This window comes from Scylla paramamosain, chromosome 45, assembly GCF_035594125.1.
Source record: "Scylla paramamosain isolate STU-SP2022 chromosome 45, ASM3559412v1, whole genome shotgun sequence".
Classification (NCBI taxonomy): Eukaryota; Metazoa; Arthropoda; class Malacostraca; order Decapoda; family Portunidae; genus Scylla; species Scylla paramamosain.
Genome location: NC_087195.1, coordinates 9,700,199 through 9,765,251, shown reverse-complemented (window position 1 = coordinate 9,765,251; position 65,053 = coordinate 9,700,199). Strand labels below are relative to the sequence as shown.

Here is a 65,053-nt window from a genome sequence, read left to right as displayed (position 1 = left end):
ACAGGTTAGGTCCAAAAAAGACATAGACCAGACAAAAAGGATAGACCAGTAATTGTGAAACTCTTAAATAAGTCAAAGAAATCAGAAATAATGGAAGCATGTATAACAGTAAAACTTAAATTCCATGTTAATGAAAGCCTCACTCTAAAATGACACATCTTCAATACAATATGGGGAATCAGGAATAAACACAAGGAGGTTTTTCCGTAGTGTTACACTCGAGATGGGAAGATCTTTGTTAAATTAAAAACATCTTACCAAAAACTCATGATAATCACTGAAGAGTCCCTAAGCACTTTCCTAGTTAAATATCCTGCTCTGAACCAATCTTAGTTGTCCTCTCAACATGATACAATGCTTCACCAAATTAGACACATCTCTCTACTATTATTTCTATCTATTCATTTTATTTAATTTTATATTTGTCTGTGATTCTTAGTTTTTAAATGTCTCTGACCCTTTTTAGGAGTTCCCGAAACTACCAATGTGATATACTCCAAATTTATTACCAAAATGTCAAAAATATAATTTAGTACTAGTTACTTTTAGCTTATTCTTGATCCTTCATGTCATATTGATATTTTTTATTTTAATAAGATCATTCTTGAACTGACCAGATCTAGTAAGAAATTTTTCATATTTAGAAGGATTTGCTTACTTTTCAGAAATCTCAAATCTTTCGGAATCTAGTAGACATTTTTAAAAGTTTCTAGAACATTTTAGAACATTCTGTTCAATGTACATTTCGAGAATATTCTAAAACTTTCTAGAATAGAGTAGAAATTTGTAAAAGTATCAAGAATTTTCTAGAATCTACAAGAATTTTCTAGAATGATTCAGAATATTCTAAAGTAGGTTCAAGAACATTCTAGAAAGATTGAGAACATTCTGGAACACATTCTAGAAAGACAAAGAATATTCTAGAGTACCGCTTAACAATATAAAAGTAGGGGTTTGCAGACCACCAATCAGTTCTGCTTTGGCTGCCTGAGAAGACACATCACAAGAGGTGAAATGGCATCAAGAGGCTGCAATTATTCTCCAGATGCATTCTGCTACATGTGTGGTCAAAGAAGTTCTCTGTGACAGCATCTGGAAAAATGGTGAAATTCGACTATTTTAAGGCAAAAAATAATTCTAAAAGCCACAAAAGCAAAGTTTGACAGAAAAAATGGACATTTTCTATTGTTTTGCAATGAAAAGATTTGAAAAATAACTCTTGCTTGTCAAAGACAAAAATCGTGTTACATAGTGATAATCCTTTAACCAAACCAACAGTCTCTCAAACAGTCTCTTTAACATACATTTCATTCAATATAATTACCTTATTCGCTTTATGAAACGCCCTTTTTCAATCCACAAATAAAATACATGTAGCAATAATATTATTGAAACTTCATAATACAATCAGTAGTACTTCTCCCTTTCAAGTACCCACTTATAATAGATGATAACAAATCCTCATCTACATACAACAATCTATTTAAATATAACCCTCCTCATCAACTTACACAGACAAGAGGTTAACGATATTGGCTTAAAATCCCCATTACCCTTAGCTATTGGCACAATGTCATATGTTACTCTATCCTCTCCTGGTGCTGTGAATTTCATCTCCTTAACAGCATACAACAACTCTTCCCTTGGTATTGGCACACATGTATCATCTTCTTATTCACACTGACACTGCACTAGTTCCTCTCGCATTTGGAGTCTGCCTTGCAAGGATTGCTGCACGTCCCTCGGCAGCTGAGCAACATTAGCTGCCGCAGCCCACTGTTGCATGAGCTGCTCCGCTTAGCCACGTGGATTAGCATGGCTGGTACCCTTGAGTTTCATCCCTCGTATTCGATTCACATCCCTCCAAATATCACTTAAATTCTCTTGCTTGTCAGTTTTCCATAGAAAGTCCATCTAATATTTGTTTCTTACTTTTCGTCTCACTTCTGTACACATTTTAACGTTTCTTTAAGTTATTCTTTAATCCTGTTGTCAAACGGATTTGTGCTTCAATCTGTGTCCTTCTAAGTAATCTGTTCCATTCCTGCACAAATTTATCATTCGCATACACTTTAGTTTAACATACATTTTTTACAATCTTGTTTTGTGTTGTTTGTTCTCATAAGTACTGCAAAAATAACACTTGATAAGTCATTCAAAAAAATTGTTCACATCTGTTGGCTGATAGCCGTTATACCATTCCTGCACAGCCATAGTAAACGCCTCCTTTTTATCATTCACTAAACAATACCTTTGACCCTAAAAGTTAGTCTTAACTGTACTAACTTCTAAAACAATTCTCAATGCAAATTGATCAATCAGCAAATCTCTGACTATCTCTGCACTACCCCTTATCCCGCCTGCATTAAATAGTGCTGCATAATCTAATCTACCACCATGTATATTTTTAGGCTTATCATTACCCAATACACCAACATCAAGATCCTCTAACATATGGAACCATGTCCTACCATCAGCACTGTTTGGCCCCACAGTGCCAAGAGCTTCGTGCCGGGCATGAAGGTCAATTACTAAGATACATACATCAGTAAATAAACACTCAGGCATGTCATCAATATCCAGTCTTTGAGGATGAACATACATATTAGCAATACATATATGTTAATTAACCCATATATATATATATATATATATATATATATATATATATATATATATATATATATATATATATATATATATATATATATATATATATATATATATATATATATATATATATATATATATATATATATATATATATATATATATATATATATATATATATATATATATATATATATATATATATATATATATTCATTTTCATTATTCACTTGAGCTAGAACCAGTTCCGCCAAGATATCGTTCCAAATATAAATCAACAAACCTCTTCTGTTGTTCAGTTTATTAACTGGCAGACAAAAACACTGATAATTATTAAGTTTTAACAAACATCCATCCTCCGTGCCCGTTTACTGCAAGGTGATAATCTCCACATGATGTGATACAGCACTGAAGTGCACATCACCACTCCTGCAGAGTAAGCTTTTAACATTCCATGAAAGGATGCTACCCGATTACTCTCAGTGTCGCTCCATTAAGCTTTATTCTCTTTTTTCCTGCTCATAAATTCATCCATTATTTATTTGTTTATTTTATTTATTTATTTATTTTTTTATTGTCATCATCACAATATCATGTCACTCCTCAGGAATATCGCTAAGCTTATGGGTTATTTCCTTCCCTACATCCTTTCTACCCATCTCCAACTTTTTCTCATTACCAAATTCATGGTCACTGTCAGCAATATCAGCCCAGTTAACAGTCACTCTCCTTCCATTACCCACATCTGTGTCTCTACCCTTTCTTTCTTTCTTTTGAGGGCATAGAAAGTTTGGGTGAAACTAGGGGGGGGGGTAGAGTTGAGAGTTGGAGGGAATAATAGGTTGGATGAAAGTGAAGTACAGTATAAAGAATGAAAGGTGGCGGGCGATACGCCTTGCTGTTCTTATTAATTGTACTCTTTGACGCAGTGCAAGGTGTGTCTATTGATTAGGGACAAGTGTCAGTGTGTAGATATATATATGTTTTAGTTTTACTGGTTGTTTGGTGAGTGCGTGTGTGTTTTGTGTGCGTGTGCATGTGTGTGCGTGGGTGTATTTATGTGTGTGTGCGTGAGTTTTTGTTTTTGCTTCCCTCTTTCTTCTTCCCTTTTCCCTGTTTATGTGTAAAGTGGTTGTGGAACCTCTCGTTCAAGAGCTTTTGCCGTTTTCTTGAACCATGTGTGTTCCGAGTTGTTGTTTTGGTTTTGTTATTGTTTGTATGTATGTGTTGTCTTGTAGTATATGTTGAAGTGTGTATTTTGTCTTCTGTGCTCGTTCGTGTAATATAATGTTTATTGGTTTCAGATTGCTTAATTGATGCAGGTCTAAAGTAGTTTTTCTGTATGGGTATTTCTCATTGTATGCGAATCTTAAGGCTTGGTTCTGGTTTTTCTGTAGTTTGCTAATTGCATGTTTTGAAAGTGTAGCCAGAGGATAATCTGGGTATATTAGCATTGGAATTACGCAGGCTTTAATCAAATGTAGTTTAATGTTAGTGGTTAGTTTATGAAATCTTTTTAGAGTGTGTAGTGCATGTTTGGCCTTTGCTATATTGTTAGTGATTTGTCGAGTGTATCCTTTGTTGTGAATTGTTAAACCAAGAATGTTTGCTTTGCTGGAGTATGGTATTATATGATTGTTAACATTTATAGGTTCTGTTTTTATTATAGATACTGGAAAAATGTTGAATTTATTTATATTAGTTTTAATTTTCCATTTGTTCTCGTATTGGTTTATTTTTGAGATTTCTGCTTGTACTTTGCGTGCTAAGAATTTCCTGCTTTTTCCTGGTTGTGATATGATTTGTGTGATGTCGTCTGCATAGGCTATGTATGTGCATTGTGGGCCTGGCAATGGTATATCGGAGGTGTAAATGGAGAAAAGGGTTGGCGATAAATTACTTCCCTGTGGTACTCCGCTAAGCAATGGTATGGGTGGGCCTGTGTGTGTTTTTATTGTTATCCTTGCAGTTCTGCTGTCCAGGAAGCTGCTTAGTAATTTTATGTAATTGTCCCGGTAAGTTTATTGTTGTGAGTTTGTATTTGAGACCTTGGTGCCAGACTTTATCAAATGCTATAGATATGTCACGAGTAACAATTGTGGTTATTTTATTTGTTGTAAGTGCATTGGCCAGTAGTTCGGTGAGGGTTGCTATGGCAGTGTTTGTAGATTTGTTTTGTCTAAAACCATGCTGCGATGCTGGAATGAGTGTGTGTGTTTCTAGGTGGGTGCGTAGTCTTTGGTTGATTATTTTTTCGAATATTTTTCCTTGGACTTCCAGTAAGGAGATAGGCCTGTAATTGTTGGGGTCTGTGGGTTGTTTATTGGCTTTTGGGATAAGTTTCAGCTCTGCATGTTTGAAGTTTTCTGGGAAGTAGCCCATGGATAATGCTATATTGAAAAGTTTGGTTAAGATTACGGTTGATTCTGGAGATAGGTTTTGTAGTATTGTTTTATTTATCTTGGATTCACCTGGAGTATTATTTTTAAGAGTTTTTATTATATGTTTTGTTGTGTCTGTTGTTATTTTGTATAAGAGTGGGTGGTTGTCATTGAGTTTGTCTGGGTCACCGTGTGGGTGTGGTGTGAATAACTCGATGTTCGTGTCAAGAAATTGAGTCACGATATTGTCTGTGTGTTGATCGAATTCTGCCTTTTCTTGTTGCGATATCTGAAAATTTTTGCTCCATATGTTTCTAAAAATTTGTTCTTGTCGTTCAATGTTATATATTTTTTCATTGTCGTGAATTATGTAATTCTCTAAGTTGTTAGAATTGCCTTTCAGTCTTTTAATCTGCGACCAGAACTTCTTGGCATCTTTATGTCTGTCTACCAGTGTTTTTATTTTGTCTTCCCAATGCTTGTTTTGTATATGTTTACATTCTTTTATAATGGCATGTTTTATTCTTTTTAGTGTTGCGTACTCGTATTTTAAAGGACTCCATCCTGAAATATTGCTTTCAGTTGTAATGTTCTCTGCATAGTATGTGAGACTTTTGATGGTGTGATTTGTTAATGCTTTTTGTTGTGTTATTGTTCTTTTCAGCGGTATGTGTGTCTTCATTGCGTCTGTTATAGTGTTGGTCCATTGTTGTAAGGATGTATTTAACTGTTGTGTTGTCATGTAGGGGTTTGTGTTTATGTTTTTGTGTGCGTCTTCAGTATCTCGGGTGAACATTTCCCAGTTCGCTGCGTTGTAGTTTGGTATTGGGGCAGTGGTTGTTTTTATTGCGTGTGTGGTTATTTTTATTAGTATTGGTATATGGTCTGAGGATGTGGTTGGACCCGGTTTTATTTCCATATTGTGGTATGTTTTGTTGTTGGTAAGAATGATATCTGGTGTTGATGTGTTGTTACTACTAAAGAATGTGTGAAAGTGTGGGCCTTGGTAGTTAAGTTTTTTGTTGTCAATTAATTTTTTTTTATTGCTTTTCCTACATTGTTGCAATCATTGTAATTTAGCACTGTATGTCTGGCGTTTAGGTCGCCAATGATGTAGGTTGGTGCATTTTGTGTGGCTAATCTATGAAAGTCTGTAAATGGGAGGTAGGGTCTGCGTGGTGGTAAGTATGTTGTGGCGATGTTGATCGGGCCAGTAATGGTGGATATAGTTACTTGAAGTACATCTGTATCGAAGTCATCTGTAATTCTATGTTGTATATTTGTTTTAACTAATATTGCAGAGCCATCGTGTAGGGTGTTCTGACTGTTGATTTTGTATGTGTTGTATCCAAATACTTTGATAGTTTCTGTGTCTTTAACTCCGGTGCTATTTAATAGTATGATGTCAGGATTTTGTTGTAAATATGTGTTAGAGAGTAGGAATTTGTTTGTGTTCCAAGTGTGTACATTATGTTGTATTATTGTTATTGTGTCCATGTTAAGTGTTGTGTTTTGTCTGTGGTGAGTTGTGTTGTGTTAGTTTTGTTTTAGCATTGTTCTGTGGTAACGGTTCTAGTTGCTGTATTAGCTTTAATTAGATGAGTGTCTGTGTCTGTTCTTATAGGTCTTTGTGGCTTTGTTTGGAGGTGGGGTGAGTTCTTGGAGAAGGCCGTTACGTATCTTATTAAATTGTGTGTCGTCTGTGGTGCACCAGCAGTTAGTGAGGTCTATGTCATTGTTAAGTATGTATAGCAATATTTCCTCTTCTGTGTATGTGGGGTTGCGGTATCGGAATTTGTAGAGGCCATTGTCTATTCCTACTTTTAGTCTGTGTAGTGAGAATGTTTGTTCTTTTGGCCAACCTTCGCTTTTCTTCGTTATTATTTGCAGGCCAATTGCTTCTCCGGATATTTTCTCCAGTGGTGGCATTTCTTTTTGTGAGATGTCTTCCTGTTCTGTGTGTTCTGTGTGTTGTGGTGGGTTAGTGTTGTCTTGTGTTGTGTTGTTGCTGGTATTCTGTGTGTTTTCATTTGGTGTAGGTGTTTGATTATCTTTCGTAAGATCCAAGATTTTCTGTGAAGGAGGGTTGTCTGGCAGGTTTACTGGGGGGAGATTATTGAGCTTGAGTGCTCTGTTAAATTCACTATTATAATATGATCCAGGGTTTATTGCATTAATTAGGTGAGCATGCATCATGCATGCTATCATTTTTGTAGCTGTTTGTTTTTCTAATACAGGGAAAGAGCTTGATATGTTGGTTGGAGCTATGTTTGTGTTACTTGTAGTTACGTTGCTGTATGTTTTGGTGTTAGTGTTCTTTTTGAGCTGTCGTTTTTCTTCAATGGCTTTCTTTCTCATAGGACATTTGTTGGCCAGTGTCCTATGTTCACCCTTGCAATTTACACATTTTTTGTTTGCACCTGCATTACAGTCTCTCCATGTGTAGTCAGGTGAGCTGCATTCCGAACAAATTTTGAAAGTTTGGGATTTGGGGCATTTTGGTGTGGTGTGGTCCTCGATGGCGTAACATTTGAGGCATGTGAGAAGTGGGACGTATTCTTCAATTTTGATTGCGTGTGGTGGTATACTCATATGGAATCCTAAGATGCCATTATCTGTGGCCTTCTTTGCTGCTACGGCTTCCTTGAAAGTGATCTTCATTATTTTGGTTCGAGGGATCTTGAAAATCGAGTCAATTCCTTCTTTCATCCATTGGTTTTTTGCTAGTAGCTCTTCTTCAATTTCTTTCTCGGTATGGTGGAAGATAAAGTCATCAGTGTTGAATGTAAGTACAGTCCTTTTTGCTTTTAGCTCTGGAGGAAGGACTGCTTGGAAGTTGTTTTTCTTAAGTTCTTGGAAAACTTTTTCCTGAAAGATTTTGTCGATTTCTTCGTCGCTGCGAGTGAGTACGATGAAGCCATCTTGAGCATTGATGATCCTGGTGGCATATATTATGTTCTCAGACAGAGTTCTTAGTAGTAGTAGTCTTCGTTCTTGGCTGGTGTCTGGGTGTTTTATCTTCACTCTAGGCATTTTTTCAAGTTGGCGTCATAAAAGAAATCCTACAAGGGGCCAAGGCCCGACATACAACACAACTATGGATAGTGAATTAGAAGATGCCTGCCTATGCAAAGCAGTTTGATGGCCCAGTTCCTAAAAACTGTCGGGACCACCCTGCTGTGCTCCTAACCCTACCAGAGTTTTGTCCAACCCTTCTGCTGTGCTTAAGGCAGCCTTCTAAGGGCCCCCCTCGTGCAAGCCTCGGGGTTCACCTTCACACAACAGGGGACTCTAAGGACGAAAAAAGAAAAGATATAGTGGGAGAGAGAGGTGCCTGGGCGGGACTCAACAATGGAGTCCCCGGTACACAGGACTTATGAGGTTCCCAAGGAGGGAGCCTCACAGTTGCGCTAAGCGTGCACTTCCTCCAATCGTGAGTCCACAAATTCTGCAGTCTCAGAAGAACGTATCCAGTCCCAGGATCACAGCCGCGAAGGTGCCGGTGCTCAGGAACTAGTAGAGGCTTCTGTGGTATCTTCTCGGCCTGGCCTTGCCAGTCAGCACAGTCGCTAAGGTACCGGTGCTTCCTAGTTCGGCGAGGAGAGGCAGGTGTGGTGGCATAAATGGAGAGTACAGCACTTTCGCTCAGCGGCCAGAACGGGCGAGCTACGGTGTCAAGTCTCGTGTGTTGAGTGCCTGTGCCTCGTCTCTACCCAACTTTGGTTTGTGCTGTTTAGATGGCACACGCTGTTCTCACGGTGGCAAGCTATTACATTCTGACTCACCAATTGTTTTTTAAGTGTTTGAACTTGTTTATGACTTTGTCGTACTTGTTTTTTTTTTTTTTTAATGTCACAAATTTGTAAGTTGTGGGAGCATTACATAAATTTCTGAATCATCATTCACCTTATTAACTGATCCAACGTTCTCAATAGCACAGTTACCGTCACACCGAGTCCGCTGTAGTACGTCACTCCACATCGTTTTCTTCCACGCATTTTCTGTGGGCGTTGCCTCCACCTCAGCCCTCCACTCCTCATACGCTGCGTACCATGCCCTCACATTATTTTGCTGCTGGTGCTGTTGCTGCCTTCCATTTATCTGCGTTCTTTTATTACAAGTGATCGAGCCAGCATTATGCTGTCCTCCAGAGTTGCAACATTTTGGAGTTATTGTTTGTCCAGATCTGATTTTATTTCCACACTCAACCGAATGATGGTTCTTACCACAGTATCTGCAGCGAAGCACACCGTGGCACTGTCAGGCCATGTGACCCCATCTGCAACATTTGAAGTACATCACCGGGGGATTCATGTATTTGAAAAACCTCTTATATCCTATTCCATATATGAAGATTGTCTATGACACTACATCATTCCTTATCAAGGCAACTACCTTTTTTTTTTCTTTTTTTTTTCTTTTTTTTTGACACCTTGAACTTCACGCCGCTTTGCCCACACAACACTTTCATTGTCCAGAGTAAAGTCAATGCTAAGCTCAACCGGATACAGATGTAAACCTTGGTAAACTTCTCTGAGTCATCAAGCTCAACCATCTTCACATTTTTAATTCCACTGATTGTTAAATACGTAACCGCCTCTTCACCCGTTACCGTTAGAAATGGTCGGTTGCGTCCCTCCTTAAGCAGTGGTTCACACTTAATAATAATGCAGCCCATGTCTACTGTTCATAAAAAGTCATAACTGGGTCTTTAGGGAATATAGCCTCTTCCTGGCTGTCATTCACTCTAGTGGAGTTCATTTCAGGACTGCTTCGAACTGTTTCACCATCCTCATTAGTCTGCGTACAGTTGCTGTAATATTGCTACAGTCCCTCCCAACGTTATTTCTCTTCCTTCAGTCATTTGTTATCTCTTCGCTGTCACTTGTCTCACTCCGGCGTGTCTTTCCTTGCCTTCTCCTCTTACTGATCACTTCCTGATAGCCAATGTCGTCGTCATTCGCTGATGTGTTTTCCCTAGGGTCATTGTTTGTTAACTCCAAGTCTTCTTGCAAGTTGGTTAGCAAAGCCTGTGCTCCTCCTTCAGCAAGATAGCCATCAGATGTACTGCTGTACTGCTTCTCCTTCAGGAAATACTCGCTTACGTTGAAGGCAATTTCTTTGGCTTAACTTTGTAGGTGCAATCGAGGTGGTGGAGCTGCCATTGTGTCAATATTAACACGGCAAGTGAGCGGCAGAAACATGCGACCCATCCTAGATCACGCAGGTGATAACTTGACTCGTGAAGCTTGGGTTTGTGTAGTCTAAGTGTTTTAACAGATTTATTTTTATTATGAAAATAGCACATATTCTACTAATACAATATTTTTTCAGACTGTATTATAAACATAATTGTTTAATTACTTACCAATCTTAGAACTACGAAGAAAATCCGCAAACGCAATGCTATTTTTTTAAACATTGTAAAATAAGTATATCACGTTTCTTTGGTGTTGTACAAGTGTTTTATGCATATTAAGTTTACTTTTTTTTTTTGATATGGTAGGATATTTACCTTCAATTGTAATGGTAGTATATATTTACCTATCCGTTATTTCCATTACATATATCACATCAATTACGTATCGTTGATTTAGGAAGTATGGCAATGCTGCAGGTAGAGGAATCTCAGCGCTGATCACACGCAAACCTTGATTTTAGAGTAGTTTTATTATAATCACGAAAGAACGCCATACAACTTATAGAAAACATGATTATGGAAATTTCTATCTTAAAATAGACGCATATTAGACGCTTATTAGTCCTCTAGATACCTGGAGGTAAAATAACATTCATATGTTGTCGCTACACTGCTAATCTTAGAGATTGAGAACCAAGATTCCTTTTGTTTTTGTTTTTCCTTCCTATTTATATACACTTATAAAGAAAACAGTCCAATATGGAGCTTTGGATCCAAACTAATGGAGTGTTGTCACCTAAGGGCAACGGTTGTCCTTATTCATCATGCGATTAATTCTTCTTCTTCCGCAACATTATTATCCCGTTTCTATACGAGGTCGCTATTTTTTATGTGTCTCTTCCATCTAACCCTGCCCTCCGCTACTTCAAGGTCCAAGTTCTTCTCCATGCCATCTGCCACAATACAGTCCTTCCATCTTGTCCTGGGTCTTTCTGTCTTCCTCCTGCCGACCACTTCCATGTCCAGTATCTGCCTTTCACAACTCCCTTCCACTCTCCTCATAACATGAGCAAACAATTTCAACCGCGCCTCATGCGCGGTTGAAATTCATAGAATTAAGAATGTTACCTTAACATTCTTAATTCTATCCTGTACTAGGGAGATATACTTCTTCTAGTACTTTATGTATAGGTGGTGCCCAGGATGAAAATAAGCAGCTGTAGATATATTAATGAAGTAATACTGTACAATATAAATAAAGTGAAGCTCCCCGGTGGGTCGCATGTCCACCGCCGGACACGGACACGGACTACGGTGGATGCTGGGCCGGCTCAGGTCAACCCCGGGGCTGGCGTCTGGAAGACAAAGGGGTGAGGGTTGACCAGGCAGCCAGGTGTCAGGCTCCAAGGAAAGGGCACGCCATTGTATGTTGGCGACAAGGATATGGGCATATGTCCCCACACCAGCACAATGCTCGGCCACCCTTCTATGGTCTGACCATTTTGAATTGAACGTTTGGGCATTGTCATTTCCGGGAGTTCCCCAGCCTGCGGCGCTGCCACTTTTACACCAAGACACACCTGATTTCAGATGCTTCCTACCTCAAAATTAACTGGTGTTGTAGTATATATACATTTTGATGTCTAAAAAAGGCAAGTTAGTGTAATACATTTTTTTTTTTTTTTTTTTTTTTTAATGATACTTGAATTTTTTTTCTTTTTCTTTTTTTTTTTTTTTTTTTTTTGCAAACACCACAATACTTGGCAATGTTTCCTCCAAGCGTTGTCACTTTTCCATGGGTGACCGAGTGAGGTCACGCGGTCAGACTGACCATGTTAATCCATAGGTTACTTCCTCTCACGCCACAAGCCATGATGGAAGCTACCTCTCCCGCTCGTTCTCGTCACTTCCACTTCACTTCCAGAGCTTATATACTCTGTAAATAAGTATTTTTTTGGAAGAAAATGTTATAATTTAAGGGAAATATCATATCTAAAAGGAAACCTATCACATTTAAACGAAATTTACAATTGAGAGAGAGAGAGAGAGAGAGAGAGAGAGAGAGAGAGAGAGAGAGAGAGAGAGAGAGAGAGAGAGAGACCAGCTTGACTGACAGGAAGGAGATTTTTCTCAAATTTTAATGATTCATAGGCAAGCATAGATCTCTGATATAAATAAATTTGCATGAAATATAGATTGTACATGCAGAGAGAGAGAGAGAGAGAGAGAGAGAGAGAGAGAGAGAGGTAGTTTGACTGACTGACAGGCAGGAGATTTTTTCTCAAATTGTAATGATTGATAAGCAAGGATAGATCTCTGATGATAATAAATTTGCATGAAATGTAGATTGTACATGCGGAGAGAGAGAGAGAGAGAGAGAGAGAGAGAGAGAGAGAGAGGGGGGGGGGGGTGATGTGTGGGGAGTGAGGTTATCAGTGACACATAGCCTCTAATCCGATAATTGACCCAGTACAAGGTTTGGCAGCGCCGCAGGTCGGGAAATTCCCGGAAAGGACAACGCCCAAGCGCTCAATTCAAAATGGTCAGACCATAGGCATGCCCTCATGCCTATAAAATATATAGGGTAATGCAAGGACGTTGAAGCACAATTCACATCATAAATATGCTCCTATCTGTGTAAGACACATGATGTATGCACTATAGCCAATTGCAAGGTTCACAGAACAATGACGTCAGAAAAGTGAGTACGCATTGGCGAATCACAAAACTCACATACCAGATGATGTCAGAAACACACATGAAGGTGATAATCTCCGTTGTGTGTGGTGGGTGAGTGACCCGCGTTGGGTGCAGAGATGGCCACAAGAAGACACCACAATTTTCACCAGAAGACTGACAGCATGAATTCGAAAGTCTTAGAACGACAGGATCAGCGCAAATCAGTCGAGTTGTGTCGGTGACGGCTTAAAAGTCCAAACTTGAAACAAGGACAGCATCAGTGATGGCTTGAAGTCATACGGGAACAGGCTGGCAGGGCAGGTTTGGCATAAAAAGCTTGAAAGAGGCCTGGAAAGCAACTGAAGAAATCACCATAGATATGTATTTGCGTAGCAGCTTGCGTCGGTGACGGCTTAGTAGGTAGCCCAGAGGCAATGAAGGTAGCTGGAGTAGCTGGCGATGAGCAAGGCACATGGGCAGGAGTTGAGTAGCCAAGAAAACTCCGTTCTACTGTGGACATCTTTTTTATGTACTAGATAATTTCTGCTACTTCTATTGTGTAGAGGTGGTCAGGATACAGATAAACTCGTGAACACTGGAGCTATATTGATAAAATAATACTGTACAATATAAATAAAGTGAAGCTGCCCGGCAGGTCTCATGTCCGCCGCCAAGGCCAGGTGGACATGGACTACTGTGGTTGCTGGGCCAGCTCAGGTCAAGGCCGGGGTCGGCGTCTGGAAAACAAAGGGGTGAAGGTTGACCTCACTCCCATGTGACCTCACTCCCACTCCTCACTCCCAAAACTCTGGAACTCCCTGCCTGCTTCTGTATTTCCACCTTCCTATGACTTGAATTCCTTCAAGAGGGAGGTTTCAAGACACTTATCCATCAATTTTTGACCACTGCTTTGACCCCTTTATGGGACTGGCATTTCAGTGGGCATTTTTTTTATTAGATTTTTGTTGCCCTTGGCCAGTGCCCTTTTTACATAAAAAAAAAAAAAATGTGGTGATAGCCGAGGCGGCCAGAGGATAGCGTCAGGTCACAGGGGAAGGGCGCGCCATGCAATGTGGACGGCAAGGGTGTGGGCATGTGTCTCCACACCAGCACAATCCTTTCCTTCCTTGTCACTCCACTCAACCACCTCAGCATTCTTATTTCTGTCACTTTCATTTTCTTTTCATTACTCTTCTTCATTGGCACTCTTCTTCATTGGCATAGTCTCTAGACCATACATCATAGCTAGGCTCACCACTGTTCTATAAACAGTACCTTTTAGCTTCATTGACTTTCTTTTGTCACAGAGGACTCCTGACATATCACACCAGTTTTTCAGTCATGCCTGTATCCCTCAGTTAATACAAAGACAAGGTAGAGATTTTACCAAAGGTTTGATCGAAGAGTTCAGCTTTAGATATAGATGTGATAGCAGAGGTGCCATCTGGTTGAAATTATGGAGGGAAAGAAGAAGAGTTATTGGAGATGTTTTAGGCTAGGTGCCAGAAGTCATGAGGGGAGTTAGATCTTGAAAGATTTTGACACTTTCTATTAATGAAGGAGTTTTTGGCTAGTTGGAGAACAGACTTGGCATGGTTTCAGGCAGAAATAATAAAGTGCATGAGATTTCGGTGATGGAAGGCTGAAGTACCTTTTGAAGGCCACCTCTCTGTCTTGTATAGCATGAGAACAGGCTGTATTTAACAAAGATTTGGAAGGTTTAATTCGAAAGAGTGAGGAATATACGCCTCTTTGCCAGACACTATCACCTTTGTTATGCACAGAGATGGGGGTCTGACACAGAAGCAATAGTCATTCCAAGGAAAATCAGCAAAATACCTCCTCAGGTCCCCCCAACTAGCAGAGACAAAACGCCAGAGGCATCTCCACCTAGGGGGATCCTGAGGAGGGATTGGAGCGATAGGACAAGATGTTACCTGCAGGACTTGACTGCATCACTGGGAAGCCGCCCCTTGGCATCATAGTGGGCCCTGCAGTATGAGGTCCTCTCATGTGGTACTGAGAACCTGGAGCCGTTTCACACCCCCACAACAAAATGGCATTTTAGAAGCATGACCGATTAAAGAAAGGCATGCTGGAGAAATTAAAATTTCCACCAAACTAACACATCGGTTTTGTTGTTCCTTTTTGGTCAATGTGAAGTTAAAACATCTAAAAAAGACAAAATTACCACAGCAATTTTGCAAAGAAAAGAATGTTATGGAAATGTAACAAATGAGTTTGTATTTTTTCTTTTTTCTTTTTTTTTTCTTACTCTACTTGTTACTGGAAACTTCACATTTTTTTTTCCTTCAAGCCATATAAAACACAATTTTGCACTCAGCCAGGAAGCAATGAAGTGTTGCAAGGCATCAGGCGGACCAAGGCTCAAGACAAGTGGATGGAATAGAATATTAATCTTCAAGAGACAGTAACTCAGCCAGTATTATGCTTGACAGCAGTGCCACGCATGTCAGAAGGCACTGTGCCCTCAACACTCAGCACCACTATTTTGCCAACACCAGCAGAACATTACTGTTAATATTAACTTGGCTAATATCCTACAAGGTCTGTGTAGCATATGCAGTCTCCTCGGTGGCCTGGAAAAATGTGCCAACACGCTACTTAAGCCACACCGGCAGAACGTTCAGTATTAACTTGTCTAGTCCCCAGAGCTCTTTAAATAAAGTCTATCTATCGTTTAAGGACAGGAAATAAAGCCTCCAGCATTTGATAACAATCACAAGTGACTAACTAAAAATGAGAAGAGAAGTCTTCGGACGTGACAGCGTTCCCCTTATTTACATTGCCTTTTATTTGAATTTGGACAACATTATCTCAGTCAACATGTCACGAGCCTTTCACACGTACTTTCTGACGTCATTGGGCAATACATTGAATCTCACCGTCTGCAGAGTACTCTTCTTTTTTCCCACAAATGCAGCAGCAACTCTTGATTGTACAGGGAGCCATTTTTGAACCTGTATAATGTTCACACCTTCCGCCGGGAGGACCTGTACGCAGTAAAGTCCCCACACACTTTGCGCATGTGCGAGCAGTCTCGCCTCGTGATTGGTGATTGGTCTCGCCTAGTGAATGGCCGTCAGCTTCTCATCAGCTAACCTAACGTAACCTGACCCAACCTAACTAGCCTAACCTTACCTAATCTAACTAACCAAACCAAACTTAACCTGACTAACCTTACCTAACCTAGCCAATATAGTGAGTTATAATAAATAAGAGACCATATCCAGTAATTTGGTACAAAGTAGTTATGTTACAGGGTAGTTAGGTTAAAGTAGAGGTTAGGTTTAGATTAGTTTAGGTTAGGGTTAGGTTAGCTGATGAGAAGATAGCGGCCAATCAGGTGGCGAGACTGTTCGCACATACGCAGAGTGTGCGGGGGACTTTCCTGCGTGAAGGCCCTCCCCTCCCACCGAGGTCCCATTCAGCTGTTGGTGACCTGCACCCCATCTATTGCTATCTTAACATTACTAGTCGATTCCTCCAGCCCTCCCACTGAGGCAGTATATACTCTTGTATAGAATCATTGGTTGGAGCCAAGGAGCTTTAATATAAGAACATAAGAACATAAGAAATAAGGGAAGCTGCAAGAAGCGACCAGGCTTACACGTGGCAGTCCCTGTATGAAACACTCCTACCTATTTCCATCTGTTATCCCCATCCATAAACTTGTCTAATCTTCTCTTAAAGCTCTCTAGTGTCCTAGCACTAACTACATGATTACTGAGTCCGTTCCACTCATCTACCACTCTATTCGAGAACCAATTTTTTCCTATCTCCTTCCTAAACCTAAATTTTTCAAGCTTGAACCCGTTATTTCTTGTTCTACCCTGGTTGCTGATCCTAAGAATTTTGCTTACATCTCCCTTGTTATAACCCTTATACCACTTAAAGACTTCTATCAGGTCCCCCCTTAACCTACGTCTCTCTAGAGAATGTAAATTTAACCGCTTCAACCTCGCTTCGTAAGGAATACTCCTCATCCCCTGTATCCTTTTAGTCATTCTCCTCTGTACTGATTCTAATAGACCTATATCTTTCCTGTAATGTGGGGACCAGAACTGCACAGCGTAGTCTAGATGAGGTCTGACCAGCGCCAAGTATAACTTTAATATTACTTCCGGCCTTCTACTTTTAACACTCCTAAAAATGAATCCTAGTACCCTATTTGCCTTGTTTCTGGCTTCTATGCATTGTTTCCCTAGACGGAGTTCAGAGCTAACTATAACTCCTAAATCTTTCTCGTACCCTGTACCTACCAGAGTTTGGGTGTTTAATGTGTACCTATTGTGTGGGTTTCCTCTACCTACGCTAAGCACTTTGCATTTATTGATATTAAATTGCATTTGCCATCTATCCGTCCATTCATTCATTCTATCTAAGTCTGTCTGCAAGGCGATGGCATCCGCTTCTGACCTAATTAATCTACCTATCTTTGTGTCATCCGCAAATTTACTAACATCGCTACTAATTCCACTATCCAAGTCATTGATATATATTAGAAATAATAATGGCCCTAATACTGATCCCTGTGGCACCCCACTAATGACATGACCCCATTCGGATTTCGAGCCGTTTATTAGCACTCTCTGTCGCCTGTTACCAAGCCATGACCCTATCCAACCTAACACCTTCCCATCTATCCCGTGCGCCCTAACCTTTCTCAGGAGCCTTTGATGGGGCACCTTGTCGAATGCTTTACTAAAGTCCAGATATAAGATATCATAACTATCACCATTATCTACTGCCTCGTACACCTTACTGTAAAAACTTAACAAGTTTGTCAGGCAAGACTTCCCCTTCGTGAAGCCATGCTGTGACTGATTTATCAAGTTATGTTTGTCTAAATGTTCCCTAATGTTCCTGGCTATTATTGACTCTAACATTTTACCTACAACTGAAGTTAAGCTGACAGGTCTATAATTAGACGCTAAAGTTTTATCCCCTTTCTTAAAGATGGGTACTACATTAGCCTGCCTCCACATTTCTGGTACCTCACCCGACTCCAGTGATTTCCTAAAGACAGAAACTAACGGCTCACTAATAATCTTTTTACATTCCTTCAGTACTCTGGGATATATTTCATCAGACTCTGGGATATATTTCATCAAAACTCTGGGATATATTTCATCAAAAATGTTTACCATTCACTTTGGCCCGTAAGGGGATCGAACCCTCGACATCCGCGTTATTAGCACGGCGCTCTAACCAACTGAGCTAACAGGCCGATAAACTGAGCTACAGGAGACGGTCTGCTGCCCCGCTGTTAAGACAAGTGAAGCCAATGGGCGGATCTTACAATCAGCAAATATACCCAAAACATTGCGATCTCCCGTGTTGAGCTATGGGAATTTACCACTTTCTTTTTGCATGCTAGAAAAAAATAACAGAGAATTGATGGTTTGAGCTACAAAAAGTACATTGCATATTCCTAAATATGTTATGTAGACCTATTATCAATGGCATTTATGCCAAATAACCACAATATCGAAAGAAATACACCAGGCGTTTCCAGGAGAAATGATAGTAAAAGATTGTTTTTCATTGTTTATTGTATGACAAAGCACAAAGAGTAAAAACAAAATTCAGTCATTAGATGCCTTTTAAGTGTACAGTGACATGATATCACACATAATTCTAATTAAGTGCTCTAAAGCCTAATATCACATTGCACAGAGAGAGAGAGAGAGAGAGAGAGAGAGAGAGAGAGAGAGAGAGAGAGAGAGAGATTGATGGCTATATCTCATATCATGTACACAGACCTATTGGCTCTTCAGGTGGGGGAGTGGTAATTTATGTAAAAAATGTCCTGCAAAGCGAAGCTTGTACTGACTTTTGTATGTGTGACGAGAATGCTGAACTATGTAGTGTGAGAATTATTCTTCCAGATACCCATTATTCTGTTACTTGTTTATGCAGACCTTATAGTAAACATGACAAAGTAAATGAATTCAATGCATTTATTGATAATCTTCTTTCAAATAGCTTTTTCTCAAACAATAGGAATATACTTACAGGTGACTTCAACATAAACCTTCTTGAACATGTGTCACACCCCCCCCCCCTACTAACTCTTTTATCACAACTCTGCAATCCAACTACTACTTCCCACATATATCTCGCCCAACAAGACTTCCAGACATTAATGCAGCCGCGCCCCTCCGTCGTTACTGGATCACATCTGGATAAACTTCAATGAGCCAGTCTTATCTGGAATTCCCCACTTTCCTCTCAGTGACCACCTTCCTGTGTTTATAAATATTCCAGTCCCCAGTAAAATGTGCAATATAATACATAAATTTTGTTTTAGACAACTAAATGGAGCAAACCGGTTGCAATTTACACGGATTCTCTCCAATATAGATTGGAACCTCACCAACAGAAACACAAACACAAACTGTGACATATTCCTTGATAAGTTACTCAGCATATACTACTCCTGCTTCCCCAAAATAACTAAAACTATCACATCCAAACGTTTAAATAAACCTTGGTTAACACAAGGGCTAATAAATTCAGCAAAACATAAGTATCAGCAGTACAAACTGTATAAACTAGGCTCCATTACACTAGAGCACTACAAAGACTATATAAATTATCTTAATAATAATAATAATAATAATAATAAAACAAAGAAAAACTGAATACTACCAACAAAAGTTTTCAAATTTTAGACTCAACACTAAAAAAAGTTTGGGAACTAATTAAATAAATAGAAAACTCTAAAAATAATCAAAATACAGTTTCCCACACCTAAATTACAATAACACAGTCTTAAACACTCCAGATGAAATTTCAAATGCCTTCACCTCATATTTTTCCCAGATTGCACCTGAACTTAGCTCCCAACTTCCAAGAGCTCAAAACATACACTCGTCTTATCTCCAAGGAAATTTTCTCAATTCTATGAATATTCCTTTTGTGACAATAAATGACACAGTAAAAGCTATCTTTGCCCTAAAAGATTAAAATAAATAAAAATGCCATACTGATGAAGTATCAGTGAAAATAATAAAAAAAAAAAAAAATCTTTTAGCAGAACCACTCTCAATATTGTTTGATAATTCAATCAAAGATGGAGTTTTCCCCTCTAGATTCATGCTAGCAAAATCATCCCTATTCAGAAATCCGGAAGCATAACAAACATTTCAAATTACCGACCTATTTCTATTTTATCAGTTTTCTTTAAAATATTTGAAATTGTAATTGGTTTTCGTCGAGGACTGAATACTTTTGATGCCATAAATTTATTTACATCAGACCTATGTAATGCTCTAAATACCCATAAATCTATTATCTCCATTTTCAGCGATTTTAGCAAAGCCTTTGACACAGTTGACCCAAACATTCTCATAGACCACTATGGTATTCGCGGTTGTGTTCAACAATGGTTTAAATCTTGCTTAACTGGCAGAACTCAATTTGCCCCATACAATAACTCCAAGTCTACCATCAATGGTAAACCCATACATTTTGGTGTGCCACAAGGTAGCATTTTAGGACCTATTCTTTTTCTAATATACATTGATGATATCTGCAATGCCTCTACTACTCTTAAACACAATAGTTTGCTGATGACTCCACCGTACTCATGATTGGTGATAATCCCACTGACCTCATCTATAGAGCCAACCACGAATTATTTGCTTTCGCTGAATGGTGTCTTGCAAATCGCCCAACAATTAACACCGCTAAATCTTTTATATGATATTTACAAACACTACTACCAAATACCAACCCTTACCCAGACTTGCCATTCTAGATAAAGATATTACGCAAGCTTCTAAAACAAAATTTCTCGGAATCACTATTGACGATAATCTTACCTTTAAATACCACATATCAAACCTTTGCCTTAAATTATCTCGATCAATTGCTCTATTACTGAAAATTTAAAACCTTATAACAGTGGAAATTATGAAAATTATGTATTATGCCCACATATTCCCACATTTAACTTACTGTAATCCTATCTGGTGCACTGCTTACCCAATCCATCTACATACCCTAAACACTCCACAAAAAATTTTATTAGAATCATGACAAATAGCGACTTCCTCCAACACACATCTCCACTCTTTAAACCTATGAATATTCTTCATCTTATCTAACTTCTTCAGACTTATCTAACTTCTCCATTGCCTCATATATGTTCAAACAGATAGTCCAACGGTACCAGTATTCTGACGTAAACCCTCCACCACGCCACATGTAACAAATATGCCCTACAGGTTCCTCACCACAGTTTAACTCTTTACCAACACTCTCTCATGTTCAAAGGTCCCAAAATATGGAACAGCATTCCAACATATGTCAAAGAATCAATAAACTTCAATAGTTTTAAGAGAAAATTAAAAGAACATTTGTTATCACTCTACTGACATATATTTTCTAGTTTGTATATGTGTAAGCGTATGGATATGTATTGTTCCCTTATATAGGTGTTTTCACTTGCAACTGTCTATGTACCCTTACTGTTTTTCGCTAAATTACTCAAGCACATACATGTCTTGCCAGCTGTTTATATATTATATTACAATATAATTCTGCTTCAACCATGTATCTATGTCCAGTTTCCCTCTCTTGAGTTAAAATTAGTAGTTTCCTTTTCTTTTCTTTCCTGCCTCTCTAGTTACCTACAACCCTTTTTTTTTTATCTGTATTCGTTTTATTTTTTAGTTGCTATATTTTTTTTTTGTGTGTGTGTGTGTGTGTGTGTGTGTGTGTGTGTGTGTGTGTGTGTGTGTGTGTGTGTGTGTGTGTGCCCAAAAAGCCTAGGCTTAAAAATAGGCTGTTTGTCATTCTAAGATATATTACAAGTATATCTATGTACTAGAGACAAACGTAATAAAGTGTTTAAAGTGTTTATAGTGTTGAGAGAGAGAGAGAGAGAGAGAGAGAGAGAGAGAGAGAGAGAGAGAGAGAGAGAGAGAGGGGGAGAGAAAGTAAATTTCATATAATTCCATATAAGGTCTAAGCGACAAACGACAGAGAGTTGTAATAGACGGCTCTAAATCCGAGTGGGGTCATGTAATTAGTGGGGTGCCACAGGGATCAGTATTAGGACCATTGTTGTTTTTAATATATATATCAATGACTTGGATAGTGTAATTAGTAGTTATGTTAGTAAATTTGCGGATGACACAAAGATAGGTAGATTATTTAGGTCTGAATCGGATGCCATCGCCTTGCAGGCAGATTTAGATAGGATGAACGAATGGACGGACAGATGGCAAATGAAGTTTAATATTAACAAATGCAAAGTACTTAGCGTAGTTAGAGGAAAACCACACAGTAGGTACACAATAAACAACGAAACTCTGGCAAGTTTAAGATACGAAAAAGATTTAGGAGCTATAGTTAGCTCTGAACTCCGTCTAAGAAAGCAATGCATATAGGCCAGAAACAGGGCAAATATGGTATTAGGATTAATTTTAGGAGTGTTAAAAGGAGAAGGTCCGAAGTAATACTAAAGTTATATTTGGCGCTGGTCAGACTTCATCTAGACAACGCTGTGCAGCTCTGTTCCCCACATTAGAGGAAGGATATAGGTCTATTAGAATCAATACAAAGGAGAATGACTAAAAGGATACAGGGGATGAGGAGTATTCCTTACGAGTTGAGATTGAAACTATTAAATTTATATTCTTTAGAGAGACATAGGTTAAGAGGGGACCTGATAGATAAGGGTCATAACAAGGGGGACGTAAGCAAAATTCTTAGGATCAGCAACCAGGACAGAACAAGAAATAACGGGTTCAAGCTTGAAAAATTAGGTTTAAGAAAGAGATGGGAGGAAATTGTTCTCAAATAGAGTGGTAGATGAATGGAACGGACTCAGTAATCAAGTTGTTAGTGCTAAGACCTTAGGGAGCTTTAAGAGAAGATTAGACGGATTTATGGATGGGGATGATAGGTGGAAATAGGTAGGCATATTTCATACAGGGACTGCCATGTGTAAGCCTGGTGGCTTCTTGCAGCTTCCTTTATTTCTTATGGTCTTATGTTCTTATTAGCAATATGCAAATATAAATTATATTTGACATCAATCTGGAATCAATCTGGGATAAATCAATATCTAGGCCATCTTTCACTTGATACACAGTTTATTTTTTCTTCATCTATATGCACATGTACACGTATGTGTACGTACAGTCATCAGCATTAAGCTCCTTGCCACTCCTGGGCTATATAATTACTCCTGTCAACACCTGTCAACTCCCCACTAGATGAAGGCTTTTGCTTTCCTGTGATTGGTTCAAACCCCTCAAAAACTAATCCTTGAGGTTTCACCCACTTGAGCTTCCCCTCCTTGTCCATGCCCTGTCCCTTCCTGTGATCAGAGCTCTCCCCGGTCATCCCCTCTCCACCACCCTCCCTTACAGCCATACACCTCTCTCTCTCTCTCTCTCTCTCTCTCTCTCTCTCTCTCTCTCTCTCTCTCTCTCTCTGGTGGCGGTGTAAACAGCTCACCGAGGAGCTCCCATTTTCAACACAATATATGGGAAAAGTAAAGGGTCCATGAAGCAATTACTAAGACCAGAGGTGCGTGATTATAAGAACTGTCGGTGCTGAGATAGAGTTGGGGGTCTTTGGACTTAGTTACAATTTAAGGCCAATATTTTGTAGCTAAGTACCACTACCACCCCTTGTTTGTTTGTTTTTGGGGGATAGACAGTGGAGGAGAAAGGAAGAATATTTGAGAAGAGGAAAATTTTGTGAAATGGAAGTACAGTCAAAAAGTGTGAAAGGTGGCGGGCAGACCACCTTCCTTGGTGCCCCCCTTGACCAACAGGCCATTTTCTGCGCATGCGCAGTAGACCTGACAACGCCTGAGCGTCCTTGGCAACCACCCACATTAATACCATCCCTGTAAACCACCTCACATATCTAAAAATGGCTGAGAATTCACAAAACAACCCTCAAGACGTTGCAACCCAGGCACTTGATGGGCTTGACATGTTAGAGGATAACTCTATAGCACCAACAGTACAACCCCACAGCAATAACAGAAGTGCCACTGGGTAGAGCCATCCCTTGAGTTACCAAGTAGGGATTTCTTGAACAAAAATTTGCGCAAACCAGACCTGCAAAAAAGATGCCGTGAATTGGGACTTTCAAATGTTTGGACAAGTAGTAAAAACCAACTCATTGAGATGATAATTGAAAAGTCACGGCCACCTTCCAACGATACTGTACCACCCTCACCCCGCCACTCACCGCTCACACCCCATGACGTTACGTAGACTCCTCCCACTGACACCACTCAGCAGGTTAACCTAGATCATGACAGGGCGGACATGCTCGAGATCGTCATAAAAATCGAGATAGTCATGTCCAAGCTAGAAACTAAAGATTCTGAAATTGATCTGCTAAACATTGATATAAAGACGGCCTACGAGACGGAGATCGACCAACTTCAGAACCGTATTACTGAGTTGGAACATCATCGTTGTGTGAGTGAAGCACATCATCATGCATCATCACCTAACAACTGCCTCCTCCTTGGAGATACGAATCTACGAACTATTCTACGTTCCGATCTCCAAAATAATTGCCAGATAAGGACCATCTTTGAAGCAAATATGGCTTTAATCAGATGTTGGATAAAAGAAAAACTAAGTTATATTCCATCTGAGTGTATATTACACAACGGTATCACATACATACTTGAAGAGAGGTCACCAACAACAATACTGAACAATTTAGGTCTGTTGATCGCTGACCTGAAGGAGACAAACAGTGATATGAAGGTACATGTCTGTCAGATTGTGCCGTCTCCCAGTCCACAGGAAATACAGGCAAAAACACAAGATTATAACGAACAGCTAAGTAAATGGGGTAAATCCAACGGTATAGATATAATTAAAACGGTTCCTTCATTCACACTGAGCACAGGTGAGATAGATGATCTTTGTTTCGAATAGACTGGACGCAGTTATGTTACTCACTACTATTAAAAGGCAGTGTCCAGACTTCCATCTCTGCAGTAATTGGGAGGAAATCAAGAAAAGTATAAGCACACAAACTCCGCAACGAAGTGAAAATAGATACCTGGGTCACAACAACCTCAGATCAGTCAACCGAGAACCTGCCCAGAGCGCTGGCTCCCGCTGCCCACCAACCTACGCGGGTATGGTTTCCCTACGCGCTCATAGCAGAACAACCCAGCAAAGCAAGTCTTACACCCAAAAGTCTCCCACCCATAAAGTTTCCTATCAGCCCCCACTGCTTCTAAACCACGAGGTCCTTCTCCTCTCACACCTGCCAGGACAATGACAAGAGAACATGAGGCAGGTTGGAGCAACGAGGAGGATGCATTCAGCCCCAGTCTGCAGGATGCAGCCCCGAGGAGAACGCTGGAGGACAGACACTATACAGTCTATGATCAAGTCCACGCCTACACCTTAGGAGTGGGCAGGTGAAACAGAAGCCACTTGGTGCAGTAATACACAAGTACCCTGGTGTTTGAAACGCAAGAAATGTACAGTAACAACTCACATGGTTACAGAAGGGAAAGAAATAGATATGCTAGTGAGAGAAATAAAACAGAGTGTTACAATTGTGGCAAATTCAATCATGTTCCAAGAAATTGTAGATTTAACCACAAACTCTTATGTAGCAACTGTCAACGTTTAGGTCATAGGAGCCGCTTACGTCATCAATATAGGGCATAGGATGATGGCGAAGAAGTATCTGCTGTTGTTGAAATAAAGGAGTCAAAAAAGGATTCGTTAATTGTTGAACACATTAATGCACAGTCACTGATACCGAGTTTGGACGAGGTGAAGTTATTGATAATAGATAAAAATTTCGATGTTTTATGTGTAAGTGAAACATGGCTTCAAGCATACACCCCAGATGGTTATGCAGAAATTCCTAATTATAAGATTTTTAGATGTGACAATGGTCGACGAGCCGGGGTATGCACATATATCCATAGTACCCTCAATCCCTCTATCATTAACCTAGATATGCCAAAACTGCCAGGCGTGGAGGATGTATGGATACAGTGGAGGAAGTTGCCGGCCATCATCAATGGTTGTGTATGTCGACACCCTAAGGCTTTAGCCACATCATCTGACTACATTCAAGATGTTTTTAGGATAGTACGTCTGCACGACAAAAATGTCTTTATCCTAAGTGATTTTAATGATAACATTTTTTTTTTTTTTTTTATGTAGGAGGAACCCTGGCCAAGGGCAACAAGAATCCAATTAAAAAAAAAAAAGCCCACTGAGATTCCAGTCCCATAAACGGGTCCAAAGCGGTAGTCACAAATTGAAGGATAAATGCCTTGAAACCTCTCTCTTAAAGGAATTCAAGTCATAGGAAGATGGAAATACAGAAGCTGACAGAGAGTTCCAGAGTTTACCAAAGAAAGGGATGAATGATTGAGAATACTGGTTAACTCTTGCAGTAGAGAAGTGGACATAATAGGGGTGAGAGATAGAACAAAGTCTTGTGCAGTGAGGCCGCGGGAGGAGGGGAGGCATGCAGTTAGCAAGATCAGAAGAGCAGTTAGCATGAAAATAGTGGTAGAAGACAGCTAGAGATGCAACATTGCGGCGATGAAAGAGAGGCTGAAGACAGTCAGCTAGAGGAAAGGAGTTAATAAGACGAAAAGCTTTTGATTCCACCTTGTCTAGAACAGCGGGATGAATGGAACCCCTCCCCCCCAGACATGTGAAGCATACTCCATACATGGACGGATAAGGCCCTTGTACAGAGTTAGTACCTTGGGGGATGAGAAAATCTAGCGGAGACGTCTCAGAACGTCTCATAGAAGCTGTTTTAGCTAGAGATGAGATGTGAAGTTTCCAGTTCTGATTATAAGTAAAGGACGAACCGAGGATGTTCAGTGTAGAAGAGGGGGACAGTTGAGTGTCACTGAAGAAGAGGGGATAGTTGTCTGGAAGGTTGTGTCGAGTTGATAGATGGAGGAATTGAGTTTTTGAGGAATTGAACAATACCAAGTTTGCTCTGCCCCAGTCAGAAATTTTAGAAAGATCAGAAGTCAGGCGTTCTGTGGCTAACCTGCATGAAATGTTTACTTCCTGAAGTGTTGGACGTCTATGAAAAAAACGTGGAAAAGTGCAGGGTGGTATAATCTGCGTAGGAGTGGATAGGACAAGAAGTTTGGTTTAGAAGATCATTGATGAATAATAAGAAGAGAGTGGGTGACAGGACAGAACCCTGAGGAACACCACTGTTAATAGATTTAGGAGAAGAACAGTGACCGTCTACCACAGCAGCAAAAGAACGGTCAGAAAGGAAACTTGAGATGAAGTTACAGAGAGAAGGATAGAAGCCGTAGGAAGGTAGTTTTGAAATCAAAGCTTTGTGCCAGACTCTATCAAAAGCTTTTCATATGTCCAATGCAACAGCAAAAGTTTCACCAAAATCTCTAAAAGAGGACGAAAAAACTCAGTACGAAAAGCCAGAAGATCACCAGTAAAGCGACCTTGAGGGAACCCATAATGGCGATCAGATAGAAGGTTGTGAAGTGATAGATGTTTAAGAATCTTCCTGTTGATGATAGATTCAAAAACTTTAGATAGGCAGGAACCTAAAGTAATAGGACGGTAGTTTGAGGGATTAGAACGGCCTTCTTTTTTAGGAACAAGCTGAATGCAGGCAAACTTCCAGCAAGAGGGAAAGGTAGATGTTGACAGACAGAGCTGAAAGAGTTTGACTAGGCAAGGTGCGAGCACGGAGGCAATTTCGAAGAACAATAGGGGGGACCCCATCAGGTCCATAAGCCTTCCGAGGGTTTAGGCCAGCGAGGGCATGGAAAACATCACTGCGAAGAATTTTAATAGGTAGCATGAAGTAGTCAGAGGATGGAGGAGAGGGAGGAACAAGTCCTGAATCGTTCAAGGTAGAGTTTTTAGCAAAGGTTTGAGCAAAGAGTTCAGCTTTAGAAATAGATGTGATAGCAGTGATGCCATCTGATTGAAATAAAGGAGGGAAAGAAGAGGAAGCAAAGTTATTGGAGATATTTTTTGGCTAGATGCCAGAAGTCACGAGGGGAGCTAGATCTTGAAAGATTTTGACACTTTCTATTAATGAAGGAGTTTTTGGCTAGTTGGAGAACAGACTTGCATGTTTCTAGGCAGAAATGTAAAACGCATGAGATTCTGGTGATGGAAGGGTCAAGCACCTTTTATGGGCCACCTCTTTATCATGTATAGCACGAGAATAGGCTGTGTTAAACCAAGGTTTGGAAGGTTTAGGTCGAGAAAAAGAGTGAGGAAAGAGTACGCCTCCATGCCAGACACTATCACCTCTGTTATGCGCTTGGCACACAGAGACGGGTCTCTGACACGAAAGCAGTAGTCATTCCAAGGAAAATCAGCAAAATACCTCCTCAGGTCCCCCCAACTAGCGGAGACAAAACACCAGAGGCACCTCTGCTTAAGGCGATGCTGAGGAGGCATTGAAGCGATAGGACAAGATACAGATATGAGACTGATCGGAGGAGCCCAACAGAGAAGAGAGGGCAACAGCATAAGCAGATGGATTAGAGGTTAGGAAAAGGTCAAGAATGTTGGGTGTATCTCTAAGACAGTCAGGAATATGAAATGGGATGTTGTATCAATTGCTCTAGACCATGGAGTATAGCAAAATTGAAGGCTAGTTCACCAGGATGGTCAGTGAAGGGAGAGGAAAGCCAAAGCTGGTGGTGAACATTGAAGCCTCCAAGAATGGAGATCTCTGCAAAAGGGAAGAGAGTCAGAATGTGCTCCACTTTGGAAGTTAAGAAGTCCAAGAATTTTTTTATAGTCAGAGGAGTTAGATAAGAGGTATACAGCACAGATCAATTTAGTATGAGAATGACTGTAGTCGTAGCCAGATGATGGAAAACTCAGAAGATTCAGGAGTGTGGGCATGAGAACAGGTTAAGTCGTTTTTTTTTTTTTGTGTGTGTGTAGGAAGGACACTGGCCAAGGGCAACAAAAATCTAATAAAAAAAAAATGCCCACTAAAATGCCAGTCCCATAAAAGGGTCAAAGCAGTGGTCAAAAATTGATGGATAAGTGTCTTGAAACCTCCCTCTTGAAGGAATTCAAGTCATAGGAAGGTGGAAATACAGAAGCAGGCAGGGAACTCCAGAGTTTACCAGAGAAAGGGATGAATGACTGAGAATACTGGTTAACTCTTGCGTTAGAGAGGTGGACAGAATAGGGGTGAGAGAAAGAAGTAAGTCTTGTGCAGCGAGGCCGCGGAAGGAGGGGAGGCATGCAGTTAGCAAGATCAGAAGAGCAGTTAGCATGAAAATAGCGGTAGAAAACAGCTAGATATGCAACATTCCGGCGGTGAGACAGAGGCTGAAGACAGTCAGTTAGAGGAGAGGAGTTGATGAGATGAAAAGCTTTTGATTCCACCCTGTCTAGAAGAGCAGTATGAGTGGAACGACCCCAGACATGTGAAGCATACTCCATACATGGACGGATAAGGCCCTTGTACAGAGTTAGCAGCTGGGGGGTTGAGAAACTGGCGGAGACATCTCAGAACACCTAACTTCATAGAAGCTGTTTTAGCTAGAGATGAGATGTGAAGTTTCCAGTTCAGATTATAAGTAAAGGACAGACCGAGGATGTTCAGTGTAGAAGAGGGGGACAGTTGAGTGTCATTAAAGAAGAGGGGATAGTTGTCTGGAAGGTTGTGTCGAGTTGATAGATGGAGGAATTGAGTTTTTGAGGCATTGAACAATACCAAGTTTGCTCAGCCCCAATCAGAAATTTTAGAAAGATCAGAAGTCAGGCGTTCTGTGGCTTCCCTGCGTGATATTTTTACCTCCTGAAGGGTTGGTCGTCTATGAAAAGACGTGGAAAAGTGCAGGGTGGTATCATCAGCGCAGGAGTGGATAGGACAAGAAGTTTGGTTTAGAAGATCATTAATGAATAATAAGAAGAGAGTGGGTGACAGGACAGAACCCTGAGGAACACCACTGTTAATAGATTTAGGAGAAGAACAGTGACCGTCTACCACAGCAGCAATAGAACGGTTAGAAAGGAAACTTGAGATGAAGTTACAGAGAGAAGGATAGAAACCGTAGGAGGGTAGTTTGGAAATCAAAGCTTTGTGCCAGACTCTATCAAAAGCTTTTGATATGTCCAAGGCAACAGCAAAAGTTTCACCAAAATCTCTAAAAGAGGATGACCAAGACTCAGTAAGGAAAGCCAGAAGATCACCAGTAGAGTGGCCTTGACGGAACCCATACTGGCGATCAGATAGAAGCTTGTGAAGTGATAGATGTTTAAGAATCTTCCTGTTGAGGATAGATTCAAAAACTTTAGATAGGCAGGAAATTAAAGCAATAGGACGGTAGTTTGAGGGATTAGAACGGTCACCCTTTTTAGGAACAGGTTGAATGTAGGCAAACTTTCAGCAAGAAGGAAAGGTAGATGTTGACAGACAGAGATGAAAGAGTTTGACTAGGCAAGGTGCAAGCACGGAGGCACAGTTTCGGAGAACAATAGGAGGGACTCCATCAGGTCCTTAAGCCTTCCGAGGGTTTAGGCCAGCGAGGGCATGGAAAACATCATTGCGAAGAATTTTAATAGGTGGCATGAAGTAGTCAGAGGATGGAGGAGAGGAAGGAACAAGCCCAGAATCGTTCAAGGTAGAATTTTTAGCAAAGGTTTGAGCAAACAGTTCAGCTTTAGAAATAAATGTGATAGCAGTGGTACCATCTGGTTGAAGTAGAGGAGGGAAAGAAGAAGAAGCAAAGTTATTGGAGATATTTTTGGCTAGATGCCAGAAATCACGAGGGGAGTTAGATCTTGAAAGGTTTTGACATTTTCTGTTAATGAAGGAGTTTTTGGCTAGTTGGAGAACAGACTTGGCATGGTTCCGGGCAGAAATATAAAGTGCATGAGATTCTGGTGGTGGAAGGCTTAAGTACCTTTTGTGGGCCACCTCTCTATCATGTATAGCACGAGAACAAGCTGTGTTAAACCAAGGTTTAGAAGGTTTAGGACGAGAAAAATAGTGAGGAATGTATGCCTCCATGCCAGACACTATCACCTCTGTTATGCGCTCAGCACACAAAGACGGGTCTCTGACACAGAAGCAGTAGTCATTCCAAGGAAAATCAGCAAAATACCTCCTCAGGTCCCCCCAACTAGCAGAGGCAAAACGCCAGAGGCACCTTCGCTTAGGGGGATCCTGAGGAGGGATTGGAGTGATAGGACAAGATAAATATATGAGATTGTGATCGGAGGAGCCCAACGGAGAAGAAAGGGTTACAGCATAAGCAGAAGGATTAGAGGTCAGGAAAAGGTCAAGAATGTTGGGCGTATCTCTAAGACGGTCAGGAATACGAGTAGGGTGTTGCACCAATTGCTCTAGGTCATGGAGGATAGCAAAGTTGTAGGCTAGTTCACCAGGATGGTCAGTGAAGGGAGAGGAAAGCCAAAGCTGGTGGTGAACATTGAAATCTCCAAGAATGGAGATCTCTGCAAAAGGGAAGAGGGTCAGAATGTGCTCCACTTTGGAAGTTAAGTAGTCAAAGAATTTCTTATAGTCAGAGGAGTTAGGAGAGAGGTATACAGCACAAATAAATTTAGTATGAGAGTGACTCTGTAGTCGTAGCCAGATGGTGGAAAACTCGGAAGATTCAAGAGCGTGGGCACGAGAGCAGGTTAAGTCATTGCGCACATAAACGCAGCATCCAGCTTTGGATCGAAAATGAGGATAGAGAAAGTAGGAGGGAACAGAAAAGGGGCTACTGTCAGTTGCCTCAGACACCTGAGTTTCAGTGAGGAAAAGAAGATGAGGTTTAGAAGAGGAGAGGTGGTGTTCTACAGATTGAAAATTAGATCTTAGGCCGCGAATGTTGCAGAAGTTAATGAAGAAAAAGTTGAGGGGGGTGTCAAGACACTTAGGGTCGTCGACAGAAAGGCAGTCCGACCTGGGGACATTTATGGTCCCCTCCCCAGATGGGGACTCCGAGGCTGGTGTAGGAGTCGCCATGATGATTTTAAACTTTTTGAGTGAAGGGTGTGTGTGTTATTAGGTGCTTGTAGTTTTGTGTGGAGGAAGAGAGTTGTCTTTAGAGGGCAGGCTGTGACTGCCCCCTTGTGTTGTGAGACACAAAGGGAAACGTTCAGTGAGGTCACAGCTGGGTTTAATGATAAGTTCACAGCACCCCCTGAACAGTGCTTTAGACCTCACTGGAAGTAATTATCGTTTCGGCAGGTGTCTACTGCCTCCTCCTCCTCCACATAAATGCAACATCCAGCTTTGGATTGAAAATGAGGATAGAGAAAATAAGAGGGAACCGAAAAGGGGCTACTGTCAGTTCCCTCAGACACCTGTGTTTCAGCGAGGAAAAGAAGATGAGGTTTAGTAAAGGAGAGGTGGTGTTCTACAGATTGAAAATTAGATCTAAGTCCACGAATGTTGCAGAAGTTAATGAAGTAAAAGTTGAGGGGGGGTTCCAAGACAATTAGGGTCGATACCAGAAGAGCAGTCCGATCTGGGGAAATTTGTGGTCCCCTCCCCAGTTGGGGATTCTGAGGCTGGTGTAGGAGTCAGAGTCACCATGATAATTTTGAATTTTGAATGAAAGATGTGTGTGTGTGTGTGTGTGTGTGTAATTAGGTGCCTGTAGTTTTTTTTTTTTTTTTTTTTTTTGAAAAAATAGTTTTCTTTAGCGGGCAGGCTGTGACTACCACCTTGTGTTGTGAAACACAGATGGAAACGTTCAGTGAGGTCACAGCTGGGTTCACAGCACCCCCGATCCAGTGCTTTAGACCTCACTGTGAGTAATTATCGTTTCGTCAAGTGCCTACTGCCTCCTCCTGCTGCTACCACTACTACTACTACTACTAAAAGCTAGGGGATTGATAGAAAATCTGAAACTTCATTGGAGACTGGGTTGTTGTTGAGTTAAAAAGTTTGACACCTGCCCGTACAGTCATGAACCCAATTACCATTTACCAATAAAGGACCTACGGTCAGCTTGTCCACTTTCTTTTTTTCCTCAAACAACCATGGAATCTTCTGGAATCACCATTCGATAATAAAGATTCTTTATAATGAGCTACAGTTTGATGAACATTCATCTTGTAAGGAACATTGACTTCACTGAACTCTAACCAAGCTTGGACTACAGTGGCAGCATTACGTCTAAACAGTTTCTTAAGGCGCTTATATCTACTCCAAGCCCTATTCTTTTGAGTTAGAAGGTTATTAAAATATATTTCTGGCCCACGTGGGTTTCGGTGGATTCTGGGATTTAAATGTGGTTTAGATTCAAAATTCCAGTCAATACGTGAAAGAAAATTCCTGAGTAAAACAAAATTACAGCGATACCAGTGAAAATGCATCTTAGGAATATCAGAAACAAGAAGAAAAGACAGTACAGGGCAGCTAGAATAAAACAACATAATCACAGCCAGGGAAAGGAACAGTGCTAGACAAATAAGCATCCTTCCTATCAGTAACAACTTCCTCTCTATTTTTATACATCTGGCCCTGCTGAAAACTTGATTGATGGGCATTGTTTCTGGAATATGAATGAAATTGCTAAAAAATTTGATGTTTTCTTTGGTTTCTGCTTGCTTCCCTGACGCCTTCTGCCCTTGGTGTAGGACTGTTCCTGAAACCATCGAGCACTTCCTACGCCACTGCCCGCTTTTCCACTCCCACTGCACTGCACTGGGCTCCCAACTCTTTGCCCTGAGCACAGGGCTCATACATTAACACATGAGCCCTGTGCTCTGGGCCGAGATTTGGGATTCCTTGTGTCTCTTCCACAGAAAAGCTTACAAGCTTTGGAAGTGGTGCAGAATGAGGCAATGAGAACTATATTAGGATGTGCAAGAACTACTAGAAACGAAAATATAAGAATGGAACTGTAGCTTCCTAATATTCATTAAAGAATTAAAGAGTTGATTGTAGCTGCTGTCATCAGGATGACTGGAAGAGGTGATGATGCATTATTCTTGTTAAACACCAGTCAGACTGCCCGTAGCTCTCCTAAAGTAAACAGTTACGGTACAAAGTTGTATGCAACCTTGCTTGAGTATAGTGCAGTCCAGTACTGTACATCTTTGAGGAAAACTGATAGTGTTCCATCATGGTTGCAGGATAAAATTAAAATGGATATTCTGCAACTGAATGCCAAGAAAGATGAACTTTGTGCTTTAGAGCTGAAGCAAATTTTCTTAACTAAGATTAATGTTTTACCCAGACATAGCGTGATTCACGTGTACTGTGATGGTTTAGTGAGTGGTGCCAAGGCTGGATGTGGGGCAGTAATTAAGGAATATGTTGAAGAGGGTGAACCATGTATTGATGAACATATATCTAAGAGACTTGGCGAGTTTTCGTCCACCACAACAGCAGAACTTGAAGTTATATACGAAGGATTATTAGTTGCATCTTTGAAAGACAAAGATATTTATGCATTTGTTGATAGTCAGAGTGCTTTGTTTTCTCTTAATAGCGTTGATACTGTAAATGATGCATTGGTGTCCCACTGTAAAGCTATTGTCTTTCAGCTGAAAGATGCTGGGCATATTGTGCAATTTATGTGGATACCATCACATGTTGGTATTTGCCTCAATGAAACTGCTCACAAGCTTGCAAAGGAGGCATTAAATAAAAGTTCCGTTGATTCTGAGGCCACCATGAGTTTCAGAAGAGTCAAGGGTGTCTTGACGAGTAAGAGGAGACAATAGGACCATGAAAATATTGTCAAAATCATGGATAGTGGAAGGGAAAGTATGAGACACTATGTGACCGTTCATAACAACAGTAATGTATGCTATGGTAAAACATCCACTAGAGTTGACACTGTTATTATGCGGCTAAGGTTAGGGTATAAATATTGTTGACAGTATATAAATGGTGAGGATGGAATACCCTGCAAGCTTTGTAATGAACAAAATTCTCATACCTTGCAACACTATCTATGTTTTTGTCCAAAAAACTGGAGACTTCAAGAACCCTATCATCAGTGACCTCACAATGCAAGCTTGTCACATGATAAATAACAATGTCGTGCCCAGCACGATAGATAGATAGATAGATAGATAGATAGATAGATAGATAGATAGATAGATACATACATAGCTTTATTTTTCAGTGATAGGTACAAATGTCTTCCTATGTCCAAATATTTTTCTCACACTAGTTAAGTAATTTGTAAGGCCTTACAGGATCAGCTCGGTGGTCATCTCAGCATGATGACTGCCCCTTTCATTTTTTTTTTGTCAATAAACCATTTGATTTTTTTTCTTCTCTCTTTTTTGAGCACAGGGCTCATAAGGGTCACTAGATCTTCGCAGCCTTAACAAAAGCAACAAGAAAAAGTTTCTTCTTGCCTCTTCCAAGAAAGGCGACACGAGAACGTATATGGAGATCATTCTTACCTCGCAAAAATGTTGTTCTTTTTATTCAAGAACAATCAAGCTTTGCAAAGAAAATAAATAAATAAATAATAATAATAATAATAATAATAATAATAACAATCATTATTATTATTATTATTATTATCATTATTATTATTATTATTATTATTACTATTATTATTATTATTATTATTATTATTATTATTATTATTATTATTATTATTCTTATTATTACGATTCACAAAATCTGGCAAATGACGCAACATTCAGGGAAAATCTCTTCCAACTGTTAGGGAATTTCTGCTCCGTGCCTGACAAAAATAACCCTAGATTATGAAAGGTCCTCTGCGCTTTTCCTTTCCTTTTTTTTTCATAATTGGGGTTTTCATGTAAGATTTTAACACTGAAAATAAATTTATTAAATACACTTGTGTTATAGTGATATTCCGAGACTCATGCGAGATATAGAGAATGTTTCATAAGTGTATCTAGGGATATTCGTGCAGTGATGGGATTAGACCGTTAGAGACCCGAGCTACCTACCCGCTGGGTGTCTTCGGAGTCTTGTGTAAGTGATGGCAAGTGTGGCTGCAGCGACTGTCAGGGCCGCTAAGGGCAGGCGCCTCATCCCTACCAGAGCTGCCCTTGTCCTAGTGAGTGGTGGTAATGTGTGAGCATGTCAGTGTACAGTACAGTGCAACACACAAGGCACAGTCCACCTCAGCATCGGCCTGTCCCGTCTGTTGATCTAGGCCTGGGTATGGCCACCCTCCCCCTCAGCCACCCCCACGCCACTAACAGCACACAGGTGTACAGGTATAAACAAGAATGGGTAAAATTTTACTGCTCCAGTCTCCCTCTGTTCCAGACGAAACTTTTTTTCTTTTTTCGGTAAATTTATATAATTTTATGAATAACATTTTCGAACGAAACTACATTTTTTTTCTCAGTATTAGGTTTTGATGTGGTTTAAATGAATCCTAGTAACTGTGTCCGCCGCAAATCTTTTTTTTTTTATAATACTCCCTACTCCCCCACACACACACATGTAACAAACCAATGATTTGCGACGAAAACAAGCAGATTTGTCTCCCCCCAAAAAAAAAACAAAAAAAAAATCCACCAGAAAAATGTAGTTTCGTCTTCCCGCACGACACTGAAAAATAATAATAATAATAATGATAATAATAATAATAAGCTTAACAAAACCTAACCTAACAACCTAACAAAATCTAACTAAACAACCTAACTAAATCTAACCTAACCTGCCTTATTGATCATCTGGTATTTCCTCAACTCTGGAGTCCTCAATGGAAAGAACTGGAGGTGGCTAAACTTCATTATTAATGTGAAATTTTCTTATCACCTGAAAGTAATCACACTCACAGCCACTGCACTCAGCCATCATCCAGGATCATTCAAAATCAAGCTCTTCCCTCTCACCTTGCAGAATACAGCCCTGCTATTGGCTGATTTTATTTTATTTTTTTTATTTATTTATTTTTTTTTTTTAATACTTCACCCTTTTTCCTCCCTTCCTTCATTCCCATTCCTCGCGATACTGCCTGCAGAGCATCATGGCACATGGTAACCTGAGGTATGCAGGGGAAACAATAAATTTGATAAAAATTATCTCAAGAATTTTTTTTTTTTTTTTTTTTTTTTTTTTTTTTTTTTTTTTTGCCGTGAGACGAGTGCACTTATATGATAATACCTTTTCTTCTAGTCATTTTTGGCCTGTTTTGAGTTAATCTGCTTGTTGCTTTTCCTGCAAATCAATAGGTTTTATTTTTTCTCCCCTGCCCAACCCCCAATGCCCTCAGACACTAATGATTTGTAATAAAAATAAAAAAAAACAGATTGATATGAAACAGACCAAAATCTGTCAGAAAAAAACTGCTTCATCTTCACAAATAAGTTACACAGCAAGCAGTAACATTCAATCACAGTGCTCCACCTGTGGTCACCCGCCAGCTGTCAAGCACCACCACCTAACCTAACCTAACAAAACTAACAACGTAACCAAACTAATGTAACCTAACCAAAGTAATCTAACCTAAACAAACTAACCAAACCGAACTAAACCCTTAAAATTGCTTTCAGCATTATGAATAATTTTCATTGGGCATATATGTAGTTCAAATTACTCAGAATGAGAAGCTGTGTGTGATGGCAAGATGGCAAGCGTATGAAAAGCTATGTTCAGACTGGTGGAAAAAAAAATACCCAAGAATAGAAGAAATGGATAAAGCATAGTTTAGTTAGTGTGGTGAGTCACGTTAGATTAGGTTAGGTTAGGTTAGGAAGCAATATAGTTTTGCCCCATGACAGGCACACCATAGGGTAATATTATTTTAGTAAACAGCATCCTTCTCTTTTTCTTCTTTGCCTTAATTCTTCCACTGCTAGATATTGCTAAATTTTTCTTACAACATTTTAGACTTTTGTAGTAGAGTCCCTTAAATAGTTATGTAGCAGGCAAAAGAGACAATTAACTTGCCATTCTCTCTTTCTTTATCCATGCAAGCAGTTCTTTACAGTTTTCTGAATGTTAAGAAAAAATATTGCAGTGAAAGCCTTAATCTCTTGTGGAGTTGGCTGTTCTTATATGTTCCTTAGCTCCTATGCATCCCTTCATCCACACCCAGCATTATTCAGCATTGTGTCTCATAAACTGCATTCAAAAAGTATTAAATCCCTCCATTATTGTATAGATCTTACCATTCAGTGTTTTGTAATTAGAACAAGGTGGGGAAATTTAGAAATAACCTTAATTTTATATGTAAGGGGGGCGGGCTCAGGGAGTGAAATCCCCAGTTATGTTTGTTAGGTCATCTCATTTAATATGAAAATAACTGATGGTTTGGTTCTAAGGAGATTATTAATTAGCAGTTGAGGAAAATTATGAAAGAGTTCAGGTGAGATGCACTGTAGCAGACCTGATTGTTGCAGGCCAGGCTTCTATAAAAGATTTGCTTATCACTGTAATGCTGCATCTCTTACTCTCTTCTGTCTTGGCTGCTGCTCTTCTGAACTTGTTAGGTACATGTCTACATGTCTTTCTCTAACCTTCCACAAGCCTGCCACTGAATTTTTCTGCTTACTGTAACTTTTATCTTACTTTGATTTTTTTATCAACCCTCCTGATGCCAGCTAATCATTATCTTTATTCCTTCATTTCTTTTATTGGTAAACTCTGAGCTCTCTTCCCAGTTCAGTATTTCCTCCTGTGTATGAACTTTTTCAAAAAGGGAAGTATTGTGAGACTTTGATAAGTAGATTGGCTAACTCTTTTTTCCCTCTTTTTCTTTTTCTTATTTTCTAGCAGCAGCAGAATTTTTTTTTTTTTTTTTTTTTTTTTTTTTTTTTTTTTTTTTGTGCTCTTGGCCAGGCTCCCAGACTTGTAAAAGAAAATATTGTTTTAGTAAAATTATGTGATATTTCTGATAAATTGTATCATACAAGTTCAAAACATTTAAGAAATGTACCAGAATAATACTGGTAGGTTCATATTGAAATTAAATTTTCTCTCTCTCTCTCTCTCTCTCTCTCTCTCTCTCTCTCTCTCTCTCTCTCTCTCTCTCTCTCTCTCTCTCTCTCTCTCTCTCTCTCTCTCTCTCTCTCTCTCTCTCTCTCTCTCTCTCTCTCTCTCTCTCTTCAAAAGTTTACTGTAATATTTCTTGAAAATTCTATGATTTTGCGAGAAATTTTTCTCACATGAATTCAAATTAAAATCTTTTCATATAATTTCAGTATACATCAAAATTTATCACACTAAGTAATTTCATCTTGATATTAAAAGAATGCAATTAAAAAAATCCCATCAGCTGGTGGTAAGTGAGCCAAAGGAGCCAGGTAGGCACAGCATGGGGTGGCCCAAGTGGCAGCTGGTAATGTGTCAGGATTATTGTTTTGGTAAATCTCATCCATAAGATGCTAAACCCTTACTCATTTCATCATGGTCTCATCATTCTTGGTAGTTCAACTATTTCAACAGATTTGAAACAACCATGGTATCAAGTTTTGAATAGCCTGAGCGAGTCCATGAAGCAAAACTCCTGATCAGGAGATTGGTCAGGTTGGTTTGACTTTATTTTAAGAGAAGTACCTTTGGTGGAATTGCATTTTGATATAATATACCCTATCTTTTCCTCTTCCTCCTTCCCCAACAAGCTTGGTACCTGGTAGGAGAACGTGGTTTTAGGGTGAGGGAAAGCAAAAATGGGCCAATTTCGGACATTCAAGGAAAGTTTAAGGATAGAAAATGCCATATTTTGAAAATGGGAAATTTCTAGCCTATTCTAACCTAACCAGTGGGGCTATGTCCCCATTGATCTCGCATAACGGTATTAACCTAACCTACCCAGGGGAGTAAAAGTCCCCTGGAACCCCTGTTAAAGGCACTAACCTAACTTAAATGGAGGATTATAGTCCCTTGGAACCCCACTTAAGGACACTAACCTAACTTCTTTTTTTTGTGCAGGAAGGCCACTGGCCAAGGGTAACAAAAATTATATTGGAAAAAAAAAAAAAAAACACTTAATGCCATGTCCTACAGAGAATTCCAAATAGGAAAATCAAATAATGGGAAATAAGTGTCTTGAAACATCCCTCTTGTAAGCGTTCAAGTCATAGGAAGGTGGAAATACAGAAGCAGGCAGGGAGTTCTAGAGCTTACCAGAGAAAAAGATGAATGACTAAAAATACTGGTTAATTCTTGCATTAGAGAAATGAATGGAATAGAGATGAGAGAAAGAAGAAAGTCTTGTGCAGCTAGGCCATGGGAGGAGGGGAGGCATGCAGTTAGCAAGATCAGAAGAGCAGTTAGCATGAAAGTAGTGGTAGAAGATAGCAAGAGATGCAACATTGTAGTGATGAGAAAGAGGCTGAAGACAGTCAGTTAGAGGATGAGATGAAAAGCTTCTGATTCCACCTTGTCTAGAAGAGTGGTATAAGTGGAACCCCTCCCACCAACTGAGACATACTCCATACATAGGCAGATGAGGCCCCTGTACAGTTAGTAGCTGGGGGGGAGGAGGTTGAGAAAAACTGGTGTAGATGACTTAGAATGCCTAACTTCATAGAAGCTGTTTTTAGCTAGAGATGAGATGTGAAGTTTCCAGTTTAGATTATAAGTAAAGGACAGACTGAGGATCTTCATTGTAGAAGAGAGGGACAGTTGAGTGTCATTAAAGAAGATGGGATAGTTGTCTAGAAGGTTGTGTTGAGTTGTTAGGTGGAGGAATTGAGTTTTAAGGCATTAAACAATACTAAGTTTGCTCTTCCCCGATAAGAAATCTTAGATTTAGGAGAAGAAAAGTGACCATCTACCACAGCAGCAATAGAACGTTCAGAAAGGAAACTTGAGATGAGGTTACAGAGAGAAGGATAGAAGCTGTAGGGGGTGGTTTGGAAATCAAAGCTTTGTGCCAGACTATATCAAAAGCTTTTGATATGTCTATGGCATTAGCAAAAGTTTCACAAAATCTCCAAAAGAGGATGACCACTCAGTAAGGAAAGCCAGAAGATCACCAGTAGAGCAGCCTTGATGGAACCCACAGTGGCGATCAGATAGAAGGTTGTGAAGTGTTTAAGAATCTTCCTGTTGAGGATAGGTTAAAAAACTTTAGATGAGCAGGAAACTAAAACAATAGGATAGTAATTTGAGGATTAGAATGGTAACATGATTCCAGGCAGACATAAAAAGTGCATGAAATTCAAGTGATGGAAGGCTCAAGTACCTTTTGTCGGCCACCTCTCTATCATGTATAACATAAGAACAGGCTATGTTAAACCAAGGTTTGGAAGTTTTAGGTTGAGAGAAAGAGTGAGGAATGTATGCCTCCATGCCAGACACTGTCACCTCAGTTATGCACTCAGGATACAGAGACAGAAGCAGTAGTCATTCCAAGGAAAATCAGCATAATACCTCCTCAAGTCCCCCCAACTAATAGAGGCAAAACGCCAGAGGCACCTCCACTTTCGGGGATCCTGAACTAACTTAACTAAAGGCTACGCCCTCCCCTTGAGCCCCATTAAGAACAACAACCTAACAGGGGGGTTACATTCCCCTCTGGACCCCCTTTAAGAAAACTAAACATAAACTTACCTAACCTAAACAGGGAGCTCTACACACCTCTTGGATCCTCCCTTAAAGCCACAAACCTAACTTAAACTGACCTAACCTAATCAGGGAGGCTTCACCCCATCTGGATGCCCCCATGAATCCAAGCCTTAATTCCCACATTCTAAACACTTTTCCAAGCTCACGAGATTTATTGTTGTAAAATGCAGAGCAACGTAATGTAACGTATACCTTAATAGGAAATGAAAGGTCCAGGATGTTAAGTTCCAGAGCAACTTAATGTAGCGTATACCTTAATAGGAAATGAAAGGTCCAGGGTGTGGCTGGTCAACCCCTTCCTCACCCTCAAGTAGTACTGGCAACAGTGATTGCTCAGCATGTTATCACCTTGACTGAGGAGGGTACAGCCAAACAGCATCCCAAAAAAACATTAGTCCCTCTAGAAACCAGTGGAAAAATGTTTCAAACTAAATTTGTTGGAGACTAAAAATAAATGTGAAAACACTGAGAGCCTAGTTGCAAGTATTTAGCTTGTAGTAAGTGTTCTGTAGAGTGTGTATCATCAAATCCTGTGTATACATGAACACTTAGGCTGCAGTCACATGAGATGACTTTATTCTCCACTAGTTGTAGCACCAACCTGTCTGCCCAGCTAGCAGTCTAGTACTTGCAGTTCCGTGCCTCTTATGCAGATCACGGACATGTAAAGGGTCAGATGCCAGATTTTAAACTGATTAAGCTGGTGAGCATGTACCAAAATGGAACAAGAACTGTTGGACAAACTTGGAACTCAAAAAAAAAAAAAAAAAAAGTGGGTGAGGGAATGGATAGCCAGAAGGGAAAAATTGGCAGCAGCTACCAGTCTGCTGAGAGAATTGGCTGCTGAAGAAGACCCATCAATGAAGTAGACCACCTGTACCATCAAAATCAAAAGCGGAAAGGTTCCTGCCACTGCCAGTAGCATAATAAACAGAGCAAGATGCAGCTCAGAGCTCATGTTTAAGCTTGTGGCTCAACTCCAGGAAGGTTTATGGTATTGGAAATACTTGTAAAACAAGGCACTGAGTTTACATCATATAAAAGGTTGAATTAAATAGTTATTTAAGCTGACATCATAGTGTAATAACTCAACATTCAAATCCACGTCTCTATCAGTCAAGCCAATTGGGTGACCATCCAAGCTCACTTGAGCCTGGGCGTTGCCTTACATTACAACATTCGTCTTAAAAGACGCACAAGTATTTTTCAGGGTATTTTTTAGGAAAAAAGTGTGTCTTGTAAGCCATAAAATATATTACTTGTACCAGTGAGGTGAACAGGGACACACCAGAAAGTCTTCTTCATTTATTGAAGTTGCAATGTTTCACCTTATGCAGAAAGCATCATCAGGCAATTCACGGCTTGGAGAAGGTGTGGAGTCCTCACTGTGTAAAGGGCCAGCCATGCATTACATCCTTTGAAGACCAGTTGCAGAGTTTGCAGAGTGATCCATCCCAGTAGCTTAAACTCCTCCACAGAACATTGTTCAAGCTATTGGGATGGATCTTTCTGTAAACAAGTGGACACATGGCTGTCCCTTTAAACAGCGAGGACTCCACCTTCTGTGTAAGGTGAAAAGTTGTAACTTCAATAAATGAAGAAGAATTTTTGTTGTGTCCCTGTTCACCTCATCTATATTTTGGAATATGTCTACTATACTTATCTAATATATATATATATATATATATATATATATATATATATATATATATATATATATATATATATATATATATATATATATATATATATATATATATATATATATATATATATATATATATATATATATATTGTCACATCCCACACTACTACTACACCTCATTCCACCCCCACCTTGTTCTGCCCCTCCTTGATCCTGTTCTCATGCCATGTAGCTTCTCTCATCTGCCCAACCACCACTACCAAAGCCTCGGCACTCCTCAACACACCACATCGCCTCACCCATGTCCCTCACTTCCCTGTCCTCTCCTGTTGTTTATGAGGCAGCCCCATTTCACATCCTAACGAGTTCATTCCTGGACTCAGTGGCTCATGTTCCATCCTAGATTTAGCTGCCGACTTTCACAAGGACATCACACCACTACCCTGCCCATCTTTGTCTGAGTACTATGTTCACCATGTATTCCTCCCATGTCTCATAGTGTTAGGATTAGCTTTTAGTCTTAAGTTTGGTTAGGGTGCATTTTCTCATTTTTTGTGTGTTATTATTTCTGTGTGTATTTATGTTTAGGTTGGTGGTGGGTTTATTTTTCTTGTGCATTTATGTGTTATTGTTTCCATGTGTCTTTTTTGTTTGTGTTATTAATTCAAGTAAGGGTTACCACAGTTTTGACTACCCCACACCAAGCTTGTTCAACCTGTTAACCTTATCCCCTTACAACTTCCCTCCCTTTATTGTTGCCTGTGTTGAGTTTCATCAGGGTAGTCTTCTGCTTAAACTCCATGGTCCAACCTTCACTCATAACAATATATCCCATTCAGTATGATGGTATAAGAAATTTATGAGCATAATAGTAAATAGAATATCTGTATGAAATAATTTTTTACTCTGATTACAATAAATTAAGATCAGATGAAATGCCTCACTTGATTTAACATAACCATGTATAGCATGTGGTCCTCAGGCACTGCCATCACTTCATTTAACCACTCTTGACATCTTATCACCACAGTACAAACCACAGCTGTTGCTATGGTAGGTGCAAATTGCAAGACACTGATGAGTGTTTACTGGTGGGTTTTTTTTTTTTTTTTTTTTTTTTTTTTTTTTTTTTTTTTTTTTTTTTTTTCTTCCCAGTGTTATCAACCTTAAGATCATAATTTCCTAGGTGGGGTCTGATAAGCATGAGTCAGCTCTGGTCTGTGAGAAGGACAGCTGATGGGCTGATAAGAAATGGTGCAGCTGGAAGCTGGGTTATGTCAAGGTTATGGTGCAGTATGTATCAAGACTTGTAAGTTCCTGAATTTCATCATCTGATGCCTGAGTGTTATCTGAAAAGTTGTTAGGTTTTAGAGTATTATTATTTTTATCTTTTTTTTTTTTTTTTTATCAATTCCAAGATGATTCTCTCTCTCTCTCTCTCTCTCTCTCTCTCTCTCTCTCTCTCTCTCTCTCTCTCTCTCTCTCTCTCTCTCTCTCTCTCTCTCTCTCTCTCTCTCTCTCTCTCTCTCTCTCTCTCTCTCTTGTATTAATACATTAGTGTTGATACTACATTTGGTGTACAAGTGAATGGCATTTGTTAACATTTTAAAGCTGTTAGATAAAAGAATTGTTACTAGGTTGTTTCAGTGCTTACCCTGTCATAGATAAGACTGAGACATGATGTAGCCATTATATAAGGAATTTTATCTGTCTGCTCACCTTGTGTTCTATACCTGTCAGAATAATAAGCCATATGAATTAGAAAAAAAAAAACAGGATGTAGGCTAGTATCAAAAGTATATAGATAATACATATGTATTATGGGCCTTATATACACATGAATTACACATGGCTCCCTTTCTGTGGAACTTAACTTAACTGGTAACTTAACAGGCAGGATAAATAGATATGTCATCATTTAATAAGGTGATCAAGTTGATTTATTGACAAACCTGATTTTCTCTCTCTCTCTCTCTCTCTCTCTCTCTCTCTCTCTCTCTCTCTCTCTCTCTCTCTCTCTCTCTCTCTCTCTCTCTCTCTCTCTCTCTCTCTCTCTCTCTCTCTCTCTCTCTCTCTCTCTCTCTCTCTCTCTCTCTCTCTCTGCAGATAAAACTTAGGAATTTCTATTTACAATTTTTCATAAAGTAATGTCACTATTGTGAATAAAAATTATGGCAAGTCAGTGAGAGATTAGCATTCATCATCTTATAGTGGCCTTGCTTCCTACAGACCCAGAATGCTGTTGTGAAAGTAAAGGAACTTCTTGCCAGGAATCCTGAAGCTGTGAGTATTTGTTTTGTCTTGAGTCATTATGCTTGTACTTATTTCTCTTGACTTTATGTAATAATTCAGTTTTGTTACATTATATGCAAAGCTTTAGAATTATCTTTTAAATTTTTTTTTTTTTACTTAATGAAGTGAAATAAAAACTAAGATAAGGAAGTAAAAAAGGTAAATACTGTCCAAGTTCTTATTTAAAATATATGGATCATATATTTTATCATAAATCTAACTTATCAGGGAGCTTCACAGTCTGTCCTGTGTAATTCCTCCCAAGGTAACAGATGGGGGAACATGGCAAAGCCAAGCTGATGAAGCAGCATTGGGGGGGGGTAATGGTACAAACAGAGTGGCTGACAGTGGACAACAACTTTATTTGGGCAAGGCAGCCCATACAAAGCTTTTGTCAGTTGACATGACGACAGCTGACGTGGCAAGGTAACAAATAAATCTCCAGTAACCTGGAGCAACATTCACAATGAAAATACAACAGAAGTTTCTAAAGATACAATATAACCAAAGTGGGTAGCAAAAACATCATAATGTATAAAATCACTATATCATAAATCCCATTTTCCCTGGTTCTCACCTGTGAGCAAAAATCCTGTTTTCACCCGCTCACAAGGGAGGCTCTTACATATGAATACTTCTTGGTGCCAACATTCTCCACACCATAGGAGTACATTAAGAACTCCTATACTTACATTACAAAATCTTAACCCAAATATCAAAAAGTATTGCAAGAGAGAAGGCATACAGAACAATCCAAAGCAATCCCGTTATACAAAATAAATCATTTATTTTAAATTTACAAGCCTAAACTGTACATACAAAACATCATAAATCTAACTTATCAGGGGGCTTCACAGTCTGTCCTGTGTGCAACTTTTTTTTATTATTTTTATTTATTGATTGATTGATTGATTGATTTACTTATTTACTTATTTATTATTTATTTACCTATTTCTTTATTTTTTTTTTTTTTTTTTTATATGTAGGAGTTGTTATACTTGTACTTATTAGGTTAGGTTAGGATAAGGTGAAGACTGAATAGTGGTGAGGTGACCACTAGTAGAACCCTCAACATATGCAGGGGAGACATCTTTCAGTTGCAGAGTATCACAAGGACCATCTTTAGGAAAATCCCCTACAGATGAAAGCTCCAAGTTATGAAACCTTTGCACTGGCCTACAAATTACTCCCTTCAAGGTATTAACATTAACACTTCGGATGACCCCATCCTTACCAGGGAATAATTCTAAAACAACCCCAAGAGACTAATGTAAGCAAGGAGACTTATCATCCATAAATAGCACAACAGATCCCTTCCCTAAGTTGCATCTAGGCACAAAACTTCTGATGGTAAGGGGGTTATTTTAATATGTAATCTGACAAACTCAACTTCCAAAATTTGTTGTTGCCTCAAGCCTTCATGCTCACAGAGATCTTTAGAAGATAACTTGGAAGCTCGTCATCTGTAAGTTGTATTTGGAATCCAGCTGTATGTCCAATCAAAAGATAAGGGGTTTAAGGCTTTAAACAATCAGGATCCTTCCCAGCAAAAGTTAAGGATCTAGAATTTACACAGGCTTCTGTCTCATGTAAAGTAGTCTCCAGTTCACATGTAGTCAAACACTTGATCCCAAGGGTTTTCCTGAGAGCTAATTTGACAGATCTAACCAATCTCTCCCACCAACCTCCCCACCATGGAGCATGGGGCACAATAAACTTCCACTTAAAAGCAAGGGAACTAAAGAACTGTTGCATCTGACTAGACATACTTATGAAAGTTTTTAGCATTGAGTAAATGACAGATGGAAGACCTCTTGCAGAAAACCTATGAATAGCAAGTAGACAATCATCATGTGACATAGAGTCAGTTAGCTCTAAGTGTAGGGCATGGACAACACCACAAGTGAAGAGCAAATTGTACAGTTTCTTAGATGGAAAATCTACACAAAACAAGGGTTCTGCATAATCTACTCCTATTATAGTGAAGGGAGGGGACAGAGTTGACTCTCAATCCTGGGAGAGGAGCTACAGGTTGACAACAAGCTTGGGAGTAATGTCTATGACAAGTAATACACTCTCTGCACACAGTTTAGCAAGCTTCCTTAATCCAACAAGCAAATAACTTCTTAATGTACAATTCAAAGTAGAAATACTAGCACGTTTTAGAAATTTACGTTGCAAAAGGACTAACAATTTGGTTATATGACCTGGGGTAATTATTACAGGATGCTTGCTTTCATAACTTATATCACTCTGGTCCACCCAACTCTTAAGAGGCCATTTTCATCCAAAAAGGGATAAAATTTACTGATAGTAGAACCCTAAGGGAAAGATTTGCCAAGTTTCAAAGCCGTGATCTGAGAATACTTGTCTCTGAACACAAGAAAATAGTCTGGTCTTACCTTGGTTCAACTCTTCCAAGACAAGGGACCAGAACATTTAATAGCATGAGCTTTACAATTGTTGACAAACCTTATTACCCAAGCAAAAACATTGAGAGCCTTTCTAAAGTGGCCCCAATGGGAACAGTCCATCTCCACTGGTGTAAACTCCACTGATAAACAAGCCACTGGTCTGCTGTCAGAAAGTAGTTCATCAGGGATGGGCAGTGTTGGTGCTACCTCATCCTGCAGATTGGAAGCAGAGTTTTCAGAGAGCCATGCAGGACCATTCAACCACAAAATACAGAAAACAAAGTCCTCAGCAAAAGTACCTCTGGATATATATATACATATATATACATACACACAATGGAACCTTAGTTACTGAATGCCAACCTTTTTGAACAAATCGGTTTTCAAACAAATTTTTAGTTATTATTGCTTCAGTTGTGGTACTATAATTCAGTTCTAGAACAAAGTTACTTGATTTCAAATATTAAAAGACATAGCAAAAGTTGCCATTTTTTTTTACTTATTTATAGTTTCTATAAATATTTACTGCATTTTTATATGTTTGGAGGAGAGAGAGAGAGTGTAAGACAGTAATTCAATCTTTCAAATAAGGTAAATGTTATCCTGTTGAAAAGCCTCAATGTAAAACAAACATTTTTTGGTGCTCATGAGTAATCCTGAGCCACCTGTGGATGACCCCAAATGCCATCACTACTGCAAAACTGCATTTTTCCAGTAGCTTTTCTCAGCAGCAAGATGTCTAAGTGTTATGATCACCTTCATTTTTGTTACTCTGTAAGGCTTTCCTCAGTAGATCAGTGAGTATCTTCTGATGAGTTCTATGTCACTAAATTAATTTAATATATCCTTTCTGGATAAATAATTTGTGAGCTGGAGATGTTGTGAAGCAGCCATCTTGGCTGTGGGAGAATCTGTCATAAACCTCTAAGACAGGGTAGCCTGGTGTCTGGGAACAGATTAATCCATTTTACATTGATTCCAGTGAGGAAAATAGTTTCGGTTTTCGAACATTTCAGATTTCGAACGGCATTCAGGAATTAATCTCTCTCTCTCTCTCTCTCTCTCTCTCTCTCTCTCTCTCTCTCTCTCTCTCTCTCTCTCTCTCTCTCTCTCTCTCTCTCTCTCTCTCTCTCTCTCTCTCTCTCTCTCTCTCTCTCTCTCTCTCTATGTGTGTGTGTGTGTATGTATGTATGTATATTATATATATATATATATATATATATATATATATATATATATATATATATATATATATATATATATATATATATATATATATATATATATATATAAGGGGGTCACTAGCCAAGGGGAACAAGACCAGCAAAAAAAAACTCATTTAGTTGCCAGTACCAAAAGGCATCAAGAGAATCATCGAAAATTGAAGTATAAGTGTCTTGAAACCTCCCTCTTGAAAGAGTTCAAGTCATAGGAAGGAAGAAATACAGAAGCAGGCAGGGAGTTCCAGAGTTTACCAGAGAAAGGAATGAATGATTGAGAATACTGGTTAACTCTTGCAGCAGTGAGGCTGCAGCTGGAGGAGAGGCATGCTGTTAGCAAGATCAGAAGAGCAGTTAGCATGAAAATAGCAGTAGAAGAGATACAGCATTGTGGCAATGAGAAAGAGGCTGAAGACAGTCAGTTAGAGGAGAGGAGTTGGTAAGATGAAAAGCTTTTGATTCCACCCTCTCTAAAAATAATAGTATGAGTGGAACACCTCCCCCCATACATATGAAGCGTACTCCATACATAGGCAGGTAAAGCCCCAGAGTTAGCAGCTGGGGAGAGGGGGGTGATGTGATGGAGATGTGAAGTTTCCAGTTTAGATTATAAGTAAAGGACAGACCAAGGATGTTCAGTGTAGAAGGGGGGGACAGTTGAGTGTCAATGAAGAAAAAGGGATAGTTGTCTGGAAGGTTGTGTTGAGTTGATAGATGGAGGAATTGAGTTTTTGAGGCACTGAACAATATAAAGTTTGCTTTGCCCCAATCAGAAATTTTAGAGAGATCAGAAATCAGGCGTTCTGTGGCTTCTCTGCATGAACTGTGCACTTCCTGCAGGGCTAGACATCTAGGAAAAGACATAGGAAAGTGCAGGGTGGTATCATCAGCATAAGAGTGGATAGGATAGGAAATTTGGTCTAGAAGATCATTGATGAATAATAGGAAAAGAGTGGGTGACAGGAGAGAACCCTGAGGAACACCACTGTTACTAGATTTAGGAGAACAGTGACCATGTACCACAGCAGCAATAGAACAGTCAGAAAGGAAACTTGAGATGAAGTTAGAGAGAGAAGGATAGAAGCCATAGGAGGATAGTTTGGAAATCAAAGCTTTGTGCCAGACTCTATCAAAAGCTTTTGATATATCCAAGGCAACAGCAAAAGTTTCACCAAAATCTCTAAAAGAGGAAGGCCAAGTCTCAGTAAGGAAACCCAGAAGATCACCAGTAGAGCAGCCTTGACAGAACCAATACTGGTGATCAGGTAAGAAGCTGTGAAGTGATAGATGTTTAAGAATCTTCCTGTTGAGGATAGATAAAAAAAAAATAGATAGGCAGGAAATTAAAGCAATAGGATGGTAGTTTAAAGGATTAGAACAGTCACCCTTTTAAGGAACATGCTGAATGTAGGCAAACTTCAGCAAGAATCAAAGGTAGATGTTGATAGACAGAGTGGAAAGAGTCTGACTAGGCAAGATCCAAGCATGGATCTTGGAGTTTTGGAGAACAATAAGAGAGACCCCATCAGGTCTATAAGCCTCCTGAGAATTTAGGCCAGTGAAGGCATAAAAAACATCACTGCAAAGGATCTTAATGGGTAACATGTAGTAGTCAGAGGGTGAAGGAGAGGGAGCAAGAAGCCCTGAATCATCCAAGATATAGTTTTAGTAAAGGTTTGAGCATAGAGTTCAGCTTTAAAAATAGATGAGATGGCAATGGTGCCATCAGGTTGAAGTAGAGGGAAAGATGAAGAAGCAAAGTTATTGGTGATGTTTTTGGCTAGGTGCTAGAAGTCACGAGTTGAGTTAGATTCTGAAAGATTTTGACACTTTCTATTGATAAAGGAGTTTTTGGCTAGTTGGAGAATAGACTTGGCATGATTCTGGGCAGAAATATAAAACACATGAGATTCAGATGATGGAAGGCTCAAGTACCCTTTGTGGGCCATCTCTCTTATCATGTATAGCATGAGAATAGGCTGTGTTAAACCAAGGTTTGGAAGGTTTAGGTTGAGAGAAAGAGTGAGAAATGTATGCCTCCATGCCAGGCACTATCACCCCTGATATTCCCTCAGCACACAGAGACAGGTCTCTGCCCACAGAAGCAGTAGTCATTCCGAGGAAAATTAGCATAATACCTCCGCAAGCCCTCCCAACTAGCAGAGGCAAAATGCCAGAGGCAGCTCCACTTTGTGGGATCCTGAGGAGGGATTGGAGTGATAGGACAAGATACAGATATGAGATTGTGATTGGAGGAGCCCAACAGAGAAGAGAGGGTAACAGCATAAGCAGAAGGATTAGAGGTGTATCTCCAAGACAGTCAGGAATACCAGTTGCTCTAGGTTGTGGAGGATAGCAAAGTTAATGGCTAGTTCACCAGAATGGTCAGTGAAGGGAGAGGAGATCCAAAGCTAGTGGTGAACATTGTAGTTTCGAAGAATGGAGATCTATGCAAAAGGGAAGAGAGTCAGGATGTGCTCCACTTTGGAAGTTAAACAGTCAAAGAATTTCTTATAGTCAGAGGAGTTGGGTAAGAGTTATACAGCACCGATAAATTTAGATGGTGGAAAATTCAGAAGATTCAAGAGTGTGGGCACGAGAGCAGGTTAAGTCATTGCTCACGTAGACAGAACATTCAGCTTTGGATAGAGATAGATAAGGATAGAGAATGTAGGAGGGAACAGAAAAGGGGCTACTGTCAGTTCCCTCAGACACCTGTGTTTCAGTAAGAAAAAGAAGATGAGGTTTAGTAGAGGAGAGATGGTATTCTACAGATTGAAAATTAGATCAAAGACCGTGAATATTGCTGAAGTTAATGAAGAAAAGGTTGAGGGGGGGTGTCAAGACACTTAGAGTTGACATCAGAAGAGCAGTCTGACCTGGGGACACTTGTGGTCTCCTCCCTGTAAATGAGGAAGGCTGGAATAGAAGTTGCCATGATAATTTTGAATTTTGAGTAAAGGGTGTGTATGTGTTTATGTGCATGTAGTTTTGTGTGAAGGAAGAGGGTTGTCTTTAGAGGACAGGCTATGACTGCCCCCTTGTGTTGTGAGACAAAAAGGGAAGTGTTCAGTGAGGTCACAGCTTGGTTTAATGATAAGTTCACAGCACCCCTGATCCAGTGCTTAAGATTTCTCTCTCTCTCTCTCTCTCTCTCTCTCTCTCTCTCTCTCTCTCTCTCTCTCTCTCTCTCTCTCTCTCTCTCTCTCTCTCTCTCTCTCTCTCTCTCTCTCTCTCTCTCTCTCTCTCTCTCTCTCTCTCTCTCTCTCTCATGTAGGAGGGACACCAGCCAAGGGGAACAAAAATCCAATAAAAATAAAAGACCCACTGAGGTACTGGCCCCCAAATAGGGTCCAAAGCAGTAGTAAAAAATTAAAGCATAAATGTCTTGAAACCTCCCTCTTGAAGGAATTCAAGTCATAGGAAGCTGGAAATACAGAAGCAGGCAGGGAGTTCCAGAGTTTACCAGAGAAAGGGATGATTGATTGAGAAAACTGGTTAACTCTTGCATTAGAGAGGTGGACAGAATAGGGGTGAGAGAAAGAAGTCTTGTGCAGCGAAGCCATTGGGAGAGAGGAGGCATGCAGTTAGCATGAAAGTAAGAAGATAGCAAGAGATGCAATACTGTGGAGATGAGAAAGAGGCTGAAGACATTCAGGAGGAGGCAGTAGACACCTGCCGAAACAATAATTACTCCCAGTGAGGTCTAAAGCACTGGATCAGAGGATGCTGTGAACTTATTATTAAACCCAGCTGTGACCTCACTGAACATTTCCCTTAGTGTCTCACAACACAAGGGGGCAGTCACAGCCTGGCCTCTAAAGACAACTCTCTTCCTCCACACAAAACTACAAGCACCTAATAACACACACACACCCTTCACTCAAAAGTTTAAAAATTACTATGGCGACTCCTACCCCAGCCTTGGAGTCCCTATCTGGGGAAGGAACCATAAATCTCCCCATGTCGGACTGCCTTTCTGTCGACAACCCTAAGTGTCTTGACACCCCCCTCAACTTTTTCTTCATTAACTTCTGCAACATTCGTGGTCTATGATCCAATTTTCAGTCTGTAGAACACCACCTCTCCTCTTCTAAACCTCATCTTCTTTTCCTCACTGAAACTCAGGTGTCTGAGGTAACTGACAGTAGCCCCTTTTCTGTTCCCTCCTAGTTTCTCTATCCTCATTTTCGATCCAAAACTGGATGTTGTGTTTATGTGCGCAATGACTTAACCTGCTCTCGTGCCCACGCTCTTGAATCTTCCAAGTTTTCCACCATCTGGCTACGACTATAGAGTCACTCTCAAACTAAATTTATCTGTGCTGTATGCCCCTCACCTAACTTCCCTGACTATAAGAAATTCTTTGACTACTTAACTTCCAAAGTGGAGCACATTCTGACCCTCTTCCCTTTTGCAGAGATCTCCATTCTTGAAGACTTCAATGTTCACCACCAGCTTTGGCTTTCCTCTCCCTTCACTGACCATCCTGGTGAACTAGCCTTCAACTTTGCTATCCTCCATGACCTAGAGCAATTGGTGCAACACCCTACTCGTATTACTGACTGTCTTGGAGATACGCCCAACATTCTTGACCTTTTCCTGACCTCTAATCCTTCTGCTTATGCTGTCACCCTTTCTTCTCTGTTGGGCTCCTCCAATCACAATCTCATATCTTTATCTTGTCCTATCGCTCCAATCCCTCCTCAGGATCCCCCTAAGCGAAGGTGCCTCTGGCATTTTGCCTCTGCTAGTTGGGGGGACCTGAGGAGGTATTTTGCTGATTTTCCTTGGAATGACTACTGCTTCCGTGTCAGAGACCCGTCTTTGTGTGCTGAGCGCATAACAGAGGTGATAGTGTCTGGCATGGAGGCATACATTCCTCACTCTTTTTCTTGACCTAAACCTTTCAAAGCTTGGTTTAACACACCTTGTTCTCGTGCTATACATGATAGAGAGGTGGCCCACAAAAGGTACTTAAGCCTTCCACCACCAGAAGCTCATGCACTTTATATTTCTCCCCAGAATTCCTTCATTAACAGAAAGTGTCAAAACCTTTCAAGATCTAACTCCCCTCGTGACTTCTGGCATCTAGCCAAAAATGTCTCCAATAACTTTGCTTCTTCTTCTTTTCCTCCTTTATTTCAATCAGATGGCACCACTGCTATCACATCTATTCCTAAAGCTGAACTCTTCACTCAAACCTTTGTTAAAAACTCTACCTTGGACGATTCTGGGCTTGTTCCTCCCTCTCCTCCACCCTCTGACTATTTCATGTTACCTATTAAAATTCTTTGCAGTGATGTTTTCCATGCCTTTGCTGGCCTAAACCCTTGGAAGGCTTATGGACCTGATGAGGTCCCTCCTATTGTTCTCCGAAACTGTGCCTCTGTGCTTGCACCTTGTCTAGTCAAACTCTTTCAGCTCTGTCTGTCAACATCTACCTTTCCTTCTTGCTGGAAGTGTGCCTTCATTCAGCCTGTTCCTAAAATGGGTGATTGTTCTAATCCCTCAAACTACCGTCCTATTGCTTTAATTTCTTGCCTATCAAAAGTTTTTGAATCTGTGCTCAACAGGAAGATTCTTAAACATCTATCACTTCACAACCTTCTACCTGATCGCTGGCATGGGTTCCATCAAGGCCACTCAACTGGTGATTTCTGGCTTTCTTTACTGAGTCTTGGTCATCCTCTTTTAGAGATTTTGGTGAAACTTTTTCTGTTGCCTTGGACATATCAAAAGCTTTTGATAGAGTCTGGCACAAAGCTTTGATTTCCAAACTACCCTCCTATGGTTTCTATCCTTCTCTCTGTAACTTCATCTCAAGTTTCCTTTCTGACCGTTCTATTGCTGCTGTGGTAGACGGTCACTGTTCTTCTCCTAAATCTATTAACAGTGGTGTTCCTCAGGGTTCTGTCCTGTCACCCACTCTCTTCTTATTATTCATTAATGATCTTCTGAACCAAACTTCTTGTCCTATCCACTTCTACGCTGATGATACCACCCTGCACTTTTCCACATCTTTTCATAGACATCTAACCCTTCAGAAGGTAAACATTTCACGCAGGGAAGTCACAGAGTTGCTACCCTACCTCTGGAGAGAACTAGAGATACTTTGAAGGACCCATATGTATCAGGAACTCTCAGGTGTACACAGCCACCATACCCTTTCTCAGGGTCATCTCCAAAGGCAAGCAGCATCTTCCATGAAAATTCTGGAAAGTAACAACAATAAACTTGCCATGAATTAAGAATCTTGATATCATGAACACACTTTTCAAAAGGCTGAAGTAGCAAATCTTCAGGCAATGTCTTAATAATTCCAAGAAAGTCCCATCTCCAAATATCTTGAAGGAGAATTTATGCCATTATAGTGACCAGACATATGAGACCAAGAGGGTCAAATACCTTACTAATAATACTGATAACTGCTCTCTGTAAATGCTACTTCATGATTCCTTACATCTAAACAACCAAATGAAAAACTTCTGTCAGACAACACTGTAACCCAAGAATCTTTGTTGCTGTGTGCATGCTTGGCTCTTAAGTTTTCACTAAATTTGTCTGTTAAGGTTTTGCAGTTGAAGCTCCACTTAGAAAGGGACATATTTACCTTAGCCAAAATTGACCATGCTTCATTAAACTTGGCAAAGGCCTCCTCTGCACTATCAGCTTATGACAACTAGTCATCAACTTATAAATTATCATGAAGTTCTGCAACCACTTCAGAATCAGGAAAACCTTTGAGATGATGCTTGATAGTTACATTCAAGAAGAAAGGACTGCTTTTGTTTCCAGAAGAAAGGACTGCTTTTGTTTCCAAAGGGAACTCTAACAAATCTCATGATGCAAATATGATCATTAATGTTCCAAAGAATTCTGTGAACATCTTTTCTCTTTCCTAACATTAATCTGGAGGAAAGCTTTTGTTATGTCACCAGTTAATGCAGCTTTCCATTTCCTGAATCTCATAAGTACCTCCACTAGCAGTGGGCAAAGAGAGGGACCAGAATCAAGACAGTGATTTAGTGAAATCCCATTATAGCTCACAGCAGAAGCATCAAAAACAGGTCTTACTTTACTCATGGTGCTGACCTCCCGAATTACAAGGCAATGAGGAAAGTAGAATGTAGGATGTAGGCTGTTCATCTCACTCTCAGGAACCTCTGCAGTGATCCCTTCCTGCTCATATCCCTCAAATACAGCATCATTTTCCTCCTGAAGTTTAAGATCAGTCTTGAATTTATGCACCAAACATAATAACCTCTTTCTGGCAAACTTTTCATTATTTTACAGCCTACTTTTCTCAATAGCTGATTCCTAAGGAAGAGCAACTTCATATGTACCATTTTTTCACTTTACTGTCTCAGAAAAGAATTTCAGAACAGGATTATTAGATATATCAGGAGGAACTTCTGTGGGACAAATGCCAACAGGTCCCAAAATTTTTGCAAACTGGTCTCATACATAGCATCTGAGAGAAAGCCCCATTCCCTTTGGCTACAGATGAACATGAACCAGATAGGACCCAACCAGACACTTTCTTGAGCAACTAATTCCTCAGCCTTCAAACATTTGTTAGGGATTATGATCTCCAATATACATCAGGTCCTATTGAAATGTCAACAGTTAACTCTGTCTTGCATATACTCATCTGCAAACAGTACAGACTTAAAGGTATGCAGGTTATCAGCTGGAACATGATGACATAATAATAGGGCATGTAATGTGAGCACTTCAACTGCAAGTAAAGACTGAACAGCACCATTAACATCCAACAAATTCAGGTCATAAATATTACTGTATGTAAATTTAGAGTGCTTAACTTCCTTCAAAAGCAGAATAAGAAATCTGTTCTGAAGATACCCATGTAGGCTTAACCCTCTTTGCAAATCTGCTTGATACATAAGATTTATCTGAACCAGAATCAAATAACAAAGTAGCTTCACAGCACATGCCATTCTTATCATACACTTTGACCTTTGCTGTTGGCAAAACAATAGGTGCTGATGCTGGCAAGGTGGCAAATAGATATTGTGCATGCCCCTTCTGGCCTTCAGTTTTCAGGTACACACCAACGCAGCAGCCCAAGGCAGTCAGCACACAACAGGAATCCACCACTGCTGTCATGGTCGGGTTCATTTGGCTAGGGGGAAGAGACACTCACACACAGTACTTGTTTGGACTCAGTAGACTACTGAGAGGGGGAAGGGCAACAAAACAGTCTCACTAGCATTCCTGTCTTTATTGCCTGCACAGGATACAAGGCACACTACCATGCTACAGTACAAGTACTCAGCTAGGTAGCATGTCCCACCTCACAGAACAGTGGTACCGCACACCACACTACAGGGTCACAGCTCATACACAGCATTGCATAACTGTCTCCTCTGATAGCCCATGCTGTAACAAACCACACAGGTGTTACACACACACACACCTCAGTGTTAAGTACTCACTATCTCAGTCTGCTGGGGCACACAAACCTCACACCATGCCCTGGGGTGCAGTCACGTTGTGGCAGGTGACTAGCATCTTAGTGTCACACAAGGGGAGCACACTGCAGACTGTCAGCATAGGTGTTGCGTAGGCAGAAAACGAGTGCTCTCTCTTCTCTTGGGGCCACCACAGTTCCTTATATAATGTCGGTCCCTCCATGATTGGCCAGCACACTGCTGCTTTCTCAACCAATCACCATCCATGCCATGGTCTCGCCAAGCTGCCTCCGCTAGCAGCTCGTGAAGCACTGTCAATGCTTATATTCGCTACCCGTTAGTTATATGTAAGGGACACATTACAGTGTTGTATTAACTGTAGAATTAAAACAGATAACAAAGTAGAGTCGATACGGGTAGATATTAAGGAAGGATCGCAGTCAGTAGTACTAGGGGTAGTTTACAGACCACCGACCAGTACTGAGGAAATTAACACCTCACTGTGGCAGGAATTAAATAGAGCAGGCAGGTACAGTCAGGTATGTGTGGTAGATTTTAATTTTAGGAATATCGACTGGAGTCTGATTGTGGGTAACAAGGAAGCAGAGGAATTTCTTAAAGTAATTTAGGATAATTTTTTAAAACAGGTAGTCGTAGAACCCACAAGGGGGAATAATATTCTAGATTTAATTCTTACTAACAGGGAGGAAGCAGTCACACAGGTAGAGGTTGTAGGACAGCTAGGTAACAGTGACCATAGGGAAATTAGGTACAATTTAGAATGGGAAGAAACTGTTAGAAACAAAAACACTAGTAAAATACCTGACTTTAGGAGAGCAGATTTTGAAGAATTAAAAAGGTACCTCCAAGGAGTGGACTGACAAAGGCTGCAGGGTGAGGTCAGGTCAGGGACAGAGTTCAGAGAGATAAGGCAGGATGAGAGAGGTGAGGTGAGGCGTGAGGGTGTAGGACAAGAGGAGGGAAGATGTGTCTGGAAGGGGAGGAGGAAAGAGGAAGGGGGAGATAGGTGTGAGTATGTTGGAATGTCAGGTCATGCTGAAATGAGAGAGGTGAGGTCGAGGTGAATAGATGAGGGAGTGGAGAGGATGGTAGGGGCCAAGATGAGGGGATTAGGTGAGGTAAATGTAGATGAATTGTATAAATATTTCATAGATAAAGTTCATACAGGTCAGTTAGCAAATATCCTGTATAGGACAATAAGATCACAAAAAAAAATTACCCTAAATGGATGACTGCTAGATTAAAGCATTATATAGGGCGTAAGAGAAGTATATATAAGAGATTAAGGGCAGGTAAAGAAGTTTTAAGGACACAATATAACAAATTAGTCAGAACAGTCAGGAAGTTAACGAGGAAAGCTAAGGACAATTATGAATTAAAAATAGCCAGCCAGGCGAAGACGGACCCCAAGGGATTTTATCAGGTATACAGGACAAAGAATAAGGATACTATAGGTCCATTAAAGGCAGCAGATGGGGAGCTGGTTAGTTCTGGGGAGGAGATTAGTAAACTTCTGAATGAGTATTTTTTAACTGTCTTCACCCAGGAAAACATGCAGGATATGCCAGATAGTGAACAGGTGTTTAGAGCAGATGAGAATGAGAAGCTGACAGATCTTTCCATAACTAGGGAGATAGTGGAACAGGAGATAGGCTAAAAAAGTTCAAGGCACCAGGACCAGATGAAATATATCCCAGAGTACTTAAGGAATGCAAAGAGATTATTAGTGAGCCGTTAGTTTCTGTCTTTAGGAAATCACTGGAGTCGGGTGAGGTACCAGTAATGTGGAGGCAGGCTAATGTAGTACCCATCTTTAAGGAAGGAAATAAAACTTTAGCATCTAATTATAGACCTGTCAGTTTAACTTCAGTTGTAGGTAAAATGTTAGAGTCAATAATAGCGAGGAACATTAGGGAACATTTATACAAACATAACTTGATAAATCAGTCACAGCATGGCTTCACAAAGGGGAAGTCTTGCCTGACAAACTTGTTAAGTTTTTACAGTAAGGTGTACAAGGCAGTAGATAATTATGATAGTTATGATATCTTATATCTGGACTTTAGTAAAGCATTTGACAAGGTACCCCATCAAAGGCTCCTGAGAAAGGTTAGGGCACATGGGATAGATGGGAAGGTGTTAGGCTGGATAGGGTCATGGCTTAGTGACAGGCGACAGAGAGTGGTAATAAACGGCTCGAAATCTGAGCGGGGTCATGTAATTAGTGGGGTGCCACAGGGATCAGTATTAGGGCCATTGTTATTTCTAATATATATCAATGACTTGGATAGTGGAATTAGTAGTGATGTTAGTAAATTTGCTGACACAAAGATAGGTAGATTAATTAGGTCAGAATCAGATGCCATTGCCTTGCAGGCATTTAGATAGAATGAATGAATGGACAGATAGATGGCAAATGCAATTTAATATCAATAAATGCAAAGTGCTTAGCATAGGTAGAGGAAACCCACACAGTAGCTACACATTAAACAACCAAACTCTGGTAGGTACAGGGTACGAGAAAGATTTAGGAGTTATAGTTAGCTCTGAACTCCGTCTAGGGAAACAATGCATAGAAACCAGAAACAGGGCAAATAGGGTACTAGGATTAATTTTTAGGAGTGTTAAAAGTAGAAGGCCGGAAGTAACATTAAAGATATACTTGGCGCTGGTCAGACCTCATCTAGACTACGCTGTGCAGTTCTGGTCCCCACATTACAGGAAAGATATAGGTATATTAGAATCAGTACAGAGGAGAATGACTAAAAGGATACAGGGGATGAGGAGTATTCCTTACGAGGCGAGGTTGAAGCTGTTAAATTTACATTCTTTAAAGAGACGTAAGTTAAGAGGGGACCTGATAGAAGTCTTTAAGTGGTATAAGGGTTATAACAAGGGTGATGTAGGCAAAATTCTTAGGATCAGCAATCAGGGTAGAACAAGAAATAACGGGTTCAAGCTTGAAAAATTTAGGTTTAGGAAGGAGATAGGAAAAAAAATGGTCCTCAAATAGAGTGGTAGATGAGTGGAACGGACTCAGTAATCATGTTGTTAGTGCTAGGACACTAGAGAGCTTTAAGAGAAGATTAGACAAGTTTATGGATGGGGATAATAGATGGAAATAGGTAGATATATTTCATACAGGGACTGCCATGTGTAAGCCTGGTTGCTTCTTGCAGCTTCTCTTATTTCTTATGTTCTTTCTTATGTACCCAGCAACACATTGCTACCAACGTCACCCCTTCTTGCAGTGCTATCCTCCCCCTTCAAAATAGTTGTCCCGACTATTCACTGTCACTATCACCACATTGATAATCTCACCACCATTAGTCTTTTCCTCATCCTCTGAGGGCAGCACGGCGACGGCATACACACACTCCCTCAACAGCATCACAGCCCACAGAGTCAGTTGCTGTTTCCTCATCAGCGCTGCTGTCCTCCTCACTCTCCAACAGCAAAGCAGGTCCTCCTGGGCCCCATATAAAGCTGCCTTCCTCCACGGCAGCCCACAAATGGTCCAAACGTACCACACAGGGCCGCTTATGTGTGCCTCCACTAATCCTGAAGGTTACTTCTGAAAGCAGCTGCAGCACAGTGTAAGGACCCTCACAGTGACTCTGGAACTTTGGGGCGAGGCCTCGCTTCCTCTGGGAGTTAAACAGCCAGGTGTGATTTCCCATGGCATACTGAGTGTCTCTGGCACGCTGGTGGTACCAGCAGGACATGGATTGCCCTGCCAGCCAGAGATTACTCACCAGCTGTCACCATGCCACCACTGCTGTTACCCTTCTACAAACTCAGGTGCTATCCCTGGCAAGCCCCAGTGGTCATCCTGTGGCCAAGTCCAGAGGCAAACACATCTCTCAGCCAAACATCATTTGGGCTGGAGTGTAGTTTGCGGCCTCTTGTTGTGGCAGTCGGTATGTTGTCAGGGTGAATGGCAACCACAGGTCCCAGTCCTGCTGGTCCGAGCTGCAGTACTTAGCCAGCTCCTCCACCGACGTCCTATTGAAACGTTCAACCATGCCGACGCTTTGGGGGTGGAGAGGCATGGTGTGAGTCTTCCACATTCCCAACAGCTCACAGCACTGCTTAAACACCTGGGACTTAAACTCCCAGCCTTGATCAGAATGTAGATTTTCCAGGATCCCAAATCTGGTGAAAAACTCCCACCAGTACACCAGCCATGGTTTCTGCCTCGTGATCTGGGATCCCATATGCTTCTTGCCACTTGGAGAAGTAGTCCATGGCCACCAGAATGTAGTGGTTACCTTGAGGTGTGCAAGGCAGTTTTCTGGCAATATCCACCGCCACCTGCTTCATAGACGCATCGGACTGATTTAGCTGGAGTGGACCACGTGTACAGCGCGTGGGACCTTTCTTGGCGGCGCAGGTGCAGCATAACTTGCACTACTCCTCCACATTCCGTCTCATGCCAACCCAGTACACATGCTGATAAAGGTGGCAGAGAGTCTTCTTTTGCCCCCACATGCTCACCAGAGACCCCATCTTGAGCCTTGGAGGGAGAGGGGAACCACCAGTTTCAACAGCAGGCCCTGGTAGGGAAGCAAGTACACAAGTCATCTAGCAAGCACGTCTTCTGCCCAATCTGGCATTCACTCCTACAGTGGCTGTGCCAACCACACTTCCATCAGGCACCATGGAACTTACCAGGGCTGGCAACCCTATTCTTTCATGTCATCACCAGCTGCGCTCGCATGCAGTGGGCACAGAAGTGGCAGCAGGTTGTGACTGGGGCAGGGATAGACATGGCCGCTCTCCTTGTAGTGTACAGGAAAGCCTCAAATTCCATGACCTTCGCCAACACCTCCTGCACATCCCCTGGGTGCACCTGTCTCATGTAGATCTGCACCTGCTGGTTTTCCAGGGCATCTATGGAGGAGTCACAGGCCAACACTGTCACCATGTCCTCTGGGGCAGCTGGGTATGCTTCCCACAGCGCTGGTCCATGCAGACTGGCCACCAACTACTGTGGTGCCCTCAGTGCTCCAGCCCTGTCCTTGGGTGAGCAGTTCAAACTGGATCTTGTATGCTTCCCAAGCCACTTGGCCATCAAACTCTGCTAGTTTGCACCGGCCAGAAGCTCCACCAGCAGTCCGAGGAGAAGCTGCAACTGAGGGAGGTGGAGGTGGGGAGCATGGTGGGGTGACAGTGACGGGTTGAGGTGGGGCAAACCACATGTTGCCCTTAGTGGGTGGTGACAGCCACACGCGCTCACCAGGTTGTCCCCTCTCACCTGCACAGAGTCCTGTGTCCCCAGACTCCAACCAGGTGTAATAGTGGCCCTGTCCTGTGTAATCAGGACACTCAGGCCACCTCACCACGCCGACAACCTGCGGTGGTGCTGACAGGGTGGCCAACTGCTTCTCCGCAGAACACCGCAGTCCTACTACTTCTTCCCTCACTTCATCCATCAGGTCCTCCACCCTTGCTACAGCAGCTTCTGCATGCTCGTCACTCTCAACCTTCACTGTGACCAGCTGCAGCACCAGGTCATCTCTGAGCCATTCACATGAACTGCCTTGCCTCCTGCATCACAGCTCGCAGTCCTTCGTACACCACATCCAGTTTTTCATTCATTTGCTGTGCCTGTGCATCCAGTTTCTCATTCATTTGCTGTCTGTAGTGCCTGCACATCCAGTTTCCGCTCCTGTGTGCTAACATTCCATACTATCACAGCAAACATGTTCTTCAGTTGAAAATATGCCTTTTGAGTTTTTGAAGAATCTAGGATTAATAATAACAAAAGTAGAGTCATAAAATACCTCACCAAGTTTCCACAAGAATATTTGAATTTTTAAATAGCAAGTTCAAGACTCTACAGCTTTCACCTATCATTGTTGAAGTTCATGGGACATAAGTAAATAAGGGAAGGTGCAAGAAACCATTAGGCTTACATTCGCTCATCATCCTCATCCATGTGTTCTTTTCCAAGATTGCATGCATTGATGGCTTCACATGAGAACAATCACTTGCTTTCTCACTTTGTGGTAATAAATGTGTTGGTGGTGGTGGTGATGGTGGTGGTAATGGTAATAATGCTGTGTTCCTTTGCAGATTGGCCTGAAGGTTGGTGTGCGTCAGCGGGGATGCAATGGGCTGAGTTACACTCTTAATTATGCAACAGAGAAGGGAAAGTTTGATGAGGAGGTGGTACAGGATGGTAAGATTATGTGTTTATCAGGTTTATGTGTATACCATTTGAGTCAAGGTTGTGTTCTCCCTTTTTTTTCTAGGATTATGGGTGTTGCTTATACACATTACTTTTGCATAAAACTCAATCTATCTGAATGTGTATGTATGCATTGGTGGTATTACTTTAGTATGTACTAGTAATCTGGGAGGTTAAAGTTCTGTGCAGTGTAAGTCTTTGCTGGTGTGTAGTATGTATATTCATTAGACCTTGACCACCAGAGTTTTAGTTTCCTGGCATTGTAGAGTTTGTTTCATGTTGTGTGTGTATGTTTATGAAAAAAAAAAACTAACTAATGAATGACTGAGTTTGTGAACATATTATGGATCTGTGATGAGGGGAGACAGAGAATATTTTAAATTACGGACATTTTAATTTTTATCCCTTTTTAGCTTTTTCACAAAAGAGTAAGAGGAATATAGGTTACCTTGTATATATTTTTGTTTTCTCTTATTGCAGGGGTGAAAGTCATTATTGATAAGAAGGCACAGCTAACCCTCCTGGGCACCGAGATGGACTATGTCACTGACAAACTTTCCTCTGAGTTTGTGTTCAACAACCCAAACATCAAGGGGACGTGTGGCTGTGGTGAGAGCTTCTCTATATAGCAACTAAGTTAGTTGACATTAAATTTTGTGGAAGAATTGTAGGATTAGTATGTGATATGAAGTTTCAAAGCATTATTTATTTTCACTATATAACTTCATCACTGAAATGGAGGTAGTGTTTGTCCAGTATCAAGGGTTGTGTCTACCTAACATGGCATTTGTACTGTTCTAAGGTACATGAATGGTTTTGCTGACCCCTTTCCCTGTTGTGTGCTATTCAGGTTACATACTCAGTTATTATCTAACAGTTACCATGTTGGTGTACTCATAGTTTCCACCAACTCATAGTTCACAGTACTGTATAGGATTTACACTGCAAAACAAGATTAAGGAATGGTGACCATGTTGACAGATTTGGAGTTGGGATGATGTAGAACCTGCCATCTGTCTGAACTGCTACTTAGCTGGTCTTTTGTGTACATCTCTGTGATCAGTGGGACCTCCATGTTAAAATAAAAGTCCAGCATTTCCTCAAAAAGCTGTATATTTTTTTTCATTATGAAAGTGTATTATTTGTTTTTTTATTAATATATATATATATATATATATATATATATATATATATATATATATATATATATATATAAAGCATGAGTCCATCTTCTGTGTGCTGCCTTATAAAGTGTAGGGAGTCAAAACCAGTATGACTACTTAATAGTCAAGTATCAGCTAGTGTGTCTTACCAGGTTGAGCTGTGTGAACTGAGCACCAGCAAAGTATGTGGCACTTGACTACTGGTGGCATGCATGAAAATAAAATTGTTACAGGTGAGATGATAAATACAGGAGCTATGGGTAGTACAGTGCACTGCTTCTGGCCTCTTGTAGTGGCCAATTCCACTCAGGTCATGGTCATCTTGGTCTAATTGGTAGCATCCTA

At 40.4% G+C, this 65,053-nt stretch overlaps 1 protein-coding gene and 1 non-coding gene across 2 annotated transcripts; one reads left to right on the top strand and one right to left on the bottom strand.

Moving 5' to 3' along the window:
* Window positions 1-17,987: 17,987 nt before the first annotated feature.
* Window positions 17,988-18,061, bottom strand: Trnai-aau (transfer RNA isoleucine (anticodon AAU)). Its single transcript has one exon. It is a non-coding gene; the product is annotated as a tRNA-Ile (tRNA).
* Window positions 18,062-35,695: 17,634 nt separating this feature from the next.
* On the top strand, window positions 35,696-64,652 carry LOC135094416 (iron-sulfur cluster assembly 1 homolog, mitochondrial-like). The gene is made up of 4 exons (XM_063994491.1): window positions 35,696-35,854; window positions 45,200-45,253; window positions 63,431-63,536; window positions 64,026-64,652. The coding sequence occupies exons 1-4, from the start codon at window positions 35,777-35,779 to the stop codon at window positions 64,172-64,174; spliced, it is 387 nt and encodes a 128-aa protein (XP_063850561.1). The 5' UTR covers window positions 35,696-35,776; the 3' UTR covers window positions 64,175-64,652.
* Window positions 64,653-65,053: the final 401 nt, after the last annotated feature.

Excerpts from the sequence above, each read along its gene's own strand:
- LOC135094416 (XM_063994491.1), top strand. The coding sequence starts at position 35,777 with ATGGCAAGTGTGGCTGCAGCGACTGTCAGGGCCGCTAAGGGCAGGCGC. Across the intron at positions 45,254-63,430 it reads TTGCCAGGAATCCTGAAGCT|ATTGGCCTGAAGGTTGGTGT; the intron begins GTGAGTATTTGT and ends GTTCCTTTGCAG. Across the intron at positions 63,537-64,025 it reads TGAGGAGGTGGTACAGGATG|GGGTGAAAGTCATTATTGAT; the intron begins GTAAGATTATGT and ends CTCTTATTGCAG.